Source organism: Gymnoscopelus braueri (assembly GCF_963280865.1).
Source record: "Gymnoscopelus braueri genome assembly, chromosome: 12".
Taxonomy (NCBI): domain Eukaryota; kingdom Metazoa; phylum Chordata; class Actinopteri; order Myctophiformes; family Myctophidae; genus Gymnoscopelus; species Gymnoscopelus braueri.
This window is the reverse complement of record NC_137614.1, coordinates 54,945,458-55,017,546: the sequence shown is the minus strand read 5'-3', so window position 1 is coordinate 55,017,546 and position 72,089 is coordinate 54,945,458. Positions and strand designations below refer to the sequence as shown.

The window sequence follows — 72,089 nt, the reverse complement described above, 5'->3', positions numbered from 1 at the left end:
TTACCAGCACATTGGCATAATGCTCTGCAAGGTAACCCAGCATCCCGGCATCTACACTTTCTCGAACAGAAGGGCTCAGCTTTGCAGCCACACTTGAGTTCTCTACAAACTTAAGCAGCCTCTGGCAAGAGTGTCCATAAAGGTGTCCACGAATCAGCGACTTTAATTTATTTGTCAGGAGATGGTAGAGATTGCATAGCTTTCAGGCTTCTGGACCAAATGCTAGATTGGCTGCTCGATTTGAATATTGTAGCAGTGCAGCCCGTGTGGGAGGAGTGTTTTCCATTGAGAGACTATTCAAACTTTTTTTGGCACCCCTTAGGATGCATTCAGATCACCCAAGGGACATTTGTACCAAATTTCATGCTTTTATGAGATTATTTTTTATGAGTGTCTTTTGCATCATCTGTCAAGACTGTACACAGCCATTTTCAATTTAGTCAATAACTCACTTCCTGTTTCAGATAATTTCAGGCACCCCTTCTAGGATGTCTTAGGATGACCCAAGGGACATGTATGCCATTATGAGATTCTTTAGTTGTCTTTTGAGTCAATCGACAACACTGTAGGCGGTCATTTTCAATTTTGTCAATGACTCACTTCCTGTTTAAGATTTTTTTGGGCACCCCTTCTGGGATGTCTTGGGATGACCCAAGGGACATGTATGCCAAATTGTATGCTTTTATGAGATTCTTTAGTTGTCTTTTGAGTCAATAGATAACACTGTAGGCGGCCATTTTCAATTTTGTCAATAACTCAGTTCCTGCTTAAGATTTCTTTGGGCACCCCTTCTAGGATGTCTAGACTTAGGATGACCAAAAAGACATGTGTGCCAAATTGTATGCTTTTATGAGATTCTTTAGTTGTCTTTTGAGTCAATCGACAACACTAGGCGGCCATTTTCAATTTAGTCAATAACTCACTTCCTGTTTCAGATTCCTTTGGGCACCCCTTCTAGGATGTCTTAGGATGACCCAAGGGACATATGTGCCAAATTTTATGCTTTTTGGAGATTCTTTTGGTGTCTTTTGAGTCAACGGTCAACAGTTTAGGTGGCCATTTTGAATTTTGTCCATAAGTCACTTCCTGTTTAAGATTTTTTTGGGCACCCCTTCTAGGATGTTTTAGGATGACCCAAGGGACATCTGTATCAAATTTCATGCTTTTATCCGCCGCGTAACGATTTGGCAATTTTTTGTGCTTAGTACCCCCTACTATTAGTTATTATTAGATTTTTGGTTTACTTATGTATTACTTTATTATTAGCTTACTATTTTTATGCATTTGATGTATTATCTTGCTTACTGTAAATCGCTCTGGATTAAGAGTGTCTTAAAGGGATATTTCACTTTCAAAAAAACTTTGGGTCATTTTATCATCTACTCAGGCTTTTGTGAGCCCCCCAGACCGTTTTTAAGTTGCTTGATTCAGTATTTAGATATTTGATATTCATTTTATCAGACACGCCCCCTTCCTATGCAAACCCCTTATAACTTCAAACTCCATTTTTAACATGTTAGATTCATCAAAAACACCCGTCCTTGGTTCTGGTGACTCACTCTGCCCTCCTAATACGCGAAGGGGCCGTGTTTTTTCGATAACTTTATTTTTTTATTTTATTGATTTTCTTTATTGTATTACATTTTTTTCATTTTCCAAAAAAAATATTAAAAATAAATGAAAAAAGTTATCGAAAAAAACACGGCCCCCTCGCGTATCAGGAGGGCAGGGTGAGTCACCAGAACCAAGGACGGGTGTTTTTGATGAATTTGATATGTTAGAAATGGAGTTTGAAGTTATAATGGGTTTGTATAGGAAGGGGGCGTGTCTGATAAAATGAATATCAAATATCTAAATACTGAATCAAGCAACTTAAAAACTGTTTGAAAGTGAAATATCCCTTTAAGAGAGTCAGCTGCTAAATATGTGTGAAGGAAGACGGGACTGTAGCTTTTCTTTCTTTCTTTCTATCTTTCTTTCTTTCTTTCTTTCTTTCTTTCTTTCTCACAATTTATAATATGTTATGAAAAGGGAGTTGTTAGTGATATGCACTTATTTTTAGTGGAACGCACAGTAAGAATATCATAGTGTAATGTAAACACCTGTTGTTCTACAGATGACAATGAACTTGTTGTAAGGTGGTGTGTGGGCCACACTAGTGGCTCTGGCTGGGCCAAACTAGTGGCTCTGGCTGGGCCACACTAGTGGCTCTGGCTGGGCCACACTTGGCCCGCGGGCCGCCTATAGAGCATCCATGTTGTAGAGCATGATGTCATCACAGGAAGTAGTCCTGATCTGTCCTTCAAGACGAGACCAGCTGACCATGATGTCATAGATGAAGCTGTCTTGACCTGAATCAGCAGTTTGTCCTGCAGGAAGAGAGTGAATGAATACGTACAGTAGGCTGATACATGACACCCATACAGACACCCATACAGACAGACAGACAGACAGACAGACAGACAGACAGACAGACAGACAGACAGACACCTGTGAGGAGGTCACACACCTGGCAGCAGGTGTGTGCTGGCAGGTCGTCCAAAGCGAGAGTGATTTCCAACAGAAGCATATTGGGGGATTTTGGACATTTTTGGGGGGCGCTCATTGTGCAGTCATTCCATGACTGTCATTCAATGACTGCACAATCCTTACAAGTTATACCTGGTTATAATGGTGACTAATCAACGATAAAAATGATACAAAGTACAAAACCAATTGGTATTATTGAAGGGGAGAAATAATCAACCGAAGTTAAGTTTCCGAGCCGTTTGTTTAGTTTTGAGATAACAGCATAGTCTAACATAACATACACTATATATATATAGATAACAGCATAGTCTAACATAACATACACTATATATATATAGATAACAGCATAGTCTAACATAACATACACTATATATATATATAGATAACAGCATAGTCTAACATAACATACACTATATATATATATAGATAACAGCATAGTCTAACATAACATACACTATATATATATATAGATAACAGCATAGTCTAACATAACATACACTATATATATAGATAGATAACAGCATAGTCTAACATAACATACACTATATATATATAGATAACAGCATAGTCTAACATAACATACACTACACTATATATATATAGATAACAGCATAGTCTAACATAACATACACTATATATACATATATATATAGATAACAGCATAGTCTAACATAACATGACAGTGATCAACCCCTCCCCCCTTTGTGGTGACGTTAGAGTCACAGCGCCCGCCCCCCCCCCCCCCCCCCTCTTCATGCCATCTGCTCTCACAGGGTCCTTGGTGCCACACGTGCCAGCGGAGCCCCGACCCTGATGCCAGCATAGAGACTCTGTTTGTTGACACACACACACACACACACACTCTGTGCCTACTTCACTGTGCAGTCTGGTGCATGGCACTGATCACTGCGCCCCCCCCCACACACACACACACACACACACACACACACACACACACACACACACACACACACACACACACACACACACACACACACACACACACACACACACACACACACACACACACACACACACACACACACACACACACACACACAGAGATCATTGGCAGTCAGAGAGACAAGTGTCTCCACATATTTATCTGCTTTTGTATCCAGTGTTGAGACGAGTCAAGATGTCTTCATTCATAAAGGGGGGGGGGGGGGGGGGTGGGGTCTACTCTACTGTTGTAAGAAAGTGTTGCTCGACAAAAATCCGTTTTTCAACTGTTTGTAGTTGCAATTTACAACGTATCATTTCTCAGACACTTTATCCAGAGTGACTTACAATAAACAAGGTAAACGCATACATAGGATATATATAATAATAATAATAATAATATAACAATATAATGTAATATAACTTACAATAATCAAGGTAAACACATACATAGAATATATATAATATAATATAACTTACAATAAACAAGGTAAACACATACATAGAATATATATAATATAATATAACTTACAATAAACAAGGTAAACGCATACATAGAATATATGTAATATTATATAACTTACAATAATCAAGGTAAACACATACATAGAATATATATAATATAATATAACTTACAGTAAACAAGGTAAACACATACAGAATGAATACAGACAGTGTAGTGTCTCAGTAAACTAGGATCACAGGTAAACAATGTCTAAACAATATAATATCATAATAATAATCTGTACATTTAAACTATAGAAACTATAGGATGTCAGGTAAACAATGAACTTGGCATCTGTCTAAATAACATTTGATCCTTTTCCTAACCCTGAATGTTCATTAATGCTCTAGGTCCAGTGCTACCTAACCCTACATGTTCATTAATGCTCTAAGTCATAACAAATTATTTTAAATTATGATTAGATTTTGTCCAAACATCACGCAAATCAGTAAACATTATCTTTATAGTCATGTGATCAAGACGGATGTGTCCGTTATTTCATATTCCATCCTAATTTGTTAACATTGGCTTCCAAAGTTTGCAGGATAGGTCCGTCTTGAACAAAATGCCTCAAATCATGAATGCAATGTTGTGAAGTGTATGGGTGTGTAGATAGATGTTGTGTAGTGTTGTGTATATGTTGTGTAGTGTATGGGTGTGTAGATAGATGTTGTGTAGATGTTGTGTAGTGTATGGGTGTGTAGATAGATGTTGTGTAGTGTTGTATGTTGTGTAGTGTATGGGTATGTAGATAGATGTTGTGTTGTGTATATGTTGTGTAGTGTATGGGTGTGTAGATAGATGTTGTGTAGATGTTGTGTAGTGTATGGGTGTGTAGATAGATGTTGTGTAGTGTTGTGTATATGTTGTGTAGTTTATGGGTGTGTAGATAGATGTTGTGTAGTGTTGTGTATATGTTGTGTAGTGTATGGGTGTGTAGATAGATGTTGTGTAGTGTTGTGTTGTGTATATGTTGTGTAGTGTATGGGTGTGTAGATAGATGTTGTGTAGTGTTGTGTAGATGTTGTGTAGTGTATGGGTGTGTAGATAGATGTTGTGTAGTGTATGGGTGTGTAGATAGATGTTGTGTAGTGTCGTGTAGATGTTGTGTAGTGTATGGGTGTGTAGATAGATGTTGTGTAGTGTATGGGTGTGTAGATAGATGTTGTGTAGTGTTGTGTTGTGTATATGTTGTGTAGTGTATGGGTGTGTAGATAGATGTTGTGTAGTGTTGTGTTGTGTATATGTTGTGTAGTGTATGGGTGTGTAGATAGATGTTGTGTAGTGTATGGGTGTGTAGATAGATGTTGTGTAGTGTTGTGTAGATGTTGTGTAGTGTATGGGTGTGTAGATAGATGTTGTGTAGTGTATGGGTGTGTAGATAGATGTTGTGTAGTGTATGGGTGTGTAGATAGATGTTGTGTAGCGTATGGGTGTGTAGATAGATGTTGTGTAGTGTATGGGTGTGTAGATAGATGTTGTGTAGTGTATGGGTGTGTAGATAGATGTTGTGTAGTGTATGGGTGTGTAGATAGATGTTGTGTAGTGTATGGGTGTGTAGATAGATGTTGTGTAGTGTATGGGTGTGTAGATAGATGTTGTGTAGTGTATGGGTGTGTAGATAGATGTTGTGTAGTGTATGGGTGTGTAGATAGATGTTGTGTAGTGTATGGGTGTGTAGATAGATGTTGTGTAGTGTATGGGTGTGTAGATAGATGTTGTGTAGTGTATGGGTGTGTAGATAGATGTTGTGTAGTGTATGGGTGTGTAGATAGATGTTGTGTAGTGTATGGGTGTGTAGATAGATGTTGTGTAGTGTATGGGTGTGTAGATAGATGTTGTGTAGTGTATGGGTGTGTAGATAGATGTTGTGTAGTGTATGGGTGTGTAGATAGATGTTGTGTAGTGTATGGGTGTGTAGATAGATGTTGTGTAGTGTATGGGTGTGTAGATAGATGTTGTGTAGTGTATGGGTGTGTAGATAGATGTTGTGTAGTGTATGGGTGTGTAGATAGATGTTGTGTAGTGTCGTGTAGATGTTGTGTAGTGTATGGGTGTGTAGATAGATGTTGTGTAGTGTATGGGTGTGTAGATAGATGTTGTGTAGTGTTGTGTTGTGTATATGTTGTGTAGTGTATGGGTGTGTAGATAGATGTTGTGTAGTGTTGTGTTGTGTATATGTTGTGTAGTGTATGGGTGTGTAGATAGATGTTGTGTAGTGTATGGGTGTGTAGATAGATGTTGTGTAGTGTTGTGTAGATGTTGTGTAGTGTATGGGTGTGTAGATAGATGTTGTGTAGTGTATGGGTGTGTAGATAGATGTTGTGTAGTGTATGGGTGTGTAGATAGATGTTGTGTAGCGTATGGGTGTGTAGATAGATGTTGTGTAGTGTATGGGTGTGTAGATAGATGTTGTGTAGTGTATGGGTGTGTAGATAGATGTTGTGTAGTGTATGGGTGTGTAGATAGATGTTGTGTAGTGTATGGGTGTGTAGATAGATGTTGTGTAGTGTATGGGTGTGTAGATAGATGTTGTGTAGTGTATGGGTGTGTAGATAGATGTTGTGTAGTGTATGGGTGTGTAGATAGATGTTGTGTAGTGTATGGGTGTGTAGATAGATGTTGTGTAGTGTATGGGTGTGTAGATAGATGTTGTGTAGTGTATGGGTGTGTAGATAGATGTTGTGTAGTGTATGGGTGTGTAGATAGATGTTGTGTAGCGTATGGGTGTGTAGATAGATGTTGTGTAGTGTATGGGTGTGTAGATAGATGTTGTGTAGTGTATGGGTGTGTAGATAGATGTTGTGTAGTGTATGGGTGTGTAGATAGATGTTGTGTAGTGTTGTGTAGATGTTGTGTAGTGTATGGGTGTGTAGATAGATGTTGTGTAGTGTATGGGTGTGTAGATAGATGTTGTGTAGTGTATGGGTGTGTAGATAGATGTTGTGTAGTGTTGTGTAGATGTTGTGTAGTGTATGGGTGTGTAGATAGATGTTGTGTAGTGTATGGGTGTGTAGATAGATGTTGTGTAGTGTATGGGTGTGTAGATAGATGTTGTGTAGTGTTGTGTAGATGTTGTGTAGTGTATGGGTGTGTAGATAGATGTTGTGTAGTGTATGGGTGTGTAGATAGATGTTGTGTAGTGTATGGGTGTGTAGATAGATGTTGTGTAGCGTATGGGTGTGTAGATAGATGTTGTGTAGTGTATGGGTGTGTAGATAGATGTTGTGTAGTGTTGTGTAGATGTTGTGTAGTGTATGGGTGTGTAGATAGATGTTGTGTAGTGTATGGGTGTGTAGATAGATGTTGTGTAGTGTATGGGTGTGTAGATAGATGTTGTGTAGTGTTGTGTAGATGTTGTGTAGTGTATGGGTGTGTAGATAGATGTTGTGTAGTGTATGGGTGTGTAGATAGATGTTGTGTAGTGTTGTGTAGATGTTGTGTAGTGTATGGGTGTGTAGATAGATGTTGTGTAGTGTATGGGTGTGTAGATAGATGTTGTGTAGTGTATGGGTGTGTAGATAGATGTTGTGTAGTGTATGGGTGTGTAGATAGATGTTGTGTAGTGTATGGGTGTGTAGATAGATGTTGTGTAGTGTATGGGTGTGTAGATGTTGTGTAGTGTATGGGTGTGTAGATAGATGTAGTGTAGCGTATGGGTGTGTAGATAGATGTAGTGTAGCGTATGGGTGTGTAGATGTTGTGTAGTGTATGGGTGTGTAGATAGATGTTGTGTAGCGTATGTGTGTAACCAACATCTGAAGTGAACAGAGCTCCTGACCTCTGGTAGTTGAGTATAGCAGCATTCTTTTGTTATTTAGCAAGCTGCTAGTAGTGGTACCTTAAGTGCTTTTCTATTAGTATTATATTATTAGCTTGTGTGGTAGTCTGTAGTTTATAGTTGTATTGTTGTGTGCTTCAAGCAGTAGGCTATTGGCACTTTGTAGTAGTACAAGTAGTTTCACCCTGTATAGGCCACTTGATTGCCTTGTGAAGTGTGTGGTTTAGCCAGCACTCCTGGCAGACGATTAGCAATCAGTTGAAGTGGCCTTATACCACCAGCTGAAAGCGTCAGCTTGTAAGCGGCGGCCAGCAAACTAAGGCCAGGCGAACAAAGGCGACAGGCGACTTTGTCAAAGTCCGACTTAGTCAATGAACGCCACGCTGTATCATTGATTTGTGACATATATAGTAGTGTGATAGATATAGTAGTGTATAGTAGTATATGTTTAGTGATCTACAATGTGTTTTCTTCCTATTCCTGTCCTCTCTTCTTCCTGGTGGTCGCACAAACACTGGGTTACACCCAGATGTCGCGACATAACTAATCTCATCTATCCTACTCTTTCAACTCACGTCGAGCAAGTGGTAACGGGAGGGCTTTGGAATTGCCACTCGGCTGTGGTGGAAGGCAAATCTGCTTTCATCTCAGCCTACGCATCCTTGCTATCCCTTAACTTCCTTGCTCTGACTGAGACCTGGATCAGACCAGAAAACACTGCTACGCCCGCGGCTCTGTCAGATGTGTACTCTTTCTCTCACACTCCCAGAGCCGTGCGGACAGGTGGTGGGGCTGGTCTGCTAATTTCCAGAAAATGGAAATACTCTCCTGTTTCACTGTCACAATTCTCTCCTACCTCATTTGAATTTCATGTGGTCACTGTCTCTCATCCAGTCAAGCTCACCATTGCAGTTGTTTATCGCCCACCGGGCCCTGCTGGTGGCTTCCTGGAGGAGCTGGACCATCTAGTCTCCCACTTCCCTGTCGATGGCTCTGGATTCATCCTTCTGGGTGACTTCAACCTCCCGACTGAGAAGCAGCTAGATCCACTACTTTCGTTTCTCGCCGCCTTTGACCTAGTTATTTGCCCATCTCCTCCAACTCATGAGGCGGGCAACCAACTGGACCTGATCTTCACCAGAGGCTGCTCTATTGCTAACCTGTCTGTCACTCCTCTTTCCAGTGAAAAGGGTAAGAAACTCTCTGATCACTACTTCATGTCCTACTCTCTCTCTCTCTCCTCTCCCCCCTCACAGCCCCTCCCTACCCACATGATTGCCTCACGTCACAATCTTCGCTCACTTTCCTCCACTGTTCTTTCCTCCTCTGTTCTCTCTGCTCTCCCTGCCCCTGAATCCTTTGCTCTTCTATCCCCTGATACCGCCACAGATCTTCTTTTCTCTACTCTATCCTCTTCTCTCGACCATCTCTGTCCCCTCACCACCAGGCCTGCACGCCAAACTCCACCTGCCCCCTGGTTGTCGGACTCAGTGCGGACTGAGAGACGGAGCCTGAGAGCGGCTGAGCGCAAATGGAGAAATGGCAACCTCCTGGAGGACCTTCTCACCTTCCAATCTCTCATTTCTACTTTTTCCTCCTCTCTATCAGCTGCTAAAGCTGCTTTTTTCTGCACTAAAATTCAGGCTTCTGCTTCCAACCCTAAAAAACTCTTTGAAACTTTCTCCTCTCTCCTGCAACCACCACCCCCTCCTCCCTCCTCCCCGACGATTTCGCCAACTTCTTTGACAAGAAGGTGAACGATATCCGATCCTCCTTCCCTCCTGCCCCGGCTGGTGCCCTGCGCACTACCCACACCCGTCTGCCTGCCACCCCCCCCTCTCTACCTTCATCTACTCCTCTCCCCCCCCCCATCCCCTCTCTATCCCACTTCTCTCCCCGCTCCCCTAACGAGGTCCTTCTCCTTGTTACCTCTAGTCGCCCCACCTCATGCTCTCTGGACCCGGTCCCATCCACTCTGTTGCAGTCTATTGCACCTGAACTTCTTCCCTTCTTAACCCACCTTATTAACACCTCTCTGACATCTGGCTACTTTCCCTCTACTTTCAAGACTGCCAGAGTCACCCCCCTCCTGAAGAAACCGACACTTGACCCCTCTGAGATCAAGAACTACAGACCGGTTTCCCTTCTATCCTTCCTATCTAAAACTCTCGAACGTGCTGTCTTTAAACAACTGTCCTCCTATCTCCACCAGAACAACCTCCTGGACTCCAACCAGTCTGGGTTCAAAGTGGGTCACTCGACAGAGACTGCCCTCCTGGCAGTGACGGAGTCGCTCCATGCCGCTAGAGCGAACTCTCTCTCCTCCGTGCTGATACTCCTGGACCTGTCTGCAGCGTTCGACACGGTGAACCATCAGATCCTCCTCTCCACCCTCGAGGGGATGGGTGTCTCAGGCTCTGCACTCTCCCTGTTTGCATCCTACCTGACGGGTCGCTCCTACCAGGTGATGCTGAGAGGGTCTGTGTCAGAACCACACAGGCTCACAACTGGGGTTCCCCAGAATCGGTTCTGGGTCCTCTTCTTTTCTCTCTCTACACTACATCTCTGGGTGCTGTCATCCACACTGGCTTTTCCTACCACTGCTATGCCGATGACACCCAGCTAATCCTCTCATTCCCCCCCTCTGATACCCAGGTGGAGGCACGCATTGCTGCTTGTCTGGCTGACATCTCGGAGTGGATGTCGACAAACCACCTGAAGCTCAACCTGGACAAGACCGAGCTGATGTTCCTCCCAGGGAAGGGCTGTCCGCACCGAGACATGGCCATCACCATTGATAATGCTGTGGTGACGTCAACTCGGACTGCGAAGAATCTGGGTGTGACCCTGGACGATCAACTGACGTTCTCGGCAAACATCGCATCAGTGACGAGGTCCTGCAGATTCCTGCTCTACAACATCAGGAGGATTCGCCCCTTCCTCACGGAGAAGGCAGCCCAGGTGCTCATCCAGGCTCTCGTCATCTCCCGCCTGGACTACTGCAACTCCCTCCTTGCTGGTGCTCCGGCATCTGCCATCAAACCTCTGGAGCTTGTTCAGAAAGCTGCGGCTCGTCTGGTGTTCAACCGCCCCAAGTTCTCCCACACAACCATCCTTCTCCGCTCTCTACACTGGCTCCCCGTAGCGGCTCGCATCCAGTTCAAAACCCTGGTGCTAGCCTATAGGGCAGTGAAAGGAACAGCTCCTTCCTACCTCCGGGCTATGGTCGATGCCTACACCCCTGCCCGACCACTTCGGTCTGCCACCTCGGGGCGACTGATTGCCTCGTCACTCAAGGGTCCTTCTGGCCGATCCACACGGTCACGACTCTTTTCTGTTCTGGCCCCACAGTGGTGGAATGAACTTCCCACTGATGTTAGGACAGCAGAGTCACTGCCCATATTTCGCCGCAGGCTAAAAACTCACCTCTTCAGGAAACACTACCCTTCCTCTCTGCCTGACCTACTTGTTGTTAACTAGTTGTACGAACGCTTGTTTTCTATTGCTGTATTGTTTATTGGATTATTGGATTGTTTATTGGATCTTGTTTAGTCGATACACTTATTTGTTTTAGCTCATGCTCATTTGATTTAGCTATTTTGTCTCATCTGTTTAAGGAAATAGGTAGCTGATATATTGCACTTTTACCTTAGCGCTAGGTATACTCTTGGTTGCTTGTTTTTTGCAGAAAATGCACTAAAGACTTCTGGTGATTAGTAGTTTTCGTTCCCTACCTATGTTGAATACACTTATTGTAAGTCGCTTTGGATAAAAGCGTCTGCTAAATGACTGTAATGTAATGTAATGTATGGGTGTGTAGATAGATGTTGTGTAGCGTATGGGTGTGTAGATAGATGTTGTGTAGCGTATGGGTGTGTAGATAGATGTTGTGTAGTGTATGGGTGTGTAGATAGATGTTGTGTAGCGTATGGGTGTGTAGATAGATGTTGTGTAGTGTATGGGTGTGTAGATAGATGTTGTGTAGTGTATGGGTGTGTAGATAGATGTTGTGTAGTGTATGGGTGTGTAGATAGATGTTGTGTAGTGTATGGGTGTGTAGATAGATGTTGTGTAGCGTATGGGTGTGTAGATAGATGTTGTGTAGTGTATGGGTGTGTAGATAGATGTTGTGTAGTGAATGGGTGTGTAGATAGATGTTGTGTAGTGTATGGGTGTGTAGATAGATGCCAGCCTGCCTACACAGGTCATAACTGTGTGGACGTTTCCTTCACATGGCTTTTGTCTCCAACAATGACAATGACTCCTCTCCTGAGTCCTCAGAACTGTGTCTCTATCTCTAGACGCTCCTCACAGACAGACAGACAGACAGACAGACAGACAGACAGACACTTTGCTCTTTCAACAGAATGTTTATAATGTTTGGAGTCCGACACGGAAACAGGAAAAAAAAAATATTCGCTGGCGAAAAAAAGAGACAAAGGAAGTCTTTTAAGACGAGAGGAAGTCTTAAGATGATCTTTCTGCCTCATAAACTTTACAAAGTGCGTTGGTTGAAGAGTATGACTGGACAAAGGAAGTCTTTTAGGAGGAGAGGAAGTGTTAAAAACAAAAGGTTAAGTTTGGCAAATATTTGTGATAGTTGTGGTCGGCTTAGAACTGGAATTCATGTGAATGTTCTCTGATGTTTATCTGTACGCTGTGTAGAATCACATGATGTGAAACTCATATCAATGAAACAAATATGGCTTTATGCTCTGCCCGCCCCCCACCCCCCCACAGGCCACAACAAAGCACACATTTCTCATCGTATCAGGGCTGAACAATATGAACCACATCTGAATGTTGGCTCAATCATTTCGAACAGTACTGAAATACTTTCATATAATATATATTTTCTTCCATCAACTCTTATTTTGAAGCATAAATAACAGCGTTGACACCGAGCCCTGAAACATGACTGTCATATCATGAAGCGTTGAAACATGACAGAGAGCTTCTCTTGGTGATAAACTCATCACTATATACTATGACTTATATATGTTATAATAAGTGTTTGTTCAGTGTGCTCTGTGATGCTGTTTGAATGAATGATGCTCATTACCTCCTCTATAACGTCATGTCTTCTCCCCGCTCTCTCAGGTCTGCTGAGGCCAACCTCCTTGAGGGCGATAGAGCTTTTACTGCCCCCCCCCCCCCCCCCCAACCCTGTGGAATGCACTCCCCAATACTCTCAGAGAAGACCCCCCCCCCCTTCTTTCCCCAGCTGCACCTCCACTTAGTTTAGTGCATCCACTTAAAACAAACAGCTGCACCTCCACTTAGTTTAGTGTATCCACTTAAAACAAACAGCTGCACCTCCACTTAGTTTAGTGTATCCACTTAAAACAAACAGCTGCATCAACAAAGACATACAGATAAAGCAACATGATGTCATGAACTGTGTGGAGTTTATAAATGTTCAGATATACTGTATGCACTTATACTGTATGTTGGTTTGTTTACTGTTGAGTGAGAAAACAATGTTGCACTTTAAGCTAACAATGGGGACCCCCTGGGGGTCCTGACCCGCAGGTTGAGAACCACTGGTTTAGATGAGAATGAATGACAGCTGGCTGGCAGGGCCAGTGACGTGGGCGGGGCCAGTGACGTGGGCGTCACAGTGTGCTGTGATTGGTCGAGGCAGAGACAGAGACGTGGGTGTTTATGTTGGTGGCATTTACAGCTCATGAATAATTCATGAGGAAGGTGGGCTGAGTGTAAGTGACTGGAACAGACAGAAACTCTATTAGTGAAACGACTTCTAGAACCAAGGACTAAAGAGTTAATGACTTTATTAGTTTATAAGAAACAAGGACTAAAGAGTTAATAACTTATTAGTTTATAAGAAACAAGGATACTCGCCTGGATAAACTAATTATTGGAATTATCGATGGAAATGTGGAAATACCAGGAGATGAGGGAGAGACATTCCTGATTCCACTCCATATGAGAAAAAGGTAATGTAGGTTTCAAACCATGATATAAAAATATACAAAATATGCAGTTTATAATGATAACAGAAAGGAGGGGGGGCATGGATACAACACTCACACTGTACTGTATATGATATGTATTTATTCATAATCTTTTAACTCTCTCTGTTGATACAGAGATTGTGATATAGACCAGTGGTGTAAAGTAACTAAGTACATTTACTCAAGTACTGTACTTAAGTAAAGTATTTTCACTGCTTTATACTTCTACTCCACTACATCTTAGAGGCAAATATTGTACTTTTACTTCACTACAATTATTTGAACACTTTAGTTACTAGTTACTTTGCAGATGTAAATGATTACATTAGTAATCATTTACTTTACTTCAGCCCTATTTTATACGTAGGCTATTTGAAAAAAAGCAGATCTACAAGCTCACAGATGTGAGCTTGTAGATCGGCTATATTCAATTTTTTTTAACTTTTTTTTGGTACTTTAAGTACATTTCAATACCAATACTTCTGTACTTTTACTCAAGTACATTTTTAATTCCTACTTTTACTTGTAACGGATTATTTCTATAATATTGAAGAATACTGAAACCCTAATCGCTCCCGATGAGCAGATTGGTGCCTTGAATGGTTTCTTCCGCCATCTGTGTGTGTGTGTGTGTGTGTGTGTGTGTGTGTGTGTGTGTGTGTGTCTGTGTCTGTGTCTGTGTGTGTGTGTGTGTGAATGTAATGCACAATCTATGTAAAGCGCTTTGGATAAAAGCGTTCTGTAAAAGCACCATTTACCATTCACCAGTATTGATACTTTTATCCACCACTGGTTAGTTGTGATGTAGCCTCGGAAACCCATGCCTTTTTTGACACAGAGATTAAATTCAGTTTATGTGACACAGAGATTAAATTCAGTTTATGTGACACAGAGATTAAGTTCAGTTTATGTGACTCAGAGATTAAGTTCAGTTTATGTGACACAGAGATTACGTTCAGTTTATGTGACACAGAGATTAAATTCAGTTTATGTGACAGAGATTAAATTCAGTTTATGGGACACAGAGATTAAATTCAGTTTATGTGACAGAGATTAAATTCAGTTTATGTGACACAGAGATTAAGTTCAGTTTATGTGACACAGAGATTAAATTCAATTTATGTGACACAGAGATTAAGTTCAGTTTATGTGACACAGAGATTAAATTCAGTTTATGTGACACAGAGATTAAATTCAGTTTATGTGACACAGAGATTAAGTTCAGTTTATGTGACACAGAGATTAAGTTCAGTTTATGTGACACAGAGATTAAATTCAGTTTATGTGACACAGAGATTAAATTCAGTTTATGTGACACAGAGATTAAGTTCAGTTTATGTGACACAGAGATTAAATTCAGTTTATGTGACACAGAGATTAAGTTCAGTTTATGTGACACAGAGATTAAGTTCAGTTTATGTGACACAGAGATTAAATTCAGTTTATGTGACACAGAGATTAAGTTCAGTTTATGTGACACAGAGATTAAGTTCAGTTTATGTGACACAGAGATTAAGTTCAGTTTATGTGACACAGAGATTGGCATCAGTGGCATTGTGTGTATGTCCAGTGGCATTGTGTGTATGTCCAGTGGCATCAGTTCAGCAAAAGCTAAGGTATGGCAAGGTTAGGGTTGCCAACTCCCAGAGATTGAAATAAGGGACACCTATCCTGGGCGAGCGGCAAAGCCGCGCGGCCGAAAAAAATTGGGGGTCATACCCCCCAAAAAACCCGAAATGCATAGAAAACTATGCATTATACCTGTAACAATTGACGCACCTGTATGTATGTCTGTCTGTTTGTTTTTGAAAATTTTTTTAGCAACCCATATATTTGAACGGAAATGTATATTTTTATCCTGTGCTTAAAAAAAAAAAAAATTGGGGGGGGTTTGACCACAAGGGGCCGTCAAGACGCTGCGTTGGGGCCGCATGCGGCCCGCGGGCCGCGGGTTGAGTAGCGCTGCACTAGACCCTAGTAGACCGTACCCGTTGAAGTGCGCCTGCAGGCCAAAGCAGTTGCAAACGTGGGGTTATTGCAGGTCCTGTCGCACGTCCTCCCTGTGCGTCCCGTCACATCGTGCCGCCCACCCCCTCCCCCCTGGAGGGGACTGTGTGTGTGGCAGGGGTCAGGGGTCAGGGGTCGTCCAGCCACTGAGGAGAACCGGGCACACATTTTGGCTCTCAGAGGTTTGTCAAATCATAGGAGGATAGGAGGATATTGGATAATTGGCTCAGGAATGAGAGAAAAACTAAAACAATCTCCATGAATTCAAGCCTTCATGGGCTGAGTCATTGATAATAGTAATAATAATAAGATAGTAATTGATAGGAAACTAGAAAAAGTGCTCCTCGAAGCACAGGTCTCCGCCAGGTCAGGTAGGTTATTTTGGTCTCCTGGTGGCGCTATAACAGGCCAATGTGAAAAATGTGGGGCAAAGGTTCTGAAATGGCATCCAGGGAGTGTGTGTGCACAGTTTCGCTGCGATCAAGCCAACGGTGTCGGAGATTAGCTGTACACAGACGGACGGACACACAGACGGACGGACACACAGACGGACGGACACACAGACGGACGGACACACAGACGGACACACACACACACACACAGACGGACGGACACACACACAGACGGACGGACACACACACAGACGGACACACACACACACAGAATGACACACACACAGACGGACGGACACACAGACGGACACACACACACACACACACAGACGGACGGACACACACACACACACACAGACGGACGACACACACACAGACGGACGGACACACACACACACACAGACGGACGGACACACACACAGACGGACGGACACACACACACACACACAGACGGACGGACACACACACAGACGGACGGACACACACACAGACGGACACACACACACACAGAATGACACACACACACACACAGACGGACGGACACACAGACGGACACACACACACAGACGGACGGACACACACACACACACAGACGGATACACACACACACAGACGGACACACACACACACACAGACGGACACACACACACACAGACGGACACACACACACAGACGGACACACACACACACACAGACGGACGGACACACACACAGACGGACGGACACACACACACACAGACGGACACACACACACACAGACGGACACACACACACACAGAATGACACACACACAGACGGACGGACACACAGACGGACACACACACACACACACACAGACGGACGGACACACACACACACACACAGACGGACGACACACACACAGACGGACGGACACACACACACACACAGACGGACGGACACACACACAGACGGACGGACACACACACACACACACAGACGGACGGACACACACACAGACGGACGGACACACACACAGACGGACACACACACACACAGAATGACACACACACACACACAGACGGACGGACACACAGACGGACACACACACACAGACGGACGGACACACACACACACACAGACGGATACACACACACACAGACGGACACACACACACACACAGACGGACACACACACACACAGACGGACACACACACACAGACGGACACACACACACACACAGACGGACGGACACACACACAGACGGACGGACACACACACACACAGACGGACACACACACACACAGACGGACACACACACACAGACGGACACACACACACACACAGACGGACGGACACACACACACACACAGACGGACGGACAGGGTGCATAACATACTCTCTCGCCATGCCTTTCGGCCTGGTGGAGACACAAATATATAAAGAGGGAGAGGAACATGGTGGCCACTGGCGACTAGAGCTGCATGTTCCCCTTGATGCACGGACAGACTACAGGGTTGTTATGGCTTTACATTTAAAGCCATAACCCTTAATTAATATAGTTGGTTTCACTATTTTACTTCGCCTATTATTAATTATAGCCGTCTGTATGCATGCACGCACGTGTTTGGTAAGTGTGCACAACGCACGCAGACTTGAACGGTTTACCTGGTATCCAATAGTTTCAGTAAACAGATTAATAATTAAATATTATATTGTTTAGACTGATGCTAGGTTCATTGTTTACCTGTGATCCTTCCTGAGACACTACACTGTCTCTCTGGATTCTGTGTGTTTACCTTGTTCAGCATCATATTGTTTTAATTTGCATACAGGAGCAGGCAGCAGACCAATCATATTGTTGCAATTTGCATACAGGAGCAGGCAGCAGACCAATCATATTGTTTGAATTTGCATACAGGAGCAGGCAGCAGACCAATCATATTGTTGCAATTTGCATACAGGAGCAGGCAGCAGACCAATCATATTGTTTTAATTTGCATACAGGAGCAGGCAGCAGACCAAAGCAATCGATGCACAGCAGTAAAGATGGAGGCGCTGGTCAAAGCAGCTGTGATGGTTCTGTTCTGGCATCGTGTCTGTGGCCTGGACATACCTCTGGAAAGTAAGTAGGAGCCCCTCGAAAACCATGCAGATGATGATGCATCTCACGGGACAGCATGTTATTTCTACAGATGCTAGGTTCATTTGTTTACCTGGTAATGGTACCCTATAGTTTTAATGTATACAGATTATTATTTTGATATTATATTGTTTAGACCGATGCTAGGTTCATTGTTTACCAGTGATCCTAGTTTACTGAGACACTACACTGTCTCTACATTCTATGTATGTGTTTACCTTGTTTATTGTAAGTTATATTATTATATTATTATTGTCTCTGTCTCTGTTTTACCCCCTGTCCGTCCGTGTCTGTGTCCGTCCGTGTGTCCTGTCCGTCTGCGGACAGCTAATCTCCGTCACTGTTGGCCCGGTCGCTGCGAAACTGTGCACACACACTCCCTGGATGCCAGTTCAGAACCTCTGCCCCAAATCTTTCACATGGCTCTGTTATAGCGACACCAGGAGGCCGATTTGTGCAAAACCCATTTTTTTTAATATTACTCCTACATATTTTATCCAACCGTCATGCAAATCGATAGACAGTATCTCTATAGTCATGTGATCAACACTGATCTGTCCGATTTTCCTTATTCCATCCTCATTGGCTAAGGTTGGCTTCCAAAGTTTGCAGGATCGGTCCGTTTTGAACAAAATGCCTCAAATCATGAACGTAGCTTGTGATTTCTGTGAAATTTCACACACACATTCCCACTAGGCCGAAGAAGAAATGCCACCCTTTTCACATTGGCCTGTTATAGCGCCACCAACAGGTCTAATTTAGCAAAACACATTTTTGGCACAAAATGCATCAAATCATGAATGCAGTGTCCGATTGCCATGAAAGGCCTAAGAAGAAATGCCACCCTTTTGTCTTTGGCCTATTATAGCGCCACCAGGAGGCCACAATAACCTACCTGACCTGGCGGAGACCTGTTTTTCTAGTTATACATACGTTCTATGTATGTGTTTACCTTGTTTACTGTAAGTCACTCTGGATAAAGAGCCTCTGATAAATGACAACATTATATAAGTGTAAATTGTAAAGTAATGTTATGTAAATGTCATGTATGTCTCTCCTCCAGTCAGACAACCTCCCTCCATCATCACCACAGTCTCCTAGGGACCTGATAATGATAATAATGACTCATATGTCTCTCCTCCAGTCAGACAACCTCCTCCATCATCACCACAGTCTCCTAAGGACCTGATAATGATAATAATGACTCATATGTCTCTCCTCCAGTCAGACAACCTCCTCCATCATCACCACAGTCTCCTAAGGACCTGATAATGATAATAATGACTCATATGTCTCTCCTCCAGTCAGACAGCCTCCCTCCATCATCACCACAGTCTCCTATAAGGACCTGATAATGATAATAATGACTCATATGTCTCTCTTCCAGTCAGACAGCCTCCTCCATCATCACCACAGTCTCCTATAAGGACCTGATAATGATAATAATGACTCATATGTCTCTCCTCCAGTCAGACAACCTCCTCCATCATCACCACAGTCTCCTAAGGACCTGATAATGATAATAATGACTCATATGTCTCTCCTCCAGTCAGACAACCTCCTCCATCATCACCACAGTCTCCTAAGGACCGTAATAATGATAATAATGACTCATATGTCTCTCCTCCAGTCAGACAACCTCCTCCATCATCACCACAGTCTCCTAAGGACCATGATAATAATAATAATGACTCATATGTCTCTCCTCCAGTCAGACAACCTCCCTCCATCATCACCACTCAATCAGTCTCCTAAGGACCATGATAATGATAATAATAATAATGACGCATATGTCTCTCTTCCAGTCAGACAGCCTCCTACCATCTTCAGACAGTCTCCTAAGGACCACATCGTTGACCCTAAAGACACCATGGTGATAGAATGTGAAGCTAAAGGAAACCCTCTGCCAATGTAATTATTATTATTATTATTATTATTTTTAATATTAATATCATTAGGGGGCCCAGCACTTAGTGCTGTGTCCCCTATTGTTTTTGCTGTTGTTTTTTTCTTCCACCATTTTCGCATTTTTCGCAGCATTAACCATTTTTACAAAACTCTGCAATAAGGTAGAGGGCTAGCCGCTACACATGTGTAGAGGGCTAGCCGCTACACATGTGTCTCCTCATGCCGAACGACTTTGCCACTTTGACTTTGACACCTCTGACCCTTACGTTTTGAAATACATGAAAAACTGCTACATTTGAACTTCTCCTGAGATTTTTGAGCAATCTGCACCAAGTTTTCTACACATGGACTTTGGACCAATATCTACAAACCATGTCACATTTGTATGAAACTTTGCAGTATGGTAGAGGGTCATTCCAAATAGGGCTGAAACCAATCTTACTCCAATTGGCCAAAGGGGGGCGCTACAGCAATCCTTTAAAAAATACAAGCTTTGAACAGACTTAAGGCATGCCTCGTTTGGCGTAAATCCATGAGACTTGCTTACACATGTACCTTGATTAATGAGGAACACATTTGTAAGTTTGAACAGTAAGCTCCGCCCTTAGATTTTCTGCCTTTTCATGCAGTTTAAAAAAAACCTAAACATGTTTTTCTCCTGGGATTTTTTAGCAATTTGCGTGAAACACACAATCTATAGACCATTATCTAAAATCCCACTTGGGGAGGAGTTTGTACGTGGAAAAATGAATCCTCATGAGCCAATGAATATTGTAGAGGGCATGGCTTCATTAAAAAAAGATCTCTCTATCTTAAGTCTGTGGTTCCAATGGCTCAGTCGGTAAAGCGTCGACCTGTCAGTCTGAAGGTCCCTGGTTCAAGCCGCGACTTATCCAGTCCAAATGTAATTTGCCAATCAAAAATCAAGACTTTATTAATTAAAGCATGTGAACTTTAAGACAAGATATTTGTTTTAAATGTTGTGACGTATGTTCTAGTGAAACATGGGGATGGCGCATGACAGAAGGGTACAGGTTATGCTTTTCATCAAAATTAAACAGTGCTGTTGTAGTTGAATGGGTAGAAAGGACGCCTGGTTCGAATCCAGGCTAAACCGACTGGCAAGAAATTGTCATGAATAACTAGACAAAGTAAAACATTTGGCAAACTTTTGTCTTGATGACTGAATTTTTAACATGAGTTTGAAATCTGCCATTATAAGCAACATAATAAAGACTTGCATTTTAATTTGCAAGACTAATATGCAAGTTCTGAGGGATATAACTCAGCTTAGCTGTTTACAATGCTCGTTTGTTAACTGCACAGGCTGTTTCTCTAAAGTCCAATCTATTCGTTTCTATGGCTTATTGTGCATATTGCATATTGTGTTTTGCATATTGCCTATCGCATTCCTTGGCCCCCCTATTGCTGATTGCAGTTACATTTATTAATATTATTTTTCTTATTGTTGTCTTATTATTTTTATTGGTATTCATTATTGTTGTTGTTATATCAGTAATAGTCTCTATGCACAGCAGCCATAGTGGAAAGAAATCAGGCCTCTTCCTTACTTCCTCCACAGGTGTTACCAATGACACTAATGAAGGCTCTGTTCCATTCTGGTCATGTTGGCACGTCTTGTCATGTTTACTCACTGGAAACACTGCTACACACTCTGAGTTATGGGGGTCCTTGGCATTCAAAAGTTTGAGATAAATGGAGAGCCTTCAGTAGTATAAGAGATACGACCTGTGAATTATTATCCTACATATAATGAAGGAGTCAGTCACACTATCTGTCCTGCATGGTTCTCCTCACTGGCTGGAGCAATTGATCTGAACTTGCAGATGGACATTGACCATTAGCGTTATGCAGACCGTGAGGAAGCCTGTTTTTCACTTTTCCCAAATGCAAGCTGCTCTATTAGCCTTTTTTGGAAACTCTAGCTCTACGGCCACAGTTTTCGCCATTACTGCTCATGTGCGGCCACGGGCTGTCTGTTGTCACGGTTACGGTCCCCCAGGCTACGGATGTACTCTGTTGTCACGCTTCTATGCTCCGTCCCAACCAGAGGGCAGACTTTAAGCTATGGGGCCATACCATAGATTTAAATGGGCTATACGGGCTGCCAGCTCTAGCTGCTACTAGCATTAGCATGTAGATTATTTACTCAGTCATTGATACAATGGAGCAGAGCTGTGCGATCTCAACACGTGTCAGAAAGGACATTATTTGAAGTATTTTCAAGTTGAAACAAACAGCTTAGCGCAGTGGGGTCCGCGGACCCCCGCGAAGCATTACCTTAGGGTCCGCGACTATCTGCCTCAAAAAAATATTTATTTCATTTGATAATGTGCTGATCCCAAGCTGATCCCAAGCCGATCCCAAGCCGATCCCAAGCTGATCCCAAGCCGATCTCCCGCTGACCTCTGACCTCAACAAACTTGCTCTCTCAGAGTTGAACTGAGCATGTAGACTACTGTGTAAAACCTCAAATCTACAAATACTTTCAGTTTGCACATTCTATATGGACTAGTTATGATTATTATGATTATTATTTTTATTATATTACAGTTTCAGTGTGCACATTCTATATGGACTAGTTATGATTATTATTATTATTATTATATTACAGTTTCAGTGTGCACATTCTATATGGACTAGTTATGATTATTAAGATTATTATAATTATTATATTACAGTTTCAGTGTGCACATTCCTGGGTATGGACTAGATATGATTATTATCATTATTATATTACAGTTTCTCGTGGAGGCGTAATGGACGGTACTTCAACGTGGCTCGTGATCCTCAGACTTCGATGAGGAGACGCTCTGGAACGTTGGACATCTACGCCTGGAACAACCCTGATGAATATGAAGCTGAATATCAATGTATCGCTTCTAATGAGCATGGATCTGCTTATTCACACAAGATCATTCTGAGACTGTCCAGTAAGTACCTTTATCATGAGACTGTCCAGTAAGTACCTTTATCATGGTCATTGTCCAGTAAGTACCTTTATCATGAGACTGTCCAGTAAGTACCTTCATCATGGTCATTGGTGAGAAAGACAAGGAAAGGCTATTTTATTTCTATAGCTCGTTTCAACAACAAGGCAGTTCAATGTCCTTTACACAGAACATTAAGCAAAGGAAACACAATCAAAGAACATAGAGAAAAACTGCACACCTAAAAACATTATATATATATATATATATATATATATATATATATATATATAACATTAGCTCTTAACAGCCAGGCAAGACATCTAGGTGTTATACCTGGTCTGCCAAAGAAAGCAATCATCAATACATTACAAGTAAAATGGTAGATGGTGCATTTATATAGCGCTTTTATCCAAAGAGCTTTATAGATTGTGCATTACATTCACCCATTCACACACACACACACACACACACACATTCACACACACATTCACACATTCACACACACACACACACACACATTCACACACACATTCACACACACATTCACACATTCACACACCCATTCACACACACACATTCACACACCGATGGCAGAGGAAACCATGCAAGGCACCAACCTGCTCATTGGGAGCAATTAGGTCACAGCTTCCATCCGGACCTAAGTTATAGACCTAAGAGTTATAGACCTATATAGACCTAAGAGGTATAGACCTATATAGACCTAAGAGGTATAGACCTATATAGACCTAAGAGGTATAGACCTATATAGACCTAAGAGGTATAGACCTAAGAGGTATAGACCTATATAGACCTAAGAGGTATAGACCTATATAGACCTAAGAGTTATAGACCTATATAGACCTATATAGACCTATATAGACCTAAGAGGTATAGACCTATATAGACCTAAGAGGTATAGACCTATATAGACCTAAGAGGTATAGACCTATATAGACCTATATAGACCTAAGAGGTATAGACCTATATAGACCTATATAGACCTAAGAGGTATAGACCTATATAGACCTAAGAGGTATAGACCTATATAGACCTAAGAGGTATAGACCTATATAGACCTAAGAGGTATAGACCTATATAGACCTATATAGACCTAAGAGGTATAGACCTATAGACCTAAGAGGTATAGACCTATATAGACCTATATAGACCTATGGTATAGACCTATATAGACCTAAGAGGTATAGACCTATATAGACCTATATAGACCTATATAGACCTATATAGACCTAAGAGGTATAGACCTATATAGACCTATATAGACATATAGACCTATATAGACCTAAGAGGTATAGACCTATATAGACCTAAGAGGTATAGACCTATATAGACCTAAGAGGTATAGACCTATATAGACCTAAGAGGTATAGACCTATATAGACCTAAGAGGTATAGACCTATATAGACCTAAGAGGTATAGACCTATATAGACCTAAGAGGTATAGACCTATATAGACCTAAGAGGTATAGACCTATATAGACCTAAGAGGTATAGACCTATATAGACCTATGGTATAGACCTATATAGACCTAAGAGGTATAGACCTATATAGACCTAAGAGGTATAGACCTATATAGACCTATGGTATAGACCTATATAGACCTAAGAGGTATAGACCTATATAGACCTAAGAGGTATAGACCTATATAGACCTATGGTATAGACCTATATAGACCTATGGTATAGACCTAAGGGCTGTGCGTTCCCAAGAACCCGACCTCGTCATAAAACACAATGGTGACGTGGTCACAGACTCCCAGTGTGGAGGAAGGAGGTTTAGGATGTTTACTGTGATCTCTGCCTCTAGAAATAATGTATATACTGGACGGTTCCACTAATACCCGAGTGGACCCGGCGGGCGGGTTTCTCGGGGCTCAGACTGCGAAATGCACGGTTCCACTAATACCCGAGTGGACCCGGCGAGCAGGGGGTCTCGGGGCTCAGACTGTGAGATGGACGGTTCCATTAATACCCGGGTGGAGGGAGGGAGGTCGGTCGCTCAGAAGACAGACTGGCAGTGACGCAGTCAATGACTGGCTGCTATTTATATTATCATATTGTCAAAGGGGAATCTGTACTGGGTGCTCTAAAACATAAATACATAATGAGGCAAAGACAACAATTCAGAATTCCAAGTATGAGAGATTTTACTCGAGTAAAAGGAGCAAACTTTACACAATAGCATCATGCAATGGAAATCCAGTTTGGCTCACTGAGGTCATATTCTACCTCTGGTTAAATAGGCCTGTTTCAGACACACCCCCTCAACACCTAAACACAGACAGTTTTCACATAGAGATGTTAATTTAGTCAACAAGCAAGCAACAAAACCAAATAATTTAAATGTTGCATAGGTGCCAGCTTGTCTCATAGAAGCAGGGTGGGGTCAAGCAGAAGAACATTTTATCACATTAGTTCATTTTAAATGTTTATATTCAAATATCCTTGACATTTCCCCCATTTTAACATTTAAAAAACCCTTACACAACAATACTCATAGCATATCGCAGGAATAGGCGAAAAACCCATATTCAACTTCACAGGAAAATTCCTATCCAGCCCAGCTCAATTAGCCACGACCACCCTTCCGGCCAACGACATGTAGAAGTTCAACAAAACAAAAATGCACAGGGAGAAAGTCCATTCATGTACAGAAAAATACAGTTACAAAATACAGGTACAGATCATAAAAGAAATAAAGCTCCGAAAAGGTCCTTCTTCATGGCCTCAAAGTATCATAGTCCATTGTTCCACCAAATCTTGTTTCACCAAAGTGATAGCAATGTCATTCTCTTGCCGTTAATGGAATGGGCATCCACAAAAAGAGTGATGCCATCAACTGTAGCAAAACTAATCATTGACAACGCCAGGATCCGGATGGCGAATGTCCCGCGGTGTCCTCTCAGAATCCTGCGTAGCTCCTCGTTCTTTCATCCTCCCGTGGCGTTTGCCCCGTCCTGCAATGTGAAGCGTGGTTCCAGGTCGTTCCTAGTCCAGAAGCCGGTCCTCCTGTTCAGAGTGCTCTTTCCTCATCCACTCAGCCAGTCCATCCCCCGTTGTGAACACCAGGGCTGAAGACTCCATAGGATCCTTAGCAACACCATCATACGCCATTCTTGAAACAAAATGTAAAATCACAAAATGCATTAAAATCACATACAGAGCCAGAGCCGGCATACTTTCAAAATGTAGCCAACATCTATACAGGGATATATAGGATTAGATGAAATCTTTTCAAATAGTGTAGCTATACACATAATGTACCTATATATATATCATATGATATTTGACTCTGCATATGGAAAAACAAATATCAATGCTTCATAGCAAACCACGATACTTAATACCACACAAGCCGTAGAGATATTTAGCACGTTGTCATCATCTGTTATTCCTCCTCTCTCAAAACAGTTCCACTGCAGTTCATAAGTGGACCTGAGAATAAACACTCACAACAACATTGTTTAACACACCTTAACTAAACCACATGTATGGCATTTAGTCATGTATGGCCTTTAGAGGCACACCACTGGCTATAGTAAACTAATCTTACTTCATGTTTAGAAATCCATTCTCAAACCAATTATACTAGTTACCAATTACCATAAAATTCACTAGATTAATATTGCTATTTAGTGATGTGGTCCTGCAGTCCTGTGTCTGTGTCACTAAGAGAGAAGCAATCATTTACTACAAAAACATCTTAAAAAGAAACAAAATAAAACATGACTGTATGGTCAGATTACAAATCTAAGCACACACAGAAACCATGTCATATGTTTACACAGCCCTTATGCTCAATTATTCAGTAGGAAAAGCACTAGGATACTTCAGATCAGAATAAACAATTGTAACAATCAAAATCAGAATAAACACCATACATTACCCCCCGTGTTGGAAAGTCCAGTGTTCCCCGCTACCAGAAAAATTGAAAGTAATACATTCGATGACGCACGTCTCAATAGGTCAGTTATCAATTAGTTTGTTAGTCGTGCTATTAGTCACAAAATACACGTGGGATAAAACACACTCATTATACAACAACATGAAATCACATCAAAACATTATGTTAGCCTCCCATAGAACGACACCGATCCTAAAAGAAATTGGGAAGGAAACAACATTATCGAGAGTAACTTTCCCACAAGCCCAAAACTCAGAAAAGAAACCCATACTGGTATTGTCGGATTTCTGTTGCATGGCGTCCCAATGGAGCAGAAATCCTCAACCCAGACCCTGACCCCACAGCGGATGAAGAGCCCCCATCAACACACAGGAGAAAACATCACACACTGTCTACATTAAGATATATTCACATTTTCAATCACTCATCCCTAAAAATAATGGCACTTCCATTGTAGTGTCAAAAGGAATGGTTAATCAAATCACCATAGTAGCCAAAAGTACACTTAATCCAACAACACCTAATTCCAAGTGTCGACCACCTGCTGTGAGGGAAAGAAACTGAAACACTCGTAGATCTTTGTGCTTTTACACACTACATAAGTATCTTACAATCAGTAGGTTTTACTGGTAGTAATACCAGATTCACAATCTCCTAAAACGAACCACAAATGTATTATTTTTTTTAAAGTAATGAAGCAGTTCACACACTCTATTTGAGCAAACATGTTGTCTCACTTTCCTTGAGTACCTGGCAGTAACTTGTCAACAGACCACAAAACTCAGACTGGCGACTGGTGTATCAATGGGCTGATTTGAATATCTATACAGGTCTAAGCCCAGTCCTTTCAAAGAAAAACTACAGGTGCCAGTTGATCTAAGATAGGTGGCAGTATGTGCTTCACAGGCTTTTTGTTTCAATATATTCTCTCCACACAACCAGAGATAATGCCTCCTAATTTTGTGAACACAAATTCACTCTTATCATCTAAAAATTCCTATCTATTATTAGTTATATTAGTTAATACTCACTCCTCTCTCGCTTCTACCCCTCCTTTTCAAGACAGCAGAATAATGGTTTTCTCGAGGCCTCGGTCAGTCCCGACAGGCCTTTAAAAAAATCCATGTACTTCAGATGCTGCACCTTAACCTTGATCAAAAGATAATTGTGTTGTCTTGTACACACAACATTACAATAAACAACACTCGCACACACACACACACACACACACTCATACAAACCATTCATTCTGTGCTAGCTTTGTTGTATATCTGTACAACAGGATCCCTCAGGCCGGACAAAAGTCCCCCTGAACAGACAGCCGGCGACTGTTTGATTGATTGATTGATTGAATAACTTCTATACAAATACATGCAAAAACTAAAAGAGTCACTGAACGCATTTACACAACCTTACTAAACATGACCTCCTAACGGTTTGAGTGTGTCGGCTTATGATTACTGCGTTTCCCCGACTGACGTTAATCGGCAACACTAAAAAACATTCCACCAAGAATACAAATTTAAAAGATTAAAACACGTCCACAGCCTCCATTTTTCCATATATTGTATCCTATGTATTCAAAAAATCAAGCAAAGTCCCTCTAATCTGTGTCATGCGCATGAAGGCGAGACATTTCAGTCTCCCTACATATAGGCCATCAAAATGCCTATGGTGATCACAATTCATCACTGATACATTAGAATCCTGAAAAAAAAGTAATTCCTCATGTACAGAACACCCAAACAGAGACCTCAGTACTCACCCCGGATGGCTGGCTGAGCAGCGAAGACTGCCAGGCCACGACCACTCTTCCCCACTCAGCCAGCACCCGTCCAAATCGTTCAAAGATCTCGGCGGGACCTCCAATCAAATGTCAAAGGGGAATCTGTACTGGGTGCTCTAAAACATAAATACATAATGAGGCAAAGACAACAATTCAGAATTCCAAGTATGAGAGATTTTACTCGAGTAAAAGGAGCAAACTTTACACAATAGCATCATGCAATGGAAATCCAGTTTGGCTCACTGAGGTCATATTCTACCTCTGGTTAAATAGGCCTGTTTCAGACACACCCCCTCAACACCTAAACACAGACAGTTTTCACATAGAGATGTTAATTTAGTCAACAAGCAAGCAACAAAACAAAATAATTTAAATGTTGCATAGGTGCCAGCTTGTCTCATAGAAGCAGGGTGGGGTCAAGCAGAAGAACATTTTATCACATTAGTTCATTTTAAATGTTTATATTCAAATATCCTTGACAATATCACTACATAATGTTATATCATTGACCTAAATGGCGATATATTAACAAGGATAGGATGATTAAAACATCTTTATGTCTGTATTAGCCTTGATGATCGTCTTTCTTGACCGAAAGGCTCTGTCTGTATTAGGAACAACTTTGGACAGGTGGAAAACTTTAGTTAAACTTGCAGAGTGGCGCATTACTTTACCTGAGTTACATCTTCTGATACTTGTACTTGAATGTTGACATGAAATGATAATCCTGTTTAGTGTTTCACTACCACGAGCAAAGACTACAGCGCATATTAACGGCGCTGATCAACACACACGTTGAAAGGCTAGGACAAAGATACCAAGGATTCAACAGTGATGTCACTATGCAACAAGGAAGTAGTGACGGACGCTACGCCATGTTCGAAGTTGTTTTAACCCTGTAAGACCCGGATATATTTGTACTTGCAAAAAAAAATTAAAAACCTTTCAGATGGTCTTGTAGGAGTATTTAGAAGAGGAAAATATAATGTTTTAAAAAAAAATATGTTTTGGTAAGTTTTTATGCAAATGTTGACATTTAGCAACGTTGGGTCCATCAGGTAGCAAAATTTCCATTCTCAAATGCATCCCCAACATTTGCTCAATTTCTTTTGGACTTGTGTTGACTGATGTTCCTTTTGTTTGAAAGCTGTAAATGTTTGTGTTCGTTGTGAGAGTGTCAATCATGTCTTTGGACACAAACTGGCGGAAGTACTGCAGTGGTGTTTGGAGAGAACTCATATCTTCAGAGGTCAGAGGTGGGCCAGAAAAGTCTGTATTAGGGCTGATGAAGTCCTTTTTCAGCCACTGATATCTTGAATCACGGCGCTGAGCGGGTTTGGTCAGTTGGGGTGGCTGAATGTCTGCTGGGCGGTCAGTGGGTTCACTGGGTGGTTCACGGGGTGGTTGGTTTTCTTTGGACCCCATGCCACAGTCCTCTTCATCTGACTCTTCATCAGTCTCATTGATGTCTATGTCAACATCACTCTCTCCGTTCATCACGATATCCAGAACATCCCTGGCTGAGAAGCGAGTCCCTTTCTGTTGTGGCATTCTGAAATGAAATAAAGACATACAATTAGTACATTTAGTAGTGCTTACACATCACTGCAGTGATGATGAAACAACATTTCACAAGTCATACAATACTGTCTGGCAAACCTATTGTGTGATGATGATTGCCCCTAAGTGGGCATCATTCCATTGCCCCTAAGTACCCACCACACCTTGAATGAATAATGAATAATAATGAACAACCCCCAACAAGTACCACAGTGGTCCCACTGTCCTTGTAGTATAGAAAGCAAATTAAACATACTGAGAAATAACAAGGGAATATATTGGTTAAACTATGGTTGAATATGTATTGTTTAGGGGGAGAGAGAAAGTTTGGGTGGACATTTTCTGAGGCTTACTGCTCAAAGCAAACAATTCAGTTGTTGTGAACAAAGGAACCAGCTTATATGGTTCTGACTGTTAAAACAATGGTTACAAATATCATTGGAAATTAGAAATTAAAGTAAAAATGCACATATAGCCTACTCTCTCTCACTGTTTCTCTCTCTCTCATATATATATATATATATATATATATATATATATATATATATATATAGTAATGCAAAGTGGGGGAAATACACATATAACTGTTTAAATCTATTGTGAAAACTATATATAAGGCTGAACAGTAGCAGGTGAACATTAGGCCTGCCCTTGTATTTTTTTGCAACCAAGAGGGCCCAACGTTGACCAAAAGCAACAAGTATGAATCATGCTATAATTTAAATTTGGGACATATATTTCACAATAATAACATATGTACATGTTCTAGACATTGTAATGTTCACCAAAACAAATATTACAGGCATATTACTTACGTTTTTGTGAGGAATATCTTCCAGAGAAAAAAGAGATCTGTTCCAACAGAGATTTTTCAAGTTGTGATGATTCCTGGCTCTGTGGGGGGTATTTATATGCAAATATCCTGGCCAATGGCATTGTAAGACTAAACAATAGGACCCAATGAGGATTTAGAGGTGAAAAAATAACAGAAAAACAAATTATTTAAACTCCTTTCTTTATAAAATATAATTGTTACTCTAAAGCAACGCTGGGTCTTAGAGGGTTAAAGATAGCAAGGATTCGTCGGCGATCTGATGTGACATCACCGACAAATCCTTGGACATATTTTACCCACTCATTTATATACACCAGTTATATCAAATATTGTCGATTAACGTAACGCTTTGGTTAATGGTTAAAAATGGTAAAATAATCAAGTTAATATCAACATGTTGTTACCGGTATACTCTGCAAAGCACAATGGAAACTCCAAAGCCAATTATAATGTTAAACATTAAATGTGGTTTAACATTAGAAATTAACGTGGATTATAGTTGGCAATGAAGAAGGTGTCCAATGAGCATTGACTGGGATTATACATCATAATCATGGAGGCTATACATTTAGGTAAGAAAGTATGAAACAAGTCTTATTTAACGCTGGACAACTACAACTAGTAATGACGTTGGCAAACAATTTTGCGTTCAGGTATTTCTGGGCCTCGGGTTATGTACGGGTTCGGTTCTTGTATGTCACGGTTCTATACGGGTCGGGGTCCGACAGCTCTCGGTGCTGTTCGGGTCCGGAACTCAGATTTCTAACAATGCCCCGGGTCCATTCGGTTTCGGGTAATATTTTCGCGGGTCCATTCGGGTATCGGTCCTTCATATTGGACTATGGGCCGGGTCCATTCGGTTCCGGGTAATTTTTTCACGGGTCCATTTGGGTACGGGTCTTTATATTTTACCCGTGAAGACCTCTACTCCTTGGTTTTCTGTGGTGAACCAGTTATCCTCAAAATCCTGCCTTGAGTTTATGTAAATTATATATTTTCAGGACCTCCACTGTGGTGTTATATACAGTATATCTATAGTTTATATGTATAGTGTTATAGTGTTATACAGTATATCTATAGTTTATATGTATAGTGTTATAGTGTTATATACAGTATATCTATAGTTTATATGTATAGTGTTATAGTGTTATATACATTATATCTATAGTTTATATGTATAGTGTTATAGTGTTATATACAGTATATCTATAGTTTATATAAATTATATATTTTCAGGACCTCCACTGTGGCCCAGAGAGATCCTAGAACCAGTTGTGGTCAGTGCAGGTCTGCCTCTAGTTCTGTCATGTGAGCCCCCACCCGGACCCCCCCGACCTGAGACCTACTGGATGAGTAGCTGTAAGTACTGTTCATACCCCTAACCCTTAACCTAACCCTAGTACCCTAACCCTTAACCTAGTACCCTAACCCTAGTACCCTAACCCTTAACCTAACCCTTAACCTAACCCTAGTACCCTAACCCTTAACCTAACCCTAGTAACCTAACCCTTAACCTAACCCTAGTACCCTAACCCTTAACCTAACCCTTAACCTAACCCTAGTACCCTAACCCTTAACCTAACCCTAGTACCCTAACCCTTAACCTAACCCTTAACCTAACCCTAGTAACCTAACCCGTAACCTAACCCTTAACCTAACCCTAGTAACCTAACCCTTAACCTAACCCTAGTACCCTAACCCTAGTACCCTAACCCTTAACCTAACCCTTAACCTAACCCTAGTACCCTAACCCTTAACCTAACCCTAGTAACCTAACCCTTAACCTAACCCTAGTAACCTAACCCTTAACCTAACCCTAGTACCCTAACCCTTAACCTAACCCTTAACCTAACCCTAGTACCCTAACCCTTAACCTAACCCTAGTACCCTAACCATAGTACCCTAACCCTTAACCTAACCCTTAACCTAACCCTAGTACCCTAACCCTTAACCTAACCCTAGTAACCTAACCCTTAACCTAACCCTAGTAACCTAACCCTTAACCTAACCCTAGTACCCTAACCCTTAACCCTAACCCTAGTACCCTAACCCTTAACCTAACCCTTAACCTAACCCTAGTACCCTAACCCTTAACCTAACCCTAGTACCCTAACCCTTAACCTAACCCCTGAGACCAGAGACCTACTGGATGAGTAGTTCACTTTATGTTTTACACCTTGTTAAGGGTCTTGCAAGTCAATGGCTTCCAACCTTTATCCTTGGAGCCCCTGACAAAAACAGAGACTCCCCACACGTGTGCACACACGCACACGCACACGCGCACACACACACGCACGCACGCACGCAGGTTATTGTATAGACTGGAGTCTGCCATGTGAGTATGCAGGGAGGGAGGAACACCAACCCACTGACTGTACAATAACCTGAGGAACACCAACCCACTGACTGTACAATAACCTGAGGAACACCAACCCACTGACTGTACAATAACCTGAGGAACACCAACCCACTAACTGTACAATAACCTGAGGAACACCAACCCACTGACTGTACAATAACCTGAGGAACATCAACCCACTGACTGTACAATAACCTGAGGAACACCAACCCACTGACTGTACAATAACCTGAGGAACATCAACCCACTGACTGTACAATAACCTGAGGAACATCAACCCACTGACTGTACAATAACCTGAGGAACATCAACCCACTGACTGTACAATAACCTGAGGAACACCAACCCACTAACTGTACAATAACCTGAGGAACACCAACCCACTAACTGTACAATAACCTGAGGAACACCAACCCACTAACTGTACAATAACCTGAGGAACACCAACCCACTGACTGTACAATAACCTGAGGAACACCAACCCACTGACTGTACAATAACTTGGAGGAACATCAACCCACTGACTGTACAATAACCTGGAGGAACACCAACCCACTGACTGTACAATAACCTGAGGAACACCAACCCACTGACTGTACAATAACCTGAGGAACACCAACCCACTAACCCTTTACCATGATACATTCACAGTGTGTGTGTCATTACAGGTTCCTATGAACTGGCCCATTCAGACTGCATTTCCCACAAAGCATTGCTGTGTGTCATTACAGGTTCCTATGCCAGGCCTTTCAACTGGCCCATTCAGACTACATTTCCCACAAAGCATTGCTGTGTGTCATTACAGGTTCTTATGCCAGGCCTTTCAACTGGCCCATTCAGACTGCATTTCCCACAATGCAACCTGTCCGCCAGGACCGCAGGGTGTCGATGGGAGTGAATGGAGATCTGTACTTCTCTCACGTTCTGTTCAACGACTCTGTGCATGATTACTGCTGCAACGCTCGCTTCCCCCACAAGAACGCTGTTCACCAGAAGAGACCTGTGGTGGTCAAAGTGCTCACAAGTGAGTTTGCTTGTAGATCTATTATTATAGAGACCTGTGGTGGTCAAAGTGCTCACAAGTGAGTTTGCTTGTAGATCTATTATTATAGAGACCTGTGGTGGTCAAAGTGCTCACAAGTGAGTTCGCTTGTAGATCTATTATTATAGAGACCTGTGGTGGTCAAAGTGCTCACAAGTGAGTTCGCTTGTAGATCTATTATTATAGAGACCTGTGGTGGTCAAAGTGCTCACAAGTGAGTTCGCTTGTAGATCTATAATTGTTTTTTTAAATATTTTTTTTATTGACCTTTATTTATTCATGGAAGACCGTTGAGAGCAAGCTCTCTTTTTCAAGGACGCTCTGAGTACAACATGATCACAACATATACAACAACTAAATGCTATTTTAAATAAGGTGCAATTTAATGAACATTAAAAACATCATACAGTAGGTGCAGTTTAATGCATCCTAAATGTCTCTACAGAGACCAATGTTTCATCTGGAGCATAAAAGATGAAAGCAGTCTCTCCTTGTTCACTGTTCATTGGTGGAGAGATGAGTCTAATGTGTGTCTGTGAGCGTGTTCTAGGTTTTAAAAGGCAGCAACAACGTCCTGTGTTCTCCCTGACAGATAATGTGAGAACCAGCTGACAGGGAGTTCATCCAAGCCAATGGAAGATAGTTGTTGTAATAATATCAGGTGATCCACCGTATAGATCAATACAGAGAGCTGCACATTGCTGTCAATGTTACGGCTGGTGTGTACAGTTTGGTGAAGGCCGAATGGGCCAGTTTATTCATGTGTTTTGGGGGGGAAAAGGAAGTGAGGGTCATTGGAGTTGGTGAGGGTTGGTGGCTCCGCTGGTTGACATAACTCAGCTCTGGGGTCAGGAATACTGGAGAGGAGAAGTAGTGTCAGTGGAAACAACCAGGAGAACAACAGAAAGCAACTGTGTAAAGTTGTACATGGATAAGGATAAGGATAATTCCTTTTAACAGGACGTTCATGAAAGTCCTTGCGGGCTTGTTTCCAATGAGGGCCTGTGAGCAATTAGGGGTTAAGAGTCTTGCTCAGGGACATATTTCATTTCATCGACACATATGCTGGCGTGGCCTGGAATCGTACCTGGGGCAACCAGGGCCTCTGGCTCCCTAGGCGGGATCACTAACCACTCAGCTATGGCCGCCCCTAATCTTGGCAAAAACATCAACAAAAAAAACCCAGCTAAATAGTAAAGTTAGATACACTAGTGTAGCAAGGCCTATACTTTACCATACGAGTAGACAGGTTAAGCTCTGGCAAAGAGTGACGTGCAGACTGGGCTTTGGTAGAGGCAGCAGTTGATTGTAGACAAGGGACAGGTGCAGGTATTGGTTGAGGAGAACAGGTGCAGGGATTGGTTGAGGAAAACAGGTGCAGGGATTGGTTGAGGAGAACAGGTGAGTAGCCAATGAAAGGGGAGGGGGAAGTGAAGGCGAGGAGGAGCGAGCCGTAACACTAACTGTGTTGCTTATAGGATCACTTAATTCACCCATTTTCAACCTATATTCATATAATTGGTCCTCACGAATGCTCATTATAATATGCATAAGTTCATAATGAATGAATGAATTAATTGTACCGCTCACTTTCCCCACTAGCACCAGTAACCTTGTGTGTTTATAAATATGACAAACTAATGGACTTATGCAACATGCTGTTTTATTTACAAACTAATGGACTTATGCAACATGCTGTTTTATTTCAGACAATCCCCTAAAATGACTCAACATTTTTCTCCACATGTTACTGACTGGTTGTGGTGAGTGTGTTGTTCCGCTTCATTTATGATTATGAGTTTTTTCATTTATAAAACTAGCTTTGCTCAAATAATCACACTCTGCTTGTTGTGCTGATTTAGTATTTGTTATTGTTTGTCAGACAACTTTGTTGACTTGCTGAATTGTGTGTGTATGTGCGTGCGTGCATGCATGCATGCGTGTGTGTGCGTGCATGTGGTGGTTGTGTCTCTCCAGTGCGCTCCATAGCGGAGGCTGCCCCCTCCTGGTTGTCTCCTAAAGGTGCATCCAGCCACATGCGGGTTCTTCAGGGGGAGGAACTACTGCTGGAATGCATCGCAGCAGGAGTGTGAGTGTCAGCACACACACACACACACACACACACACACAGGTTGACACAGTTGGTCAAAATATCCCATCAAGGCTCTCTATAAGAAAGAGAGGCAGAAAGGGGGGCAGGCCCCATAATGGGGTTTCTGGCAGAACGATTTATGACAGAACGATTTATGACAGAACGATGCTTTTTGACATAAAGCAGTCTTTTTTTACGCTTTTTGACAGAAAACTTCTGATAGAAATGTTTCCTTTTTCTTACATTGAGGTTAGGTTTAGGCATAGTTTTTGAGAGTTTACAGTTAGGTTTAGGCATAGTTTTTGAGAGTTTACATTTAGGTTTTGGCATAGTTTTTGAGAGTTTACAGTTAGGTTTTGGCATAGTTTTTGAGAGTTTACGGTTAGGTTTAGGCATAGTTTTTGAGAGTTTACAGTTAGGTTTTGGCATAGTTTTTGAGAGTTTACGGTTAGGTTTAGGCATAGTTTTTGAGAGTTTACAGTTAGGTTTTGGCATAGTTTTTGAGAGTTTACAGTTAGGTTTAGGCATAGTTTTTGAGAGTTTACGGTTAGGTTTAGGCATAGTTTTTGAGAGTTTACAGTTAGGTTTTGGCATAGTTTTTGAGAGTTTACAGTTAGGTTTAGGCATAGTTTTTGAGAGTTTACGGTTAGGTTTAGGCATAGTTTTTGAGAGTTTACAGTTAGGTTTTGGCATAGTTTTTGAGAGTTTACAGTTAGGTTTAGGCATAGTTTTTGAGAGTTTACGGTTAGGTTTAGGGATAGTTTTTGAGAGTTTACGGTTAGGTTTAGGCATAGTTTTTGAGAGTTTACGGTTAGGTTTAGGCATAGTTTTTCAGAGTTTACAGTTAGGTTTTGGCATAGTTTTTCAGAGTTTACAGTTAGGTTTAGGCATAGTTTTTGAGAGTTTACGGTTAGGTTTAGGCATAGTTTTTGAGAGTTTACAGTTAGGTTTAGGCATAGTTTTGAGCGTTTACAGTTAGGTTTAGGCATAGTTTTTGAGAGTTTACGGTTAGGTTTTGGCATAGTTTTTCAGAGTTTACAGTTAGGTTTAGGCATAGTTTTTGAGAGTTTACAGTTAGGTTTTGGCATAGTTTTTCAGAGTTTACAGTTAGGTTTAGGCATAGTTTTTGAGAGTTTACGGTTAGGTTTAGGCATAGTTTTTGAGAGTTTACAGTTAGGTTTTGGCATAGTTTTTGAGCGTTTACAGTTAGGTTTAGGCATAGTTTTTGAGAGTTTACGGTTAGGTTTAGGCATAGTTTTTGAGAGTTTACGGTTAGGTTTAGGCATAGTTTTTGAGAGTTTACAGTTAGGTTTAGGCATAGTTTTTGAGAGTTTACAGTTAGGTTTAGGCATAGTTTTTGAGAGTTTACAGTTAGGTTTAGGCATAGTTTTTGAGAGTTTACAGTTAGGTTTAGGCATAGTTTTTGAGAGTTTACAGTTAGGTTTTGGCATAGTTTTTGAGCGTTTACAGTTAGGTTTAGGCATAGTTTTTGAGAGTTTACGGTTAGGTTTAGGCATAGTTTTTGAGAGTTTACGGTTAGGTTTAGGCATAGTTTTTGAGAGTTTACAGTTAGGTTTAGGCATAGTTTTTGAGAGTTTACAGTTAGGTTTAGGCATAGTTTTTGAGAGTTTACAGTTAGGTTTAAGCATATTTGCAAAAGCGCAACAAAATATTTCCACAGATACACATAGACTCAAGGATAAACAAGGAAAGACTTGGGCACGGCCATGTGGTGTGTCCAAGGTTTCTGTTAGAAAGCCTTGAGAGGAGATGTTGTGAATGACCTTGTGGATGACCCCTCCCTTAAAGGCCCACTCCTCACATCAGCTGGATAAAAGACGGAGAGCCCCTAGTGGTGACGTCACGAATGAAAGTGAAAAACTACAACAAGATGATTCAAATCCCCAAAGCTTCGTTTGACGACCAGGGAGAATACACCTGCACCGCTACCAACAAACTACGATACATTGAACACACCATCGCTGTCCGGGTCAAAGGTGAGTTATAAACTACCATACCCTGAACACATCATCACTGTTATAAACTACCATACCCTGAACACACCATCACTGTTATAAACTACCATACCCTGAACACATCATCACTGTTATAAACTACCATACCCTGAACACATCATCACTGTTATAAACTACCATACCCTGAACACATCATCACTGTTATAAACTACCATACCCTGAACACATCATCACTGTTATAAACTACCATACCCTGAACACATCATCACTGTTATAAACTACCATACCCTGAACACACCATCACTGTTATAAACAAGTAAGACGCGCGAACGCTGGAGGCGAACGCAGATTCGCCTCGATCTCCAGGCTTTTATTGCTTAGTTTTGCTAAAAAATAAAAGCCTGGCCCAGCGGGTCGGTGTACTCGGAGGTGGAAAGACTGCTCGAAAATTGTGTGTGTGTGTGTGTGTGTGTGTGTGTGTGTGTGTGTGTGTGTGTGTGTGTGTGTGTGTGTGTGTGTGTGTGTGTGGCAGGCTGTGTCTGCTGCACTCTGGCGCTGCACTCTGGCGCCCTCTACTAGGTAGTGCATGAACACAGACACACACACCGACACACACACACACACACACACTCACAAGCCGAGCAGAGTTTCATAGTAGGCTCCACTTGGGCGGAGGCGCGGCTTCGCCGCGCCTCCTTCCGCGTTCGCAACTACCATACACTGAACACACCATCACTGTTATAAACTACCATACACTGAACACATCATCACTGTTATGAACTACCATACCCTGAACACATCATCACTGTTATAAACTACCATACCCTGAACACACCATCACTGTTATAAACTACCATACCCTGAACACACCATCACTGTTATAAACTACCATATACGGAACACACCATCACTGTTATAAACTACCATACACTGAACACATCATCACTGTTATAAACTACCATACCCTGAACACACCATCACTGTTATAAACTACCATACCCTGAACACACCATCACTGTTATAAACTACCATATACGGAACACACCATCACTGTTATAAACTACCATACACTGAACACATCATCACTGTTTAAACTACCATACACTGAACACATCATCACTGTTATAAACTACCATACACTGAACACATCAGCACTGTTATAAACTACCATACACTGAACATACACTTTTATAAACTACCATACACTGAACACACACTTGTATAAACTACCATACACTGAACACACACTTTTAAACTACCATACATTGAACACATCATCACTGTTATAAACTACCATACACTGAACACACACTGTTATAAACTACCATACATTGAACACATCATCACTGTTATAAACTACCATACATTGAACACACCATCACTGTTATAAACTACCATACACTGAACACATACTGTTATAAACGACCATACATTGAACACACCATCACTGTTATAAACTACCATACACTGAACACACTTTTAAAAACTACCATACACTTGAACACATCATCACTGTTATAAACTACCATACATTGAACACATCATCACTGTTATAAACTACCATACATTAAACACACCATCACTGTTATAAACTACCATATAAACTACCATACACTGAACACATACTGTTATAAACTACCATATATTGAACACACCATCACTGTTATGATACACTTATCATTTGATGCACTTATTTGTTTTAGCTCATTTGATTTTCCTATTTGTCTCATCTGTTTCAGAAAGTAGGAAGCTGATATATTGCACGTTAACCTTAGTGCTAGGTATGCTCTTAGTTGCTTGTTTTAGAAGAGAATGCACTTCAGACTTCTGGTGATTAGTAGTTAGCCTCTCCGTTCTGGTTGGAGAAACCTGTGTATATATATATATATATATATATATATATATATATATATATATATATATATATATATATGTAATATTAGATATATAGATGATAACATGTACTTCCAGCCTCTCCGTTCTGGTTGGAGAAACCTGTAGATCTGGTTTTGGCTCCAGAGGAAAGCGGTAGTTTAACGTGTCGCTCTGACGGCGTTCCTCGACCCTCCATCCGCTGGTTCATCAACGGAGAGCCAATCGAAAGTAAGTATTTAATGTATTTATTATAATTATTTTTACACTGATTTATTATGTATTTAATAACCACTGAACAACCTGTAGATATTTTAATCATTTATTATAATTATTATTACATTGATTTATTACGTATTTAATTTAACCACTACTGTCAACCTGCTGTCATTATGGGTGAAAATCTTCCCCCAAAATGCAACATTTTCTACATTAAAAAAGTGGTTTATGCAACCACTGAGAACACGACAACCGGGACAATGTTGTGGTGAATGTTGAAAACCGGGACAATGTTGTGGTGAATGTTGAAAACCAGGACATGTTGTGGTGAATGTTGAAAACCAGGACATGTTGTGGTGAATGTTGAAAACCGGGACAATGTTGTGGTGAATGTTGAAAACCAGGACAATGTTGTGGTGAATGTTGAAAACCAGGACAATGTTGTGGTGAATGTTGAAAACCAGGACAATGTTGTGTTGAATGTTGAAAACCAGGACAATGTTGTGTTGAATGTTGAAAACCAGGACAATGTTGTGTTGAATGTTGAAAACCAGGACAATGTTGTGGTGAATGTTGAAAACCAGGACAATGTTGTGGTGAATGTTGAAAACCAGGACAATGTTGTGGTGAATGTTGAAAACCAGGACAATGTTGTGTTGAATGTTGAAAACCAGGACAATGTTGTGGTGAATGTTGAAAACCAGGACAATGTTGTGTTGAAAACCAGGACAATGTTGTGTTGAATGTTGAAAACCAGGACAATGTTGTGGTGAATGTTGAAAACCAGGACAATGTTGTGTTGAATGTTGAAAACCAGGACAATGTTGTGTTGAATGTTGAAAACCAGGACAATGTTGTGTTGAATGTTGAAAACCAGGACAATGTTGTGTTGAATGTTGAAAACCAGGACAATGTTGTGTTGAATGTTGAAAACCAGGACAATGTTGTGTTGAATGTTGAAAACCAGGACAATGTTGTGGTGAATGTTGAAAACCAGGACAATGTTGTGTTGAATGTTGAAAACCAGGACAATGTTGTGTTGAATGTTGAAAACCAGGACAATGTTGTGGTGAATGTTGAAAACCAGGACAATGTTGTGGTGAATGTTGAAAACCAGGACAATGTTGTGGTGAATGTTGAAAACCAGGACAATGTTGTGGTGAATGTTGAAAACCAGGACAGTGTTGTGGTGAATGTTGAAAACCAGGACAGTGTTGTGGTGAATGTTGAAAACCAGGACAATGTTGTGGTGAATGTTGAAAACCAGGACAATGTTGTGGTGAATGTTGAAAACCAGGACAATGTTGTGTTGAATGTTGAAAACCAGGACAATGTTGTGTTGAATGTTGAAAACCAGGACAATGTTGTGGTGAATGTTGAAAACCAGGACAATGTTGTGTTGAATGTTGAAAACCAGGACAATGTTGTGTTGAATGTTGAAAACCAGGACAATGTTGTGGTGAATGTTGAAAACCAGGACAATGTTGTGGTGAATGTTGAAAACCAGGACAATGTTGTGGTGAATGTTGAAAACCAGGACAATGTTGTGGTGAATGTTGAAAACCAGGACAATGTTGTGGTGAATGTTGAAAACCAGGACAATGTTGTGGTGAATGTTGAAAACCAGGACAATGTTGTGTTGAATGTTGAAAACCAGGACAATGTTGTGGTGAATGTTGAAAACCAGGACAATGTTGTGTTGAATGTTGAAAACCAGGACAATGTTGTGGTGAATGTTGAAAACCAGGACAATGTTGTGGTGAATGTTGAAAACCAGGACAATGTTGTGGTGAATGTTGAAAACCAGGACAATGTTGTGGTGAATGTTGAAAACCAGGACAATGTTGTGGTGAATGTTAAAAACCAGGACGTATTAGTGTTTTAGAGATATTTGTCGGGACTCGGGACACGCAGCTTCAAATCGCGGCCAAACCGGGACGTCTGGTCAATCTGATGTTGTAATGTTTTCCTCAGCTGCCAAGGCCCACTTTATACTTTATATCAGTTATATGTTTATTGTAATGTTTGTTCTCCATACAGCCATCAGGTGTCTATTATACTTTATATAATGTTTATTGTAATGTCCTCCACACAGCGGCCACAGCCCATCCTAGTCGTCAGGTGTCTGTTATACAGTATAATAGATACTCTATATAATGTATTATGTTTATTGTTATATTAATGTTTATTGTAATGTCCTCCACACAGCGGCCACGGCCCATCCTAGTCGTCAGGTCTCTGGGGACACGGTGACCTTCAGAGGAGTGACTCTAGAGAACACTGCAGTGTATCAGTGCAACGCTTCTAACCAGTACGGATACCTGCTGGCCAACGCCTTTGTCAACGTGCTGCGTACGTAATCACTGTGTGTGTGTGTGTGTGTGTGTGTGTGTGTGTGTGTGTGTGTGTGTGTGTGTGTGTGTGTGTGTGTGTGTGTGTGTGTGTGTGTGTGTTCTACCAGCTTACGTTGAAGCGTTGTAAGCTTGTAGATCAGCTATTTATTATTTGTTTTACATGTATACAATTATTAAATATGTCAATAATGTATTTGTATTTTTGTTCATTGTTAGTTGTAATATCTGCCCTTTACGAAGCCTAAAAGGCCTAAAAGGCTTCATATGTTCCAACGCCAAACAGAATCGTTAATCGCAATTATTGACTGTGACAATGAATCTTCTTAGATGTGTAATTATGACAGCCCTAGGTGTGTGCGTGTGCGCGCGCGTGTGTGTGTGTGTCACTGGAGCTCCTCCTCCATGTGTAGGAGGAGGAGCTTGAACTGGGCCTCCTGAAGGTCATGGGTCTCCTGCAGAGCGGTCTGGTCCAGAGCGCTGGGCGGGCGTTTTGCAGAAACCAAAATGTGGAAGAGCCAATCGGCGTCTATAAGCTCAGGGCCCTGTGATTGGCTCTATAAGCTCAGGGCCCTGTGATTGGCTCTATAAGCTCAGGGCCCTGTGATTGGCTCTATAAGCTCAGGGCCCTGTGATTGGCTCTTCCACATTTTGGAAGAGCCAAAGATGGGGAAGAGTGAAGAGGTCAGAGGTCATAGTGTTGTTTATTCCTCCAGATTCGACCCCTCGTATTCTGGGGCCCTGGGGTCAGAGGTCAGAGGTCATAGTGTTGTTTATTCCTCCAGATTCGACCCCTCGTATCCTGGGCCCCCGGGTGGAGCATGTGAAGCTGGTGGAGGGAACTCGTGTCTTCATAGACTGTCGCTACTTTGGTTCTCCAGTTCCTGAGCTACGATGGTGAGATACTGAGTTATGTAACGTTATGTATCTATTAGACTGAGTTATGTAATGTTATTATGTATCTATTAGACTGAGTTATGTAATGTCATTATGTATCCATTACATTACTGAGTTATGTAATGTTATTATGTATCTATTAGACTGAGTTATGTAACGTTATTATGTATCCATTACATTACTGAGTTATGTAATGTTATTATGTATCCATTAGACTGAGTTATGTAATGTTATTATGTGTCCATTACATTACTGAGTTTTGTAATGTTATTATGTATCCATTACATTACTGAGTTATGTAATGTTATTATGTATCCATTAGACTGAGATATGTAATGTTATTATGTATCTATTAGACTGAGTTATGTAATGTCATTATGTATCCATTACATTACTGAGTTATGTAAAGTTATTATGTATCTATTAGACTGAGATATGTAACGTTATTATGTATCCATTACATTACTGAGTTATGTAATGTTATTATGTATCCATTAGACTGAGTTATGTAATGTTATTATGTGTCCATTACATTACTGAGTTTTGTAATGTTATTATGTATCCATTACATTACTGAGTTTTGTAATGTTATTATGTATCCATTAGACTGAGTTATGTAATGTTATTATGTATCCATTATGGTGCGTTCACACAGGCAGATGAAAAGATACATGCTACCATTAATTTTCAATGGAAACCAGCGACATGAAGATACAAAGATACCCACGTTTGTAGCTGTAGCTCTAGCGACAAAGATACAAAGATACAAAGCTACAAATTCAAGCTGAGCTGGGTTCAACTTCCAATTACAAAGATACAACTGTAGCTCCGACGTCCGCACGTATGTGGGACGTGCCTTGGTTGTCCCACATGAGCCACCGTAGTCTTCTAAACAGATGAATGTGTTTTGCCAAGTCTCGGAAAAGACGCGCTGTGATTGGCCAGTACAGTCACTTTGATTGGCAGTTTGTGTGTCTACACAGGTCTAAGTACGGACAGGGGAACCTGGAAGGAAACCGGTTTAAGGTTCATGACAACGGAACTCTGGAGATCAAACGTCTGCGCTCAGACGACGAGGGGACGTACCTCTGTGTGGTCAGCAACATCGCTGGACGGGACGAGAGCCAAATCAGAGTGGAGGTCAAAGGTCAAGCACTGTGTTTTCAAACTGACTCTATGTATATGTGCACAGAAATAATATCATAATGTTATCAGTGTCAATCTTTTCCAAATGAGCATTTTCCAGGCTATTAGACATCTAAAACGACTAAAACCGGGTTATAACTGGTCTAAACGTGAACGTTTTTTCAACGTCTAGTCTTAGGCTAGATGTTGATGAACTGTTTTTTAAGTGTCTCTCTATATATATATATATATATATATATATGTATATATATATATATATATATGTTTTATTTATTACTGTACTGTCTACCTGTATGTATCTTGTTGCAATGTTGTTTGTCTCAGATCAAGGACCACAATGAAAATAAGTCGCAAGACTTTTATGTGTCTGTATCCTTGACGTTTCTACGATGAACATGATGTAACATGTGTTTTTTCCTGTATAACGTCTAATCAAATCAAATCAAAGACGTCTATATTATAGCCATTGCAATGACGTCTATAATATAATATATAATATATTAAAACATTCACTTTTAGAGCAGTTATAACCCGGTTTTATCCTAGTTATAACCCGGTTTTATCCTAGTTATAACCCGGTTTTATCCTAGTTATAACCCGGTTTTAGCCTAGTTATAACCCGGTTTTAGCCTAGTTATAACCCGGTTTTATCCTAGTTATAACCCGGTTTTAGCCTAGTTATAACCCGGTTTTAGCCTAGTCATAACCCGGTTTTAGCCTAGTCATAACCCGGTGGTTTTAGCCTAGTCATAACCCGGTTTTATGCTAGTCATAACCCGGTTTTAGCCTAGTCAAAACCCGGTTTTAGCCTAGTCAAAACCCGGTTTTAGCCTAGTCAAAACCCGGTTTTAGCCTAGTCAAAACCCGGTTTTAGCCTAGTCAAAACCCGGTTTTAGCCTAGTCAAAACCCGGTTTTAGCCTAGTCAAAACCCGGTTTTAGCCTAGTCAAAACCCGGTTTTAGCCTAGTCAAAACCCGGTTTTAGCCTAGTCAAAACCCGGTTTTAGCCTAGTCAAAACCCGGTTTTAGCCTAGTCAAAACCCGGTTTTAGCCTAGTCAAAACCCGGTTTTAGCCTAGTCATAACCCGGTTTTAGCCTAGTCATAACCCGGTTTTAGCCTAGTCATAACCCGGTTTTAGCCTAGTCATAACCCGGTTTTAGCCTAGTCATAACCCGGTTTTATGCTAGTCATAACCCGGTTTTATGCTAGTCATAACCCGGTTTTATGCTAGTCATAACCCGGTTTTAGCCTAGTCATAACCCGGTTTTAGCCTAGTCATAACCCGGTTTTATCCTAGTCATAACCCGGTTTTATCCTAGTCATAACCCGGTTTTAGCCTAGTCAAAACCCGGTTTTAGCCTAGTCAAAACCCGGTTTTAGCCTAGTCAAAACCCGGTTTTAGCCTAGTCAAAACCCGGTTTTAGCCTAGTCAAAACCCGGTTTTAGCCTAGTCAAAACCCGGTTTTAGCCTAGTCAAAACCCGGTTTTAGCCTAGTCAAAACCCGGTTTTAGCCTAGTCAAAACCCGGTTTTAGCCTAGTCAAAACCCGGTTTTAGCCTAGTCAAAACCCGGTTTTAGCCTAGTTATAACCCGGTTTTAGCCTAGTTATAACCCGGTTTTAGCCTAGTTATAACCCGGTTTTATCCTAGTTATAACCCGGTTTTATGCTAGTTATAACCCGGTTTTATCCTAGTTATAACCCGGTTTTAGCCTAGTTATAACCCGGTTTTAGCCTAGTTATAACCCGGTTTTAGCCTAGTTATAACCCGGTTTTAGCCTAGTCATAACCCGGTTTTAGCCTAGTCATAATCCGGTTTTAGCCTAGTCATAACCCGGTTTTAGCCTAGTCATAACCCGGTTTTAGCCTAGTCATAACCCGGTTTTATGCTAGTCATAACCCGGTTTTATTCTAGTTATAACCAGGTTTTATCCTAGTTATAACCCGGTTTTAGCCTAGTTATAACCCGGTTTCAGCCTAGTTATAAACCGGTTTTAGCCTAGTTATAACCCGGTTTTATCCTAGTTATAACCCGGTTTTAGCCTAGTTATAACCCGGTTTTAGCCTAGTTATAACCCGGTTTTAGCCTAGTTATAACCCGGTTTTAGCCTAGTTATAACCCGGTTTTAGCCTCGTTATAACCCGGTTTTAGACGGTGGTCTAATAGCCGACTATGGCTCACTGGATGGTTTTAGTTTTAGTTTAGTTAGTTTAGTTTAGTCGACTAACTTGTAACTTTCATAAGTTAGTCATCTAAATGTACAGTTGATTTAGTCGTCAAAGAAATACCCTTTAACCCTTGATGGTGTCGTAATGCCTGATTTATACTCAGCTGTATGCTGGAAATAGCGGATCTACAAGCCCTCTACAAACAGAAAGAAGCACAGAAACAGGTCACTGTCTGAACGGTGTTGTTTGTGTGTTGTTCCTCACAGAGCCCACAGTGATCGTTAAAAGACCTCAGAACATGAGGGTCATTCGGGGAACAGACGTACGGCTGGAATGCGGCGTAACGTCTGATCCCAGTACAGCTGTTTCCACCAGCTGGATGAAGAACAGACATCTGGTCAGCACTGGATGGAGGTGACACACTTTAATATCCTATCCTATCCTATATTACTATTATTATTATACACACTTTAATATCCTATCCTATATTACTATTATTATTATACACACTTTAATATCCTATCCTATCCTATATTACTATTATTATTATACACACTTTAATATCCTATCCTATATTACTATTATTATTATACACACACACTTTAATATCCTATCCTATCCTATATTACTATTATTATTATACACACTTTAATATCCTATCCTATCCTATATTACTATTATTATTATACACACTTTAATATCCTATCCTATATTACTATTATTATTATTATACACACTTTAATATCCTATCCTATCCTATCCTATATTACTATTATTATTATACACACTTTAATATCCTATCCTATCCTATATTACTATTATTATTATACACACTTTAGTATCCTATCCTATATTATTGTTATTATACACACTTTAATATCCTATCCTATATTACTATTATTATTATACACACTTTAATATCCTATCCTATATTACTATTGTTATTATACACACTTTAATATCCTATCCTATATTACTATTATTATTATACACACTTTAATATCATATCCTATCCTATATTACTATTATTATTATACACACTTTTAATATCCTATCCTATATTACTATTATTATTATACACACTTTTAATATCCTATCCTATATTACTATTATTATTATACACACTTTTAATATCCTATCCTATATTACTATTATTATTATACACACTTTAATATCCTATCCTATATTACTATTATTATTATACAAACTTTAATATCCTATCCTATATTACTATTATTATTATTATACACACTTTAATATCCTATCCTATATTACTATTATTATTATACACACTTTAATATCCTATCCTATCCTATATTACTATTATTAGTATACACACTTTAATATCCTATCCTATATTACTATTATTATTATACACCCTTTAATATCCTATCCTATCCTATATTACTATTATTATTATACACACTTTAATATCCTATCCTATATTACTATTATTATTATACACACTTTAATATCCTATCCTATATTACTATTATTAGTATACACACTTTAATATCCTATCCTATATTACTAATATTATTATACACACTTTAATATCCTATCCTATATTACTATTATTATTATACACACTTTAATATCCTATCCTATCCTATATTACTATTATACACACTTTAATATCCTATCCTATATTACTATTATTATTATTATACACACTTTAATATCCTATCCTATCCTATATTACTATTATTATTATACACACTTTAATATCCTATCCTATCCTATATTACTATTATTATTATTATACACACTTTAATATCATATCCTATCCTATATTACTATTATTATTAGACACGGACGTAGGAGGGGCTCATAGACGTAGGAGGGTCTCATAGACGTAGGAGGGTCTCGTAGACGTAGGGGGGGTCTCGTAGACGTAGGGGGGGTCTCATAGACGTAGGCGGGTCTCATAGACGTAGGGGGTCTCATAGACGTAGGGGGTCTCATAGACGTAGGGGGTCTCATAGACGTAGGGGGGTCTCAGAAAATCGAAGGGGAAAAAATGTCTGGAAAGGACCCCAGAATCCAAACATAATTTAATAACTACTTAATTCCTATTTCAAATATAGTGAAAATATCTGATCTACAAGCTCAAGCGCATCGGTATTAATTTTTCTTATATTTCATGATAATATTATATTCTATATATTTCAGGATCTCTCTAGATGACTCTAACATGCTCATCACCAGTGTAAACATAGTTATATTATATTATATTATATTATATTATATTATTATTATTATTATTATTATATGTTATGTTCTATATATTTCAGGATCTCTCTAGATGACTCTAACCTGCTCATCACCAGTGTAAACAGGGAAGATGAAGGAAACTACACCTGCATGGTTCAGACTGACATGGAGACCAAGTCTGCCTCTGCTCACCTCATCGTGATGGGTAGGAACCCTAAACCTCCTACTTACCCTAAAGCGCTATGGGTAGGAACCCTAACTAAACCTACCATAACCCTAAACCCCTATGGATAGGAACCCTACCTAAACCTACCATAACCCTAAACCTACCATAACCCTAAACCCCTATGGATAGGAACCCTAAACCCCTCTGGGTAGGAACCCTAAACCCCCTACTTACCCTAAAGCCCTATGGATAGGAACCCTACCTAAACCTACCATAACCCTAAAGCCCTATGGGTAGGAACCCTAACTAAACCTACCATAACCCTAAACCCCTATGGACAGGAACTCTACCTAAACCTACCATAACCCTAAACCCCTATGGACAGGAACCCTACCTAAACCTACCATAACCCTAAACCCCTATGGATAGGAACCCTACCTAAACCTACCATAACCCTAAACCCCTATGGACAGGAACTCTACCTAAACCTACCATAACCCTAAACCCCTATGGGTAGAAACCCTACCTAAACCTACCATAACCCTAAACCCCTATGGATAGGAACCCTAAAGCCCTCTGGGTAGAAACCCTAAACCCCCTACTTACCCTAAAGCCCTCTGGATAGGAACCCTAACCCTTATAACTCTCTACCCTAACTCTAAACCCTAAGGGCTCTATATGGCACGTCACCTTAACGCTTATCTCTAAACGTATTTGACATTTTTTACTAGTTTGAAAAACATTTTCAAATAGTTCAAATAGTTCAAATATAATATACAAGCAATACAATATAAATATCACAACGTTTCCATGTAGATCGGCTAGTTGGAACTATTTAAAAATGTTTTTAAAAATAGTAAAAAAATTGCTAATAAGTTTAGGGATAAAGGGTAAGGCCTAACCCTAATGCTACCCACCTCAGTGTGATGTCATAAGTTTAGGGATAAAGGGTAAGGCCTAACCATAATGCTACCCACCTCAGTGTGATGTAATACGTTTAGGGATAAAGGGTAAGGCCTAACCCTAATGCTACCCACCTCAGTGTGATGTCATACGTTTAGGGATAAAGGGTAAGGCCTAACCATAATGCTACCCACCTCAGTGTGATGGAAAATAAGTCACTGACCACCAGTTGACATCAGCTGGTGTTGACGGAAAAAAGGAGAGGACAAAGTACAGATCCCTGGGGGACCCTGGGTTTAAGTTGTTAAAACAAGCTGCATTGCACAGAGAATCTGTTCTCTTCATTAAATGTAATTAAGGTAACGAATGCATCGTACTGAGCATGTGCTGTTTTTTAATGATTTGATTAAATGTAGTTAATGTAATCAATGCATCGTACTGAGCATGTGCTGTCTCTGTCAGACCGCCCGGACCCTCCCACTGGCCTAAAGCTGTCTGATCCTTATGAACGCAGCGTACGACTCACCTGGATCCCAGGAGATGCAAACCACAGTCCTATTACAGGTATGAAACACCTGGATAATAACACAGTCCTATTACAGGTATGAAACACCTGGATAATAACACAGTCCTATTACAGGTATGAAACACCTGGATAATAACACAGTCCTATTACAGGTATGAAACACCTGGATAATAACACAGTCCTATTACTGGATGATATCCCCTGGATGAAGTTGATTGGTTGATGTTAATACTGTCCAATCACAGAGTACCTGATTCAGTACAATGAAGATGATTGGTTGTTGTTAATACTGTCCAATCACAGAGTTCCTGATTCAGTACGACGATGACGATTGGTTGCCGGGGAAGTGGAGGAACCTGTCGTCATATCCAGGAAGTCTGAACTCAGTCATGTTGCAGTTAACTCCGTTCACGTATTACACGTTCAGAGTGATCGCCGTCAACTCCATCGGTCCCAGTCGTCCCAGTCGAACCTCCAGCCGACTGCAGACCAGCGGAGCGCGTGAGTCTGAGGCTCATTAAAACTAGGGCTGTGGGTTCCAATCCACTGCGGTGCACCCGCTTTGTCGAGCATCTACACAGTGTGTGTGTGTGTGTGTGTGTGTGTGTGTGTGTGTGTGTGTGTGTGTGTGTGTGTGTGTGTGTGTGTGTGTGTGTGTGTGTGTGTGTGTGTGTGTGTAGGAATCAATTGTCATAGAAAGGTAAAACATACAGAATCGTCCCTTATGGACACTAAAAGACGTGTCCTTTATTGAAGTGATAACTGTAGTTAACAGATGTTAACAGATGTTTTGTCCCACAGCTCCAGATGTGATTCCCAGGAACATCAAAGGAGTGGGAACATGGAGGAATAACATGGAGATCAGCTGGGAGGTAATAATGATTATTAATTATGATTATTTTATAGCCTCTGACCTACAGATAATGGAACTCTTAAATAATGATTACCTTTGTGATGTTGTGATTATCATTATTATTAATTATTATAGTTCATATGTTGTAGCCTCTAACGTACAGAGAGTCTAACGTCCTCACCTGGTGTGGTGGCAGAGAGACTGTGTAGATGTATAAGTAATGTTAATATTATTATTCATTATTATAGTTCATATGTTCTAACGGTCCTCACCTGGTGTGACTGTGTAGATGTATAAATAATGATTATGTTATTATTATTATTATATTTCATAGCCTCTAACGTACAGAGAGTGGAACGGGCCTCATCTGAAGTACCTGGTGTGGTGGAAGAGGAAAGACTCCAGAGAAGAATGGAAGAACGCCACCACTAAGTGGCTCAGATATTACATCTATGATGCAGACACCTTCACGCCCTACGAGATCAAAGTCCAGGCAGCCAATGACTTTGGTCTGGGTCCTGAGTCTGCCGTTATCACTGGCTACTCTGGAGAGGACCGTAAGTTTCCCACTGAACCAACTTTATTGGTTCATTTGGGTGGGATGGAACATTTTGGGGAAAGATATTGTATATAAATTATATACAGTGAAGCACAAGAAATAAGGGATTAAAAATAAACGCACTGTAGATGTTTGATGTCTTGTGTCATTTAAGGTCATGTCAAAATGAAAGCTTTGTTTATAAGGCTGTGGTGTCAGTGGATCTAGAGCTCTAGAGGGTTCTATCTGTGGTGTCAGTGGATCTAGAGCTCTAGAGGGTTCTATTTGAAAGCCTTGACGCTCAAGGAGAAGGAGAAAGAAATAAGAATTGTGTATTTTATTCTCTGTGTATTTTCAGTCGCTCCTCTCAACCTCAGAGTATGTATTGCCATGTATTTTCTATGTATTCTCTGCATATTTTTATGTGTATTTGATGTGTAGTTCCAGATCCTACAGAAGCCCCTCTCAACCTCAGGGTGTCAGACATAGAGAGTATATATGTATTATAATAATTAATATTTATTATTATATTTCTAGGTCCTTCAGAAGCCCCTCTCAACCTCAGGGTGTCAGACATAGAGAGTATATATGTATTATAATAATTAATATTTATTATTATATCTCTAGGTCCTTCAGAAGCCCCTCTCAACCTCAGGGTGTCAGACATAGAGAGCACCCAGGTCACAGCTCAGTGGGACCCCGTGGCCAGAGGATCCCTCATGGGAGAACTGAAGGAATATAAGGTGTTTAAATCAATCATACTTGATTTATTTACAAGGTGTAACTGGAGGGCTTCAGCAATTACAGCCCGTCCTGTAAGACCACTTACCAATTTTGAAGCATTTATCATACTGGGAACTGGAGTTATGGCTGTTTAAACCCCAGCCAATAGGAACACAGAGGGGGTGGGGCTTAAGCAATTACAGCCTGTCCCCATTGGCTGTCTAAGAGCACCTACCAAGTTTGGGGCATTTAGCATGCTGGGAAATGGAGTTATGGCTGTTTAAAGCCCAGCCAATAGGAACACAGAGGGGGCGGGGAATATTAAGCAATTACAGCCTGTCCCTATTGGCCGACCGTCTAAAAGCACCCACCAATTTTGGCCATAACTCCAGTTCCCAGCATGCTAAAGGCCCCAAACTTAGTGGGTGCTATAGACCACCGAAGTCCTGACGTCATTCGTTCATCCCCAGGTTTGCGGAAGTAATTTCTCTATGGAGAATAACATTGGGTCATCTTAGAATCGTCTCATAAAAGAATTGTGGTCCAAAAATAAACAAACTGTCCCGGCGATATTGTCAGGGAGGAGGTTCTGTATCGTTTATGATAGTCAGTCACTTATATTTGATACAGTCTGTTTCTGGCGAAAATGTAACTAATTCGGCGGAAGTAACATTATCGTTTTCTCACCGTCAGTTGATGCTTCATATCCATACGAGTCAAACCGCCGGGATCATTTGTTTATTTTTGGAACACAGTTCTTATTTGACGCGATATTAAATACGACTATGAGATTCAGAACGGGGGTGGAAAACTGCGAACCAGGTAGACAAACAAAGGATGTGTAAATGACGTCAGACTTCGGTGGTCTATAGGGACGGGCTTTATTTGCTTAAGTCCCACCCCCTCTACGTTCCTATTGGCTGGGCTTTAAACAGCCATAACTCAAGTTCCCAGCATGCTAAAGGCCCAAAACTTTTCAGGCGCTCTTAGACGGCCAATAGGGACAGGCTGTAATTTGCTGATGCCCCGCCTCCTCTGTGTTCCTATTGGCTGGGGTTTAAACAGCCATAACTCCAGTTCCCAGTGTGATAAATGCTTCATAATTGGTAAGTGGTCTTACAGGACGGGCTGTAATTGCTGAAGGATAATAATAATAATGATCATAATCATATTATTTATATTATAATCATTGTGTTATTACAGATATATTACTGGAGAGACAGCAGTCAGCTCAGATGGCTGGGTGTCAGCAGGGGGTTGAAATCTAAGTCGTTTCCATCGGAGGGTCCCGACACCTCGGGGGTCGTAGAGGATCTGTTCTCGTACAGTAACTATAAGATGTACATCGTTGTGGCCAACAACCGTTATGAGGGACCAGCCAGTAACACCATACAGTTCTCTACACTTGAAGGAGGTACGTTTAGTATTATTATTATTATTAGTAATATTATTATTGTCTCCGCCAGGCTGAAAGGCATGGCGAGAGAGTATGTTTTTCCCCCTGTCCGTCCGTCCGTCAGTGTGCCCGTGTGTCCGTCTATGACCAGCTAATCTCCGGCACTGTTGTCTTGATCGCAGCGAAACTGTGCACACACACTCCCTGGATGCCAATTCAGAACCTCTGCCCCAAATTCTTCTCATGGGCCTTTTATAGCGCCACCAGGAGGCCGATTTGTGCAAAACATATTTTTTGACAGTACTCCTACAGATGTTGTCCAAAAATCACGCAAATCGGTACACAGCATCTCTATAGTCATTAAACGAAACAGGTCTTTCAGATTTCTCATATTCCATCCTGATTGGCTAAAAATGTCTTCCAAAGTTTGCAGGAGTGCTCCGTTTTGAACAAAATGCCTTAAATCATGAACACAGCATGCAATTTCCGTGAAATTTTGTACGCATATTCCCATTAGGCCGAGGAAGAACTACCATTAGATTTTTTTCAAATCAGCCTCATGGTGGCGCAATAACAGGCCGATTCGTGTTTTTACCTATAACTGCACCGATCTGTGTAAAACTTTGTATGCACACTCCCTAGAGGTCAAGGAAAAACCTTTGCCCTGCATTTTTTACATCTGCCTTTTATAGCGCCACCAGGAGGCCGTCTTAAAGGGATATTTCACTTTCAAAAAAACTTTGGGTCATTTTATTGTCTACTCAGGCTTTTGAGAGCCCCCCAGACTGTTTTTAAGTTGCTTTATTCAGTATTTAGATATTTGATATTCATTTTGTCAGACACGCCCCCTTCCTATACAAACCCATTATAACTTCAAACTCCATTTTTAACATTTTAGATTCATCAAAAACACCCGTCCTTGCTTCTGGTGACTCACCCTGCCCTCCTAATACGCGAGGGGGCCGTGTTTTTTTGATAACTTTTTTCATTTATTTTGTTAAATTTTTTTATTGTATTGACGTTTTTTCATTTTCCAAAAAATATATAAAAAATAAATGAAAAAAGTAATTGAAAAAACACGCCCCCTCGCGTATTAGGAGGGCAGGGTGAGTCACCAGAACCAAGGACGGGTGTTTTTGATTAATTTAACATGTTAAAAATGGAGTTTGAAGTTATAATGGGTTTGTAAAGGAAGGGGGCGTGTCTGATAAAAAATATATAAAATATCTAAATACTGAATAAAGCAACTTAAAAACGGTCTGGGGGGCTCTCAAAAGCCTGAGTAGACAATAAAATTACCCAAAGTTTTTTTGAAAGTGAAATATCCCTTTAAGTAAAACACATTATTTTATACAACTCCTTCCAATTTTAGCCAAATTTCTCGCAAATCGGTACACATGATCTCTATAGTCATGTGATCACGACGGATGTGTTTGATTTTTCATATTCCATACTGATTGGCTAAGATTGACATCTAAAGTTTGCATAATTGGCTTGTTTAGAACAAAATTCCGCAAATCATGAACGCACCGTCCGATTGCGGTCAAACTTTGCACGCATCAAGGCATTGTGTGTGTGTGTGTGTGTGTGTGTGTGTGTGTGTGTGTGTGTGTGTGTGTGTGTGTGTGTGTGTGTGTGTGTGTGTGTGTGTGTGTGTGCAGTGCCATCTGTTCCTAAGAACTTCAGGATCCAGCTCAGACATCTGGACACCATCTATGTGGACTGGAGCCTTCCTGCTGAACCCAATGGAGTGATTATAGGATACACCTTAAAGTACCAAACAGGTAACATGTATACCTTAGAATACACTCTAAAATACACCTTAAAGTAACAAACAGGTAACATCTAAACCTTAGAATACATTCTAAAATACACCTTAAAGTACCAGACAGGTAACATTTATACCTAAGAATACACTCTAAAATACACCTTAAAGTACCAGACAGGCAACATGTATACTCAAAAATACACCCTGAAATACACTTTAACATACCAGACAGGTAACATTTATACCCTAACATGGAGTCATCATATCAAACCTGGAAAATTCAGATTCCCAGACGGCCGTTTTGGCTCCTGATCCACTACTGCCCATAGTTACAGTTAACAACGTTACCATAGTTACAGTTAACAACGTTACCATAGTTACAGTTAACAACGTTACCATAGTTACAGTTAACAACGTTACCATAGATACAGTTAACAGCGTTACCATAGATGCAGTTAACAACGTTACCGTAGTTACAGTTAACAGCGTTACCATTGTTAAAGTTAACAGCATTACCATAGATACAGTTAACAACGTTACCATAGTTACAGTTAACAACGATACCATAGATACAGTTAACAACGTTACCATAGTTACAGTTAACAGCGTTACCATAGTTACAGTTAACAACGTTACCATAGTTACAGTTAACAACGTTACCATAGTTACAGTTAACAACGTTACCATAGTTACAGTTAACAACGTTACCATAGTTAGTTAACAACGTTACCATATACAGTTAACAGCGTTAACATAGATACAGTTAACAGCGTTAACATAGATACAGTTAACAACGTTACCATAGTTAGTTAACAACGTTACCATATACAGTTAACAGCGTTCTTCTTCTCCACAGTAAATGATTTTATGTTCTTCTTCTCTCCACAGTAAATGATGTTATGTTCTTCTTCTCTCCACAGTAAATGATGTTATGTTCTTCTTCTCTCCACAGTAAATGATGTTATGTTCTTCTCTCCACAGTAAACACCTCCAGAGGAGAGGAGATGAAGGTTGAAGAGTTTCCTCCTAACGTCACCAGCTTCTCTGTGCGTCGTTACGACCGTTACACACGTTACAGGTTCTCCCTCTCAGCTCGCACCCAAGAGGGAACCGGAGACTGGCATACTGAGGAGTCTCTGCACTATACTACTGAGGGTATTATTATTATTATTATTATTATACTGAGGAGTCTCTGCACTATACTACTGAGGGTATTATTATTATTATTATTATTATTATTATTATACTGAGGAGTCTCTGCACTATACTACTGAGGGTATTATTATTATTATTATTATTATTATTATACTGAGGAGTCTCTGCACTATACTACTGAGGGTATTATTATTATTATTATTATTATTATACTGAGGAGTCTCTGCACTATACTACTGAGGGTATTATTATTATTATCATTATTATTATTATTATTATACTGAGGAGTCTCTGCACTATACTACTGAGGGTATTATTATTATTGTCTCCGCCAGGCCGAAAGGCATGGCGAGAGAGTATGTTTTCGCCCCTGTCCGTCCGTCCGTGTGTCCGTCCGTCCGTCCGTCCGTGTGTCCTGTCTATGTGTTAGCACCAAATCTCCGGCACCGTTGGCCCGGTCGCTGCGAAACTGTGCACACACACTCCCTGGATGCCAATTCAGAACCAAATTTTTCACATGGGCCTGTTATAGCGCCACCAGGAGGCCGATTTGTGCAAAACCCATTTTTTCCCATTACTCCTACAGTTTTTAACCAAACCTCATGCAAATCGGTACACAGTATCTCTATAGTCATGTGATCAACCCTGATCTGTCCGATTTCCCATATTCCATCCTCATTGGCTAAGGTTACCATCCAAAGTTTGCAGGATTGGTCCGTTTTGAACAAACTGCCTCAAATCATGAACGCAGCTTGCCATTTGCATAAAATTGCACACGCACATTCCCACTAGTCCGAGGAAGAAATGGCACTTAAAACTTTTCACATCAGCCTCATGGTGGCGCTATAACAGGCCGATTTGCATTTTTAACTATAACTGCACCGATCTGCGTGAAACTTTGCACGCACACTCCCTAGAGGCCAAGGAAAAACATCTGCACTGCATTTTTCACATCTGCTTTTTACAGCGCCACCAGGAGGCCGACTTATGTCAAATACATTTTTGGATATTAATCCTTCAGATTTTATCCAAACATCACACAAATCGGTACACAGTATCTCTATAGTCATGTGATCAAGACGCATCTGTCCGATATTTCATATTCCATCCTGATTGACTAAGTTTGACTTCCAAAGTTTGCAGGATTGGTCCGTTTTGAACAAAATGAGGAGTCTCTGCACTATACTACTGAGGGTATTATTATTATTATTATTATTATTATTATTATTATTATACTGAGGAGTCTCTGCACTATACTACTGAGGGTATTATTAATTATTATTATTATTATTATTATACTGAGGAGTCTCTGCAATATATTACTGAGGGTATTATTACGGGGCTTTGATGCGAGGCGGACCTGGCTTTTGTTGTTCCCCCCACATAGCAACCAGGAAACTACGCTAGGGGAACGCTGAACACGCGTTCACACGCACACGTGATAATAGTTATTGTCCATGACGGAGGTGTGCCGACTCAGCAGAGCTTGAGGCCGAGAAGGCACGCCCGAGCGCCTACATGCTCGAGTGCCCGCGCCGACCGGCCGATCGGCTTCTAGTCGAATCAGCGCTGTCCGAGTTGTAAACCGATAGAGAGAGAATAGATCTTTTCATGGATTACTGTGTGTGTGTGTGTGTGTGTGTGTGTGTGTGTGTGTGTGTGTGTGTGTGTGTGTGTGTGTGTGTGTGTGTGTGTGTGTGTGTGTGTGTCAGGGATAAACTAAAACAAATGTTAAAAGCCAGAACACAATAAAATTATCTTAACAGTCATGCTTTCAATAAACCAAATTGAAAGCATGAGCGCGTGTGCGTGTGTGTGTGTGTGTGTGTGTGTGTGTGTGTGTGGTCGGGGCCATATATGTTAGTGCACTGTGGTTGGGAAGCCTCGTGGCTTGCATTGCCCTCTAGCGTTGGTTCTACAGAATTGCCTGGGGGGCGGTGAAAACGAGCGCTCCTTCTCCAATTTCCCTGGTTCTCCAATTTCCCTGTAACATATATATTTATAAATTTTCAGCGTACGCCAGGGACCAGGTGGACATCAGTACTCAAGGATGGTTCATCGGTATCATGTGTGCTATAGCCGTGATGGTTCTCATCCTGCTCATTGTGTGTTTCATCAAGAGGAGTCGAGGAGGAAAATATCCAGGTATGACTGTTTTATTGTATTGTTGGTGTGTTCGGAGGAGGCTGATGTCTGTCATTGTATGTATATATATATATATATGTATATATACTCCTAGAGCCTTAGATTGTTGACAAACAAGGTGCATAATTACATTTGACTCTTTCAAGACGCATAGATTGTCAGATCTGTTTTAAGACACACAGATGTTCAGATTTCTTCAAAGAAAACAATGGAACAGGAGAGCACACCAGCAGTGAGGAGGTGCTGACCACAGGAGATATATAAGTGTATAAAAGAGAGGAGGTCGCACAGCTCATGGTATGAATACCCTGAAGAAGACTTATTGTGTCAAACGTTGCGGTCTTTCTAAATAAAACAAGTTATTGCATCGTGGCTACGAGCTGTGAGACCTCCTCTCTTTAAAGGTGACTCTCAACCAAACAGAGTTCAGACTACTTCAGACTGGTAGTCTGTTGGCAAAAGTTGGCATTTAGTTCAGCAAAAGCAGTCGGCCGATGCACACATTGTTGTGCTAATGCATTTGAGCAGAACTGGCCTGCAAGATCGTGCCAGTGTTGCCAGGTCTGATTATTATAAGTGGCTTTGGGCTTGTTTTCCTGTAAAGTCGCTTGTAAATATTCAGTTGTTGGTTGCTTTTGTTTTGGCTTGTTTCTGAAGTGTAGTTGCTTATTTGGGCTGGCTTTCAAGATTCTTTTTGAAAATAGCTGATTTAATGGGGCTCAAGTGGTGAAACTGGTCGCTTCTTTTGGGCTTGTTTTCATAGACCTCGTTGCTTGTTTCTCTCACAGAATCTGGCAACACTATCAGCTCCGACAAAAACATAAACACAGAGCATTTTTGCGCTATCGTAGCGTAGCTACTGCTTTGATTTGGAGTTGATGGATTGGTTTAGGAATTGAGAGTTGAGATGAGAATATGGAATCTAGTTCAAATGTCTCTGGATTATTTAGGCTTTGCTTCTGCACCAGTAGACACAGAGAGGAGAGGTCTGTCAAACAAGATAAACAGCCAATCAGGGTGCTCTACAGAGCCTTCACCCCCCTCCCTCCCCCCTCCCTCCCCCCTCTTCACTACCCGACGGTGAGTCGACCCAAAGACTGAACATGTTCGGTTTCTTTGAGTCGGGCCGAAAGAGGTCTGACCGACAACACCACCATATGACCTCTGACCCGACAACACCACCATATGATAAAGAGGTCTGACCGACAACACCACCATATGACCTCTGACCCGACAACACCACCATATGATAAAGAGGTCTGACCCGACAACACCACCATATGAACATATGACAACACCACCATATGCCACAACAATGTGTCGGTGGCAGATGTTCGAATGCTTTATGGTTTATTTATTATTATTATTATTATTATCATTATCAGATGCTCCAATGCTTTCAGACGCAGAGTCGGCCCAAAATCGGTGCGGTGGAGAGCTGCCTTAAGACACACAGATGTTTAGATGTCTTTAAGACACACAGATGTTTAGATGTCTTTAAGACACACAGATGTTTAGATGTCTTTAAGACACACAGATGTTTAGATGTCTTTAAGACACACAGATGTTTAGATGTCTTTAAGACACAGATGTTCAGATGTCTTTAAGACACACAGATGTTCAGATGTCTTTAAGACACACAGATGTTCAGATGTCTTTAAGACACACAGATGTTCAGATGTCTTTAGGACACACAGGTGTTCAGATGTCTTTAAGACAGACAGATGTTCAGATGTCTTTAAGACAGACAGATGTTCAGATGTCTTTAAGACACACAGATGTTCAGATGTCTTTAAGACACACAGATGTTCAGATGTCTTTAAGACACACAGATGTTCAATGTCTTAAAGACACACAGATGTTCAGATGTCTTTAAGACACACAGATGTTCAGATGTCTTAAAGACACTCAGATGTCTTTAAGACACACAGATGTTCAGATGTCTTTAAGACACACAGGTGTTCAGATGTCTTTAAGACACACAGATGTTCAGATGTCTTTCAGACAAACAGATGTTCAGATGTTTTTCAGACACACAGATGTTTAGATGTTTTTCAGACACACAGATGTTCATATCTTAAAGGACAATGTGGATGACAAACAAGCTTCTGGTGTCTCTTTCAGTTCGAGATAAAAAAGACATTTCACTGGAACCAGTGGATGACAAGGATCAGGAAGGAACCTTTGACTATCGGTGAGTTTTACAGTATTCACAGTATATAAACACTATACCACAAATACATGTAGCTACTTATATAAATAATTTCCACACACTACTGTCATCGATACAGTATGAAAACAACAATGACAAAGCATATTGTTTCTCTCTAACTGTACATTATGAATGTATTGAGACAGAGAAACACACAGTAAACTAGTCTATACTGATAATGATAAAAATATCCATATAGTTTGATAACTCCATGATTTAACCCCAACATTTTCTTACTTTTCTCTATCTATTCTACCCTTCTTTTTCTCTTTATCCATTTATTCTTCTCTTCTCTTCCTAAATGAACTTCATTCCTTCATTGGATATCGTCGCTCTAGGTCTCTGGAAAGGTATGAAAAGACTAAACATTGACTCTATTGTATGTATGCTGTATGGTTTATATATATTATTATTATTATAATATATATATTATATATTATGCTCTGAGGAAGGCTCATAGCCGAAACGCGTAAGCGTTCATTTTATTGGTGTGCCAATAAAAAAAGTGGAAATGTGAGTAATTTGTCCTCCATTTAATTGAAATATTTGGATGTGCTACAATTTTGGATTTTTTTATTCCTTTTTTTTATATGTATACTGAATTTGGGTCTAGCACTCCACTGAGAAAACCCATTGTTGATGCGCAACCTCTTTTTCTTATTTAATATATATATTATATTATATTAAAGACTAAACATTGACTCTATTGTATATATGCTATATGGTTTAAATATATTAGGATTTGTTCATTTATTTACACACTGTATGAAGTGTATTTGCATTTGGGTAATAAATGAAGCTTGATTGTGCGATTAATTTATATTTATCTTCTCATGTGAACAAACAGGATAGCACGTGTGTCCACAATGCCTTACTCACGACGGTACGTATAAAATATTATAAACACGTAAACTATTCTATTGTATTATTGTATTTGAATACATTGATTGAATACTTTATTAGCAGTAAAAGCACAGTAAAGTACAGTCCAATACAAGGTCTGCTGAGAGGATTTTAAACCCAAGAAAGCCTATGGCTTGTTTCCATTGGGGTCCTTTGTACTCAATTCATCAAAACATTTAATGACAGACAGATTTACACTACTATGCAAAACATCATATAAACTATATATATATATATATATATATATATATATATAACTATATATAACTATATATAGTTATATATATATATAACTATATATATATATATATATATATATATATATATATATATATATACACATATATACATATATACATATGTATATATATATATATATATATATATATATATATATAGTTATACATATATACATATGTATATATATATATATATATATATATATATATATATATATATAGATATATATATATATATATATAGATATATATAGATATATTTCATAGGGAGACCAGCGTTAGAGGCCATGATGATGAAACGGAGCGACAGTAATATTAATAAACATATATAAACATACACATATATAAACATAATTAAACATATAAACGTATATACTGTATACATATATATATATTTCATAGAGAGGAGGAACGGTCCATCCAGAGACCAGCTCTAGAGGCCATGATGATGACATATATAAACATATATAAACATATATAAACATACACATATATAAACATATATATATATATAGTTATACATATATACATATATATATATATATATATATATATATATATATATATATATATATATATATTTCATAGGGAGACCAGCGTTAGAGGCCATGATGATGAAACGGAGCGACAGTAATATTAATAAACATATATAAACATACACATATATAAACATAATTAAACATATAAACGTATATACTGTATATATATATATATATATTTCATAGAGAGGAGGAACGGTCCATCCAGAGACCAGCGCTAGAGGCCATGATGATGACATTAATAAACATATATAAACATATATAAACATATATAAACATGTATATATATATATATATATTTCATAGAGAGGAGGAACGGTCCATCCAGAGACCAGCTCTAGAGGCCATGATGATGACATTAATAAACATATATAAACATATATAAACATATATAAACATATATAAACATATATATATATATATATATTTCATAGAGAGGAGGAACGGTCCATCCAGAGACCAGCGCTAGAGGCCATGATGATGACATTAATAAACATATATAAACATATATAAACATATATAAACATATATAAACATATATATATATATATATATTTCATAGAGAGGAGGAACGGTCCATCCAGAGACCAGCTCTAGAGGCCATGATGATGACATATATAAACATATATAAACATATATAAACATATATAAACATATATAAACATACACATATATAAACATATATAAACATATATAAACATATATATATATATATATATTTCATAGAGAGGAGGAACGGTCCATCCAGAGACCAGCGCTAGAGGCCATGATGATGACATTAATAAACATATATAAACATATATAAACATATATAAACATATATAAACATATATATATATATATATATTTCATAGAGAGGAGGAACGGTCCATCCAGAGACCAGCTCTAGAGGCCATGATGATGACATATATAAACATATATAAACATATATAAACATATATAAACATATATAAACATACACATATATAAACATATATAAACATATATAAACATATATATATATATATATTTCATAGAGAGGAGGAACGGTCCATCCAGAGACCAGCTCTAGAGGCCATAATGATGACATTAATAAACATATATAAACATATATAAACATATATAAATATATATATGTATATTTCATAGAGAGGAGGAACGGTCCATCCAGAGACCAACGCTAGAGGCCATGATGATGACATTAATAAACATATATAAACATATATAAACATATATAAACATATATAAACATACACATATATAAACATATATAAACATACACATATATAAACATATATAAACATATATAAACGTATATATATGTATATTTCATAGAGAGGAGGAACGGTCCATCCAGAGACCAGCGCTAGAGGCCATGATGATGACATTAATAAACATATATAAACATATATAAACATATATAAACATATATAAACATATATAAACATATATATATATATATGTATATTTCATAGAGAGGAGGAACGGTCCATCCAGAGACCAGCGCTAGAGGCCATGATGATGAAACGGAGCGACAGTGACGACAGCCTAGTGGAGTACGGGGAGGGCGGAGACATCCAGTTCAACGAGGATGGCTCTTTCATTGGCCAGTACACAGGAAGTAGGCGGGACGTCAGAGAGGAGCCGGACTTCGGAGACAGTCTGGAGCTGCACTCTCCTATGAGCGCCATCTACAGCCTGGCATGAAAACTGCAGCCTAGGCGTAGCGTTTGAACCATCAACTCTCTTAAAACCACTCAAACCGTGACCGCGGTCCCCCAGGGGTCTGCACTTGGTCCTCTCTTTTTGTCCCCCTCTATACCAAATGTCTTACAAGCTCACAATGTGTTGAGTTGTGAGCTTGAACATCGGCTATTTTAGCGGAATGTTTGGCCCAATTTCTTTACAATATGGCTGCTGTTCATAGCGCCTGTTAAACATATTTAAAAGTAAATAATTCTTTGTTAGTCTTTGCAATTGGAAACAGTATACATACAGTATATTATAGCCTTTATCTGTTGTCAGGACCTTATTAAGAAAACTCCATGGGAAGGGTGTTTTTTTTCCCTTCTTTGTCAATTTGAGACCCCACCGTCACCTTCCCGCGACCCCACTTGGGGTCCTGACCCGGTTTGAGAAGCTGTGGTTTAAATTGTAACTCTGTGGACTGTCGGGTCTGATCCCTGCTGAACCGTGCCGTGCGCGCAAGAGGGAACTGGATGCAGCCTGAACTACCACGAGTATCCATGAGTTTTATCAGCCTGAACTACCACGAGTATCCATGAGTTTTATCAGCCTGAACTACCACGAGTATCCATGAGTTTTATCAGCCTGAACTACCACGAGTATCCATGAGTTTTATCAGCCTGAACTACCACGAGTATCCATGAGTTTTATCAGCCTGAACTACCACGAGTATCCATGAGTTTTATCAGCCTGAACTACCACGAGTATCCATGAGTTTTATCAGCCTGAACTACCACGAGTATCCATGAGTTCACTTTCACAACAAAACACAACGACGCGACGCGACACGACACGACGCGACGCGTCGCGACGCGACGCGACGCGACACGACACTGCGCCGATGTGGCGCGACGAGACACGACACGTGACGCGACACGACACGACACGACGACACACAAGCATTTGAACAGAGTCTTATGGATATGATACACTTATATATTTGATAAAGAGAAGGCTTTACATTTTGTTATCGTGCTCCTTGTATATAGTCACGCATACTGTTGTGTGCGTGTGGGTGTGGGTGCGTGTGTGTGCGTGCGTGTGTGTGTGTGTGTGTGTGTGTGTACATACAGTACCCTACTAATGGAGACATAGTGACAGTTTTATCATGTTGATAAAAAGGAGACCATAATAATAATAATAACAATGAGCATCTGAACTACATCGCTTCTTCCTGTTTCCATTTGACTTTATTTATTCAGTTTATTCTGTGTTTCTCCTCTTATATGAGCAGTTCTTTCATAAGAGAATAATAATAAAATAATATATTATTGGTTTAGAACTACATTCTAAACCATGCCTGAAATATTTTGATGAAAATATAATCTGTCATAAGGTAGAAAGAAACCTTGTATGTCCAAAACTGTTACTTTTCAGGAAATGTAAAAAATAAAAATAATAATGTAGTTATTATCTATTATTAATAAACTGTGTTCCAATGGATCCAATGTAGTTATTTTTTATTATTAATAAACTGTTCCAATGGATCCAATGTAGTTATTTTTTATTATTAATAAACTCTGTTCCAATGGATCCAATGTAGTTATTTTTTATTATTAATAAACTGTGTTCCAATGGATCCAATGTAGTTATTTTTTATTATTAATAAACTGTGTTCCAATGGATCCAATGTAGTTATTATTTAGTCACCAACTCTTGTTAATACTTTTCTTTGTTTAATTATTCACAAATCACAGACACACTTTTCAAAAATATACAAAATAGGCAATCTACAAGCTCACACCGTGCCGTGATGTGTGACGTATTTCATTTAATTTAAAGTAGGGCAATAATTTACAAAAAACATTGCCAGCCCTGCAGTTAGTGTTCATCTTGACAGCAAATTTTTATGTTGTTGATTTTATTTTTGTCAGAAATATTTTATTTTATATTATTCGACTAAAATGTATTTGGCGATTTGTATCAGCTTGTAGATCTGCTATTTTAGCTATTTTTGAAGATGTGTTTGTTTATTATCATTTCAGAGTTTCACTTATACTGTTAATGACATGCCTGAAATAGGGTTGAAAGTGGTTGATATTTTCTGGGAATATCTGACTCGTATATGAATCCTAAAAAATGCTGACAAATGACCATAAACTTACACCATAAAAGTGTCATTTGGGAGTTTTACTTTGTTGTCACTGTGGGAAGAGCAAGTTTTATTATCATTCTGTGCTTTCTACTGATAAAGGATACATAGATCATTCTGTGTGTTATATTGATACATTATTGATCATTCTGTGTTCTATTATATTCATACATTATTGATAAAGGATAAAGTATTGATAAAGGATACATATTGATCATTCTGTGTGTTATATTATATTCATAAAGTATTGATAAAGGATACATATTGATCATTCTGTGTTATATTATATTCATAAAGTATTGATAAAGGATACATATTGATCATTCTGTGTTCTATTATATTCATAAAGTATTGATAAAGGATACATATTGATCATTCTGTGTTATATTATATTCATAAAGTATTGATAAAGGATACATATTGATCATTCTGTGTTATATTATATTCATAAAGTATTGATAAAGGATACATATTGATCATTCTGTGTGTTATATTACATTCATAAAGTATTGATAAAGGATACATATTGATCATTCTGTGTTATATTATATTCATAAAGTATTGATAAAGGATACATATTGATCATTCTGTGTTCTATTATATTCATAAAGTATTGATAAAGGATACATATTGATCATTCTGTGTGTTATATTATATTCATAAAGTATTGATAAAGGATACATATTGATCATTCTGTGTGTTATATTATATTCATAAAGTATTGATAAAGGATACATATTGATCATTCTGTGTGTTATATTATATTCATAAAGTATTGATAAAGGATACATATTGATCATTCTGTGTGTTATATTCATAAAGTATTGATAAAGGATACATATTGATCATTCTGTGTGTTATATTCATAAAGTATTGATAAAGGATACATATTGATCATTCTGTGTGTTATATTATATTCATAAAGTATTGATAAAGGATACATATTGATCATTCTGTGTGTTATATTATATTCATAAAGTATTGATAAAGGATACATATTGATCATTCTGTGTTATATTATATTCATAAAGTATTGATAAAGGATACATATTGATCATTCTGTGTTCTATTATATTCATAAAGTATTGATAAAGGATACATATTGATCATTCTGTGTGTTATATTCATAAAGTATTGATAAAGGATACATATTGATCATTCTGTGTTATATTATATTCATAAAGTATTGATAAAGGATACATATTGATCATTCTGTGTGTTATATTCATAAAGTATTGATAAAGGATACATATTGATCATTCTGAGTTCTATTATATTCATAAAGTATTGATAAAGGATACATATTGATCATTCTGTGTTCTATTATATTCATAAAGTATTGATAAAGGATACATATTGATCATTCTGTGTTCTATTATATTCATAAAGTATTGATAAAGGATACATATTGATCATTCTGTGTGTTATATTATATTCATAAAGTATTGATAAAGGATACATATTGATCATTCTGTGTGTTATATTATATTCATAAAGTATTGATAAAGGAGCAGAGGTTGAATCAGGAGCTGGAACTGAAGCAACCATAGAATCAGTCAGAGATACATTTGCGTGTAATGTCGCCCCCAACTGGCAATCCCTGTCACTCAGACACTTGGAAGCAACTAATGTTTAATATCTTTACTGTGTTTAATAATAATGATATGATATTATTATTGTTCTTTACTGTGTTTAATAATAATGATAATAATATGATATTATTATTGTTCTTTACTGTGTTTAATAATAATGATATGATATTATTATTGTTCTTTACTGTGTTTAATAATAATGATAATGATATGATATTATTATTGTTCTTTACTGTGTTTAATAATAATGATATGATATTATTATTGTTCTTTACTGTGTTTAATAATAATGATAATGATATGATATTATTATTGTTCTTTACTGTGTTTAATAATAATGATAATAATGATATGATATTATTATTGTTCTTTACTGTGTTTAATAATAATGATATGATATTATTATTGTTCTTTACTGTGTTTCATAATAATGATATGATATTATTATTGTTCTTTACTGTGTTTAATAATAATGATAATAATGTGTATATGATATTATTATTGTAATTATTATCATTATTATTTTAATTATCTTTACCGTGTATAAATACTTGATTTGACTCATAACGCTTCCATCCTAAAGTAAATAAATTGCTTGTTTTCAATGGAAAAAAACTGCACAATGTTTGATATGATTGGATGTGAAACAACTTTCTTAATAAATCAGACCAGGGTCCCCCAGGGCTCAATACTTGGACCCTTCGTTATTCCTCTACATGAAATCTCTTGGCAGAAAATCTAAAAGCCCACACAAACTTAACTTGTTCCTCTTCATCTGTTCTTTAACGTAGTTTAATGTGTTGTGATCAGTTCTTTAACGTAAGTAATTTTTTTCCTTTTTATCGGTTCTTTAACTTTGACATTACATTACAGACATTTAGCAGACGCTTTTATCCAAAGCGACTTACAATAAGTGCATTCAACATAGGTAGGGAACGAAACTACTAATCACCAGAAGTATTAAGTGCATTCTCTTCTAAAACAAGCAACTAAGAGTATACCTAGCGCTAAGGTAAAAGTGCAATATATCAGCTACCTACTTTCTTAAACAGATGAGACAAAATAGGAAAATCAATTGAGCAAGAGATAAAACAAATAAGTGTATCGAATAAACAAGATCCAATAAGACAAGAGCTCGTAAAACTAATTGACAACAAGTAGGCAAGGCAAAGAGGAAGGGTGTGTTTCCTGAAGAGGTGGTTTTCAGCCTGCAGCGAAAGATGGGCTGTGACTCTGCTGTCATGACAGCAGTGGGGAGTTCATTCCACCACTGTGGGGCCAAAACATAAAAAAGCTGTGACCGTGTAGATCGGCCAGAAGGACCCTTGAGCGACGAGGCAATCAGTCGCCCCGAGGCGGCAGACCGAAGTGGTCTGGCAGGGGTGTAGGCATCGACCATAGCCTGGAGGTAAGAAGGAGCTGTTCCTTTCACTGCCCTATAGGCTAGCACCAGGGTTTTAAACTGGATGCGAGCCGCAACGGGGAGCCGGTGTAAAGAACGGAGAAGGATGGTTGGGGCGATTGAACACCAGACGAGCCGCAGCTTTCTGAAAAAGCTCCAGAGGTCTGATGGCAGACGCCGGGGCACCAGCAAGGAGGGAGTTGCAGTAGTCCAGGCGGGAGATGACAAGAGCCTGGATGAGCACCTGGGCTGCCTTCTCAGTGAGGAAGGGGCGAATCCTCCTGATGTTGTAGAGGAGGAATCTGCAGGACCGTGTCACTGATGCGATGTTTGCCGAGAACGACAGTTGGTCGTCCAGGGTTACACCCAGATTCCTCGCAGTCCGAGTTGACGTCACGACAGCATTATCAATGGTGATGGCCATGTCTCGGTGCGGACAGCCCTTCCCCGGGAGGAACATCAGCTCGGTCTTGTCCAGGTTGAGCTTCAGGTGGTGCGTCGACATCCACTCAGAGATGTCAGCCAGACAAGCAGCAATGCGTGCCTCCACTTGTGTGTCAAGAGGGGGGGAATGACAGGATAACAGTGGATAACAGCACCAAGAGATGTTGTGTAGAGAGAAAAGAAGAGGACCCAGAACCGAGCCTTGGGGAACCCCAGTAGTGAGCCTGTGTGGTTCTGACACAGACCCTCTCAGCATCACCTGGTAGGAGCGACCCGTCAGGTAGGATGCAAACAGGGAGAGTGCAGAGCCTGAGACACCCATCCCCTCGAGGGTGGAGAGGAGGATCTGATAGTTCACTGTGTCGAACGCTGCAGACAGGTCCAGGAGTATCAGGGCGAAGGAGAGAGATTTCGCTCTAGCGGCATGGAGCGACTCCGTCACTGCCAGGAGGGCAGTCTCGGTCGAGTGTCCCACTTTGAACCCAGACTGGTGGGAGTCCAGGAGGTTGTTCTGGTGGAGGTACAAGGACAGTTGATTGAAGAAAGCACGTTCAAGAGTTTTGGATAGGAAGGATAGAAGGGAAACCGGTCTGTAGTTCTTGATCTCAGAGGGGTCAAGTGTTAGTTTCTTCAGGAGAGGGGTGACTCTGGCAGTCTTGAAGACGTCTCAGACGTCAGAGATGTGTTGATGAGGTGGGTCAAGAAGGGAAGAAGCTCAGGCGCAGTGGACTGCAGCAGAGTGCAGGGCACCAGCCAGGAGGGGAGGGAAGGAGGATCTGATATCGTTCACCGTCTTGTCAAAGAAGTTGGCAAAATTGTCAGGGAGGAGGGACGAGGAGAAAGTTTCAAAGAGGTTTTGGGGGTTGGAAGCAGAACCTTGAATTTTTGTGCAGAAGAAAGCAGCTTTAGCAGCTGATAGAGAGGAGGAAAAAGTTGAAAGGAGAGATTGGAAGGTAAGAAGGTCCTCCGGGAGGTTGCCATTTCTCCATTTGCGCTCAGCCGCTCTCAGGCTCCGTCTCTCAGTACACACTGAGTCCGACAACCAGGGGGCAGGTGGAGTTTGGCTTGGTTTAACGGCTTCCTTTTGATCGGTTCTTTAACGTAAGTTAACGACGTGGTCCTCCTGAAGCTCTTCTGGTCTCTGACACTATATAACATTCACTGTGTTATAACGTATAGTGTCTCTGACACCATAATATAACATTCACTGTGTTATAGTGTCTCTGACACTATAT

The 72,089-nt window shown here is 39.9% G+C and overlaps 1 protein-coding gene across 1 annotated transcript; it reads left to right on the top strand.

Annotated features, from left to right (window-relative positions):
* Nucleotides 1-18,119: 18,119 nt before the first annotated feature.
* Nucleotides 18,120-65,930, top strand: nfascb (neurofascin homolog (chicken) b). The gene is made up of 26 exons (XM_080444712.1): nucleotides 18,120-18,214; nucleotides 20,038-20,143; nucleotides 22,904-23,094; nucleotides 32,435-32,557; nucleotides 34,363-34,581; nucleotides 36,577-36,688; nucleotides 38,501-38,688; nucleotides 40,639-40,770; nucleotides 42,967-43,110; nucleotides 43,895-44,006; nucleotides 44,990-45,153; nucleotides 47,586-47,733; nucleotides 49,614-49,738; nucleotides 51,065-51,166; nucleotides 51,432-51,629; nucleotides 51,930-52,000; nucleotides 52,316-52,538; nucleotides 53,147-53,262; nucleotides 54,446-54,656; nucleotides 56,300-56,422; nucleotides 57,388-57,561; nucleotides 59,575-59,706; nucleotides 61,831-61,900; nucleotides 62,257-62,268; nucleotides 62,766-62,801; nucleotides 65,054-65,930. Exons 1-26 carry the CDS (start codon nucleotides 18,139-18,141, stop codon nucleotides 65,283-65,285), a joined length of 3,540 nt encoding a protein of 1,179 aa, XP_080300838.1. The 5' UTR covers nucleotides 18,120-18,138; the 3' UTR covers nucleotides 65,286-65,930.
* Nucleotides 65,931-72,089: the final 6,159 nt, after the last annotated feature.

What these genes read in the sequence shown, in the direction of transcription:
- nfascb (XM_080444712.1), top strand. Translation starts at nt 18,139, where the DNA reads ATGGAGGCGCTGGTCAAAGCAGCTGTGATGGTTCTGTTCTGGCATCGT. An exon ending in GAATGCATCGCAGCAGGAGT is followed by an intron (nt 36,689 to 38,500) that starts GTGAGTGTCAGC and finishes CCTCCCTTAAAG; the next exon opens with GCCCACTCCTCACATCAGCT. An exon ending in ACAATGCCTTACTCACGACG is followed by an intron (nt 62,802 to 65,053) that starts GTACGTATAAAA and finishes TATATTTCATAG; the next exon opens with AGAGGAGGAACGGTCCATCC.